We start from the raw sequence: 72,089 nt of genomic DNA on the forward strand, positions 1-72,089 counted from the left end.
GTGTCTAAAGACTGTAAAGCAATGAAAGCTGGCCGACATTGTCTAATCCCAAAACATTTTAGGATAGGAAGAATCAACACCTTTCTCAATTCTTTATAGAATTTACAAAATAAAATCATATGTATGGTGGATTGGACTGAAAGATTACCACATGAGCACAGTTCCAGTTCACGGATCCAGTCATTCATTATTTGAAGACTAACAATTCTGTGGAAGATTCCCAGTCTGAACCTTGTCATTAAAAATCGATTGTAGTCCCCAGGGACAACTATCAAGTATGGCTGGATATTAAAAGTAGTTATAATCAGCGGATTCTGTTGAACGCTAGGCTATAAAATCCCAGCTGCTAATCTTATCATATCCAAGAGTTGGAGACCTGCTATTTTTAGATTCTTTCTCGAGACCAAATGCAGGGTACTTTAGGGCATATTATCAAGGCCGGAGTTAAAAATTATCGCCGGTTTAGCGGCAGAAAACTGCCACTAAAGCGCCGATAATGGGCTTGATAATATGCCCTTGAGAATTCCAATAGAAGTCCATGTTCTGGTGTGAACATGGGCTTCTATTGGAATTCTCCAGGTCAAATTATCAAGCCCATTATCACCGCTTTAGTGGCACTTTTGTGCCGCTAAACCGGGGATAATTTTAACGCCGTCCTTGATAATATGCCCCCTTGGATTGGTAAAGTATTCAGGATATCCAAGACCCTCCATAAAGTTGCAAACATACCTTACCCAAGAGATCTTTAAGGCCATTTCCAGTTTCAAGTTGTCCAACAATATGTCTCTATTTAGCTGGGCCTCTGTTTTTGTCCACACTCTATGCCACAAGAGAATCGGTTCAAGTTTAATAAGGTCTGATATGTATGACAGGCCCAAATCCGTATAACAGACAAACAAGGATGTGCTAGTTGGGACAGACAAGATGTATCTCAGGAACATATTTTCTACTGTTTGTAGCGGATATGTATTAGCAAAGTCAATCAATCAATCAATCATGCCATTTGTATAGCGCACTACTCACCCGGGAGGGTCTCAAGGCGCTTGGGGGGAGGGGTATGCTACTGCTCGAACAGCCAGGTCTTGAGTTGTTTCCTGAAGGCGAGATGGTCCTGGGTCAGCCGAAGGTGGATGGGGAGGGAGTTGCAAGTCTTGGCAGCCAGGTAAGAGAAGGATCTTCTTCCGGCGGTGGCTCTTCGGATGCATGGTACGGCTACGAGGGCGAGGCTGGTGGACCGTAGCTGGCGGGTGGGCGTGTAGAAGGTCAGGCGGTCGTTGAGGTACTTGGGGCCCAGGTCGTGGAGAGACTTGTGTGCGTGGGTGAGGAGCCGGAACGTGATCCTCTTGTCGACGGGGAGCCAGTGCAGGTTCCTCAGGTGGCTGGAGATGTGGCTGCGTCGGGGGACATCCAGGATGAGTCGGGCGGAGGCGTTCTGGATGCGCTGGAGTCTTTTCTGTAGCTTGGCTGTGGTTCCGGTGTAGAGGGCGTTTCCGTAGTCCAGTCGGCTGGTGACGAGTGCCTGGGTGACAGTCTTCCTGGTCTCGGTCGGAATCCAGCGGAAGATCTTGCGAAGCATACGCAGGGTGTTGAAGCTCGATGAGGAGACGGCGTTGACTTGTCTGGTCATCGAGAGGGAGGGGTCCAGGATGAAGCCCAGGTTGCGTGCGTGGTCGGTTGGCTTGGGTGCGGTGCCCAGGGCTGGGGGCCACCAGGAGTCGTCCCAGGCGGAGGGCGAAGATCCCAGGATGAGGACTTCCGTCTTGTCCGAGTTCAGTTTCAGGCGGCTGTCCTTCATCCACTCGGCGACGTCTTTCATCCCTTCATGTAGGCAGGTTCTGGCGGTGTCGGGGTCTCTGGTGAGGGAGAGGATCAGCTGGGTGTCGTCGGCGTAAGAGATGATGTTGAGGTTGTGCTGGCGTGCGATGGCTGCGAGAGGTTTTATGTAGATGTTGAAGAGGGTGGGGCTGAGTGAAGATCCTTGCGGGACGCCGCAGATGACTTCGGTGGCCTCGGAGCGAAACGGGGGGAGGCGGACTCTTTGTGTTCTTCCGGCGAGGAACGAGATGATCCACTCCAGTGCCTTCTCTTGGATACCAATGTTGCTGAGGCGCTGGACTAGGGTGCGGTGGCAGACCGTGTCGAACGCAGCGGAGAGGTCCAGGAGGATGAGGGCCACTGTTTCCCCCTTGTCGAGCAGGGTCCGGATGTCGTCGGTGGCTGCGATGAGGGCGGTCTCGGTGCTGTGGTTGGCTCTGAAGCCGGACTGCAAGGGGTCGAGGGATCCGTTCGTCTCGAGGAAGGCGGTCAGCTGTCTGTTGACGATCTTCTCGATGACTTCAGCAGGAAAAGGGAGGAGCGAGATGGGGCGGAAGTTTTTGAGATCGGTGGGGTCCGCTGTAGGTTTCTTCAGGAGGGCGCTGATCTCGGCGTGCTTCCAGCTCTCCGGGAAGGTGGCGGTGTTGAAGGAGGCGTTGATGTTGGGGTGCGATGGTGGAGTCGGCCTTGTTAAAGACGTGGAGTGGGCAGGGGTCGGTCGGTGATCCGGAGTGGATGGTGTACATCATGCGGACTGTGTCTTCGATGGTCACCGTGGTCCAGGTGCGAAGGGTGGCGGTGGGGGGTGGTTGGTTCAATGGTTGGGTGCGTGGGTGGGGCGCCGAAGCTGTTGTGGATGTCGGCGATCTTGCGGTGGAAGAACGAGGCGAGGGAGTCGCAGAGGTCTTGTGACGGAGTGATGTCGTTGGTGCCGGTGCTGGGGTTGGAGAACTCCTTGACGATAGTGAAGAGCTCTTTGCTGTCGTGGGCGTTGTTGTCCAGTAGTTCCTTCAGGGATTTCTTCTTGGTGGTGCGGATGAGCTGGTGTTGCTTGCGGGTAGCGTGTTTGAGGGCGGTCATGTTGTCGGTGGTCCGGTCGAGGAGCCAGGCTTTCTCGAGGGTGCGGCAGGTCTACTTGGAGTCCTTGAGGTCGTCGGTGAACCAGGATGCCTTCTTGCTTCTGGGCCTGCTGGGAGGGTTCTTTAGTGGCGCGAGGTTGTCGGCGCAGGCGGTCAGCCACTGTGTGAAGTTGCGGGCTGCTTCGTTGGGGTCCGTTGTGTTGGCGGGTGGGCTCTGGCTGAGGAAGGTGGTGAGCTGGTCTGCAGTGATCTTGCTCCAATTCCTGTGAGGTACCTGTTGCGGGTGATGGTGGGTCGTGGATCTTTTGAAGCTGAAGTGGACGCAGCTGTGGTCGGTCCAGTGGAGTCCGGTGGCGTGGCTGAAGGTGATGTACTTGCTGGAAGAGAAGACGGGATCAAGCGTGTGGCCGGCGTAGTGGGTGGGGGTGTTGACCAGTTGCTTGAGTCCGAGGTTGGCGAGGTTTTCCAGCAGGGCGGTGGTGTTGCGGTCCTTGTTGTTCTCCAGGTGGAAGTTGAGGTCCCCGAGGAGGATGTAGTCGGTGGAGGGAAGGGCGTGTGGGCTGATGAAGTCTGTGATGTCTTCGCTGAATTGTGTGCGTGGTCCCGGGGGTCTGTAGACGAGGGTGCCTCTGAGGGTCGTCTTAGGGTCGGTGTGAATCTGGAAGTGGAGATGTTCGGCTGCGGCGAAGAAGTCGTTGGCGTCAGTCGTGATGCGGATGGTGTTCCTGTGGACGATGGCGATGCCACCTCCAGTCTGGTTGATGCGGTCCCTCCTGATGATCTTGTACCCGTCCGGGATGGCGATGGCGATGTCGGGTGCAGAGGAGGCGTTCATCCAGGTTTCCGTGAGGAAGGCGACGTCCGGTGATGTAGCGTCGAGGAGGTTCCAGAGTTCCACGGCGTGTCTGTGGACGGAGCGGGTGTTGATCAGGATGCACTTGAGGTGGTTGCTGCTGGTGTTTGTCTTGGCGGGTGTGGGGCAGGTTCGGAGGCAGGTGAACTTGCAGGTGCAGCAGGTGAGGGGTCCGTGGGTGCGTCTCGGGGTGGCTCGGCAGCAGGCGTGGGTCTGGCCGGCATTGAGTGCGTTGAGAGTGGCGGCGTCATAGGTCAGTCGGGTCGTCTTGCCTCGGCGGGGAGGGCCAGGGGTCCTGGCGCTGGGCGCGGGCCAGGCGCGGACGGGTGCAGACGGGCTTACCTTTGGCACTCCTTCGGCGCTCAATCGGCGCTCCCGCTGCGTGCGTCCGCTGCGCGGTCGCTCTGGGGGCGTCATAAGTAAGGAGCCGGGAGGGAGGAGCAGCTGGGTGGTGGGAGCGGGACGGCGAATGGAAACACAGGGGGGCGGGGCCACAGGGAGGCAGCGGCGGGAAATTCTTTAGAAGCAGCGGGCAGCGGGAAATTCCCAGGAGCAGCTGGAAATTCCCAGGAGCAGCGGGCAGCGAGCGAAGGAATCTGCAGGCAGGAGGCGGCAAAGGCAGGCAGGAGCGGCAGCAGTGAGAGGGGCGACCAAGCCCTGTGGAGGGCTGAGCGGTCACCGCGGCTCCATACATAGCTGTGGAGACACTTTTAGCTTTATAAATCTTAATGAGCTCCACAGGTGTCTCCTACACAGTGTCCTTGAGAAATTTAAAAGGGCAGTGGTAGTTCTTGAGATGGCTAATCTTTTTGCTGATAGAGCATGAGCCCATAAATCTTTTTGGTCAAAGAGTATCCCAAGATATGAGAATCTCTTTGTGGGCTCAATCTTTTGTCCGTCCACAAACATGCCCGTACATTTTTTACTTCTGCGACCACACCTCATAATGAATGTTTTTGATATATTAATCCTGAGACTGAGACCATTCATAAAATTGGAAAAATTATCCAACACCCTCTGTAAACCTACTTGCTTTCAGGACATTAAAACCACATCATCTGCATAGAGGAGAGCGGGAATAGGACATCCAGCTATTTGGGGGAAGTCGTAGCTATCCTTGATCAGCACCTGTTCCAGACCATTAATGTAGAGGTTAAAAAGTAAGGGGGCCAAGACACAGCCTTGTCTGACCCTCTCTTTATAGGAAATGGAACAGTGCAATCGCCACTGAGGTTAAATCTAATTCGGCCCTTGGCATTATTATAAAGGCGCCTGAGAAATTAATCAAATGCAGCGATGAGATCCACAAAGTCTAAAAAACAGCCTACACCCTTTCACCCGTGTATATTTCCCTATAAGGATGGCTAAGTTTAAACTCTGGTCAGTTGTTCATAAACCCTCCCTGAAACCATATTGGATATTGGAGAGGACTTTATTATCCTCTGTCCAGGCATGTAAACGTTCTAAGATTATTCGGCCCACGACTTTAACCAAAGAGTCCAATAATTATATGGGCCTATAACAGCCTGGGTCCTGACGATTACCTTTTTTAAAAATAGGCACAATTAGCGATTCAGTCCAGGTATCCAAGAAGGGAGCAGAACAACAAGTATTAATTACCCGGGTAACAATTGAGCCCCATAAAACATGATTTGCCTTAAACAAATCAACCAGCACCCTGGGTGATTTTCCGCCCAGGCTTGCAGAGATAGCCTGATTAACTTCCTCCAGTGTAAACTCAAGATTACAGAATTGGATATTAAAATCCAGAGAAGTATTCTCAGGCCGGACTTCAGAATTATCACCCGGGTCATATACCTTTGTAAAGTGATCCACACAGTGGTCTTCGCTTATGGCGACTTCCATAGACGGGCCACCTCTAGGGTTCAAGAAGGGTACTTTAATAGCTTTCCAAAAGGCTGAGCTGTCTCCCAATATGAGGCTTTATACAGAGATTCCCAGGCATCATTACATAATTCAAGTTTTATTTTCTTGAGAGCTAATCTATAATCAGCTCTTGCCTGCCTCACACCATTTGGGTTGCTAGGGGTCTCGTGTAATACCCTTTTCAGGTTTGTATAGGCTTGAGTGCAGTTTATATGAAACCATCCCTGGGTTTTCATTTTATTAGAGGTCTGAACGTATAAGGCTTCCCTCACTGCTGCTGAAATAAGTAGAAAGGAAGTCAAAATATTAACCGGTGTAGCTGAATCACATAAACAGGTCTCAACACTTTGTTGCAGAAGGTACTCGCGCTTTGCATCACGCTATGCGCCTAAATACCGCGCTATCATTTTTAAAGATACCCTTATAACTATTTGTGTTCTTCTTAGTTGTACTCTGCCCTGATTTTAATAGGATTTATTGTAACCCCCTCACTTGCACTCTAATCGGCTCCTTCACCGCTGTTTTGGCGGGTCCGGTTTCTGGGGTGGGATTGGCTTTGGGCGCCATCTTGGAGTGGTGTTCACTTTGGGCGCCATCTTGGAGTGGTGTTCACTTTGGGCGCCATCTTGGAGTGGTGTTTACTTTGGGCGCCATTTTGGAGTGGTGTTCACTCTGGGTGGGTGTTGCTGACGAGCGGTCTAGCGCTCCGGCTGAGTGGAGGGACGCCTATTTAAGGCGACCTGCACTGTGGACTGCCCTGAGAAGGTACTCGCGCTTTGCATCGCGCTATGCGCCTAAATACCGCGCTATCATTTTTAAAGCTACCCTTATAACTATTTGTGTTCTTCTTAGTTGTACTCTGCCCTGATTTTAATAGGATTTATTGTAACCCCCTCACTTGCACTCTAATCGGCTCCTTCACTGCTGTTTTGGCGGGTCCGGTTTCTGGGGTGGGATTGGCTTTGGGCGCCATCTTGGAGTGGTGTTCACTTTGGGCGCCATTTTGGAGTGGTGTTCACTCTGGGTGGGTGTTGCTGACGAGCGGTCTAGCGCTCCGGCTGAGTGGAGGGACGCCTATTTAAAGCTCCCTCCAACGCGCAGCGGTTACGCGCAGTGGGCGTGCCTGAGTCGTGCCAGAGTCCTGCCCGTCTGCGCCCATCCGCGCTAAGGAGGCGCGGCCCGCGGCAGGACTCTGGACCTGGCCATCATGACTTTACCTTTGAGGACTTATAGTAGGGCCGATCTACTGGCCCTTCGGGACCGATGTACACATTGCGAGTTTTCGCCTGTAGTCCTGCTTTGTGGCCCATATCATTGTAGGTGTGGTGCTTGGTCATTGAAACCCCCCTCTCTTATACGCTCCTTGGGGCCTGTTATAAAGAGGGTAGGACAACGGGATCTGAGTATCTGGAGCTTAAACGTCAGATCTGTGGTAAAGCACCATCAGGAGGTTTACGACCTTCTCATTGATGGCTCACCGGATGTGCTTTTTCTAACGGAAACGTGGCTCCAGGACTCTGACCCTCGATAATTAACCTAGCCTTTCCCCCAGAGTATGCTATTTTTACTTTAAATCGGACGACTAGAGGTGGAGGCATTGCGATGGCCACGAAACGGTGTTATCCCTGCGAGTGGAAAGCCGCTGAACTTTTGGGGTGTGAGGGTGCCCTATTTAAAATAGCGTTTAGTCACCAGTTTACCTTCTCTGGTTTATTAATTTACCGGCCTCCGGGCTGTGACTCTGTTTTTAGGGCTGCTCTTCCTGAGTACATTAGTACAGAGGCACTAGGATGCGCAAATTTTAATGTTGTGGGAGATCTTACTCTCCATTTGGACTGCCCTTCTTTACCCTCTATTAGGAGCTTTCTGGCGGATCTTGGGGCTCTACAGCTCTCGCAGATGATTACTTTCCCCACACATAGAGGTGGTCATACTCTTGACCCATTCTTCACAAATCTAGAAGGATTCAGAGTTCTTGGTTCCTCCCAGTTGGTCTGGACAGACCACATGCTGGTGAAAACGGCATGCTCTTTGTCTGACTCTCCTTTTCTATCTCAGGACAGACTTGTTCTTAAACGACACTGGAACAAATTAAGACTGGAGGATTTTTACCATCTGCTCGAGGAGGTTCCTTTAGGTCCGCTCACCGAGGTTGATTGTGGATACGACTCCTTCTGTGAGTGGATATCTGGTGCCCTCGATTCTCTGATTCCTATGTGTTGGTCCAAGTGTCATCGGAAGGAGCCGAGTCCTTGGTATGACACTTCCTTGGCATCTCTTAAGAGGGCCTGTAGACAGGCCGAAAGATTATGGAGGAAGTCGTACGACCCAGATCTGAAGATATGTTATCTGGCCAAGGTCAAGATCTACCACAGGGCAGTGTGTCAAACTCGCGCTTCCTTTTATGCTCAACAGTTTCAGAATTCTGCCAATCCATCGAAACCTATTTTCAAAGTATTAAAGGACCTGATGGCGAAGAGAGCAACTGCAGTGGAAATATGCTCGGACTCACATTGTGAGGGTTTGGCCTCTTTCTTCCATGAAAAAGTGCAAGCCATCTATCGCACTTTTCCAACGGGTTCCCTGATGTTAGAGCAGGTTGGTCGCACCTTAGGTAAGGGGGAATGTCTTTCTATCTTACCCCCCTTATCTCTGGAGGTGTTTGACTCTCTCAGCGCCAAAATCAAGTCTGGATCTCCGGCAGACCCACTGAAACCGGCCCAACTCAAGACCCTGGCGCCGGTTTGCCGTACCCCGGTGCTGTCCTTGATCAACCTGTCCCTCTCTACTGGAGTGGTTCCCGTCAGATGGAAGCAGGCAGTAGTCACGCCAATTCTGAAGAAGGCGACCCTTGACCCCCTTAAACCTGAAAGCTACCGCCCTATCTCCCTTCTCCCTTGGGCCACGAAAATAACGGAGGCCCATGTGAATGCCACTCTTACAGACCATCTTGGTAGGCTTAACATTCTCGACCCTACCCAGAACGGCCCTTCTCTCGATGGTCGAGCATCTGCGTTCCGTGCTGGATTCCGGTCGGACGGCGGCACTATTGTTATTAGATCTCAGTGCCGCCTTCGACACGGTCTCGCACGGGATTCTGATTCGGCGTCTTGAGGAGGTGGGCGTTTCTGGCTCCGCCTTGCACTGGTTTCGATCCTTCCTTACGGATAGGTCATTCCAGGTGGCGATCCCGCCCGGTAAGTCGTCATCCTACCAGTTAGACCAGGGAGTCCCACAGGGGTCATCACTGAGTCCCACCCTTTTCAATCTGTATGTGAGACCGTTGGCTGCGGTCGTCAAGCGATGGGGCCTGACCATGGTCTCTTACGCAGATGACACGCAGCTGGCGGTCACACTGAGTGGGGACTCAGACCTGGAGGCTCCCAGGTTCTGTGATGGTCTGCGGGAAGTGGCTAACTGGATGAATTCCAACTGTCTCCAGTTAAACACCAAGAAGATGGAGCTTCTGGTGGTTGGTAAACAGGTGGCTTTGTGGGGTGACAAATGGTGGCCTTCGGAGTTGGGTGTGACTCCCCTCCCAGCGGCAGAGATAAAAAACCTGGGGGTGTGGCTTGATCCTTCTCTGAGTTTCATCTGTCATACCAAGAAGGTGGCGGCTTCTTGCTATGGCATCATCAGAGGACTTCGACCCATCCTCAAATTCTTTGATGCACCCACAAGACAGCTGGTGGTCCAAGCATCAGTGCTGTCCAGGCTGGACTATGCCAGCTCCCTATTGGCGGGGGTTAACCAGTCAGAATTTCTGTGGCTCCAGCGGGTTCAAAACGCGCGGCCCGACTGGTGACAGGTCTGCCTAGGCGGTGCTCGGTGTCCAATGCCCTGCGCTCTCTCCACTGGCTCCCTGTGCAGCAGAGGATTAGATTCAAGGTTCTCTGCCTTGCATTTAAAATCCTCAAGGGTACTTCCCCACAAATCTTGGAGAAACTGCTGATCCCCTATGTCCCCTCTCGCACTCTTAGATCGCTAGGCCAGACCTTAGCAGTGGTCCCGCGTTTTAAGTTGAGCAGAATTGGTGGCCGCTCCTTTCGAGTCCTGGCAGCGAGCTGGTGGAATTCTCTCCCTCCACAAATCCGGGCCATCGATGAGCTCCTTCAGTTTAGACGGGCTATCAAGACCTTTTTATTTGTTTAGCTCATCTGTTGTGTCTCTTCTCCTTTCTGCCCGCTTTTAATGCTGTGTTGTGTTTACCTTCTCAAAGCGCCAGGACGCCCCTTTGCTGGGGCAGCTGTGCGCGGTACAAATAAAAATAACATAACATGACATAACATAACAGCTATCTTCAAGTTCTGTAGCCCTCTTTTTGTGACCGCGAGAGGGCCCACTATTGACCAGCATAAGGTATAACCATTTGTCTTGTCCAGTGTGATATTAGGATTGGCCTGGTTGATGTTATCAGACCTCGCAGACTTATTTAACGGCAGTGATATAGAAAAACATAATGGAAAATGGTCACTTAGGGCCCGATGCAGGAAGCCTAATTCCGGTCGGTAACGGCCGAAATTATCGAATTTCGTCAGTTACCGACCGTAATTAGGCTTTTCATATGTAGATGGTAGATTTCAGATTCAGTAATTTACCGAATCGGTATTCAAGGATTCGGTAAATTACCGATTCTAAAAAATACCCAATCGGTAAATTACAGAATCTGAAATGTAGGGAGCACTCAAATGAGTGTTTTTTCCGTTTTAGGATTTGTTATTTACCACCAACTAGAAGTTGGTGGTAAATAATGAAGACCTTTGAAAAAGCATTTTTTTTGCTTTTCCAACAGTGCCATGCTGCAGACATACATGCCCTTAGGGCATGTATGTCTGCAACATGTGCACCCATACACAATTGAGGGGTGCAACAGGGTGTCAAAGTGACAGTGGAGTAGTGTGGCTCACTGGCTAGAGGCGGCAGGCCTGAGAGCAGAAGTCAGCCTGGGACCAGGGTTCAATTCCCGACGCGGCAGGGTCGTGGACCTTGGTCAGCGGACTCGATAATTCTCGCTTCGGTGCTTACTCTAATCAGGGCTTCCACTCGGCAACTCTGGGCATTAGCTTGCCTAATCTCCACAACGGCCTCACCAATTCCGGGGATGCCTGGCTCCACCTTGGGGACTCCCAGCAAGGGACCATCCCACAGGGAAAGCCAGGACGGGTTCCCCAGAGTTATACAGCGCCGGGACGCCCCGTTGCTGGGGCAGCTGTGCGCTTTACAAGTATACTACATTTACATTTACACCCTGCCTCCCTTCAATGTTTCCCCCAATTACCGAATCAGTATTTAACGATTCGGTAATTGACATTCATTCCTATCGGCCTCCAGGCCCATAGGAATGAATGTCAATTACCGAATCGGTAAATACCGATTCGGTAATTACCGAAACTTACCGATTCGGTAATTTTTTAAGAAAAATTACCCACATCCCATTTGCCAGTTATCTTTGACAACAAAAGAGCGAAGTTTATAAGAGTGACTAATTGTCAAAAATACATTCTCAATATTACTATATAGACCTCTTCCATTGAAGGTATAGCCCATAGGAGCTGGTCGATCACAAGTCTCATTTGCAAAACCTAAATTAAGACTGAATTTCATTATACAAGTCCCCCAACACAGAGTGACAAAAATGGGTATTACTAGTCCCCACTTCATATATAAAACCACACTGCTTTCCATCCACATTCGGGCATAAAAAACAATTAAGATCCCCTCACGCAATAACCATCATATCTTTTGTGCTTTTGCTACATATGGTCTTCATGTCCTTAATCAATTTTATTACTACCAAACCCAATTTTCCAGTGAGAATATTGTTGTATAAATTAACCATTAACATACATTGCTTTCTCTCAAGCTCCATTACGATTATCTGATAGTAGGTCTCCTCCAAATAATTCTCTATCTTTTTTACATTTAGCATGTTTGAAATGTAGGTACAAAGTCCTCACTTCGCTCTTCCACTTAGGCCCGCCACTGCTGGAGTATGAAAGGTTTTGAAGCCATTAATGTGGACTGTGTCTTTCAACCAGGCTTCCTGAAGGCATACCACATCATAGGCTTCTATAAAATCACCCCAAATCGAGTTGCTTATCTTAAAGCGTAAACTTGCAATGTTCCACTAGGCGAAGGTATAGGTTACTTCATCACTCCTGTCCCTTGAAATAATTGCCACTTCTGCGGTTGGGATTTGAACAGCTACATTCGGCGTTACTTAATCGGCAATTGAGGGCTTAAAAACTTCCTGAGATTCACCTACTGGCGTGTTACTACGACCTCCAGAAATTACTCTTTGCACTAACGAGTCTTGTGTGACTAATTGGGTACCTATGGCTAAATGAGGCTTGTCAGGGGTAGAATAATCTTTATAGGGTCTATGCAGACCTAGTGTCTTTGAATTAATCTCAAGCTTCAGAGAGGAGTCTACTCAGTGAGCCATACAACTATCTAGTCAGTCTTACTCCTTCAAGTTAGTTAAAAATTTCGTATAGTTTGCTAAGTGGAATTATATTGCTCCATTACCTGACCCATGGGAGTATTTTCCCCCCCTCGATTGCCATGGAGCTTCAAGTGGGATCACATCTCTGCCCTGCCTCATCTCTGGGAATGTTTGCCCCCCGCACCCTCAATTGCCAGTAATCTTTGGAAATATCCAAGCGGGAGAATATTTATCTCCTGCGCCACAATATTACCTTTTCCAGCCCTATCCAGGACTTGTTTCAACAAGCCTGGAGACTTACAGCCTGATTCATCAACGGGCCGTTTTGCGAGCCCCTAATAGCGATTCATAGCGAATCGCTATTAAGGACTCGCAAAACGGTATTCATGTAGGAATTGCTAAATAAATAGCGATTCCTACACATTCCTTATTTGCGAGTAGCAAATTGCTAATCGCAAATAAGGAATACTCCCCATTCATTCCTATGGGCCAAAGAGGCCCATAGGAATGAATGGGGAGTATTCCTTATTTGCGATTAGCAATTTGCTACTCGCAAATGAGATAGCGATTTAAAGGGTGCCAGGGGTGTCCAAAGGACACCCTGTAGAACCCCTTAAATGCAAATTAAAACAGGTGTTGCGCACACACATGTCCAAAGGACATGTGTGTGTGCAACATACAACTTAGAAAAATGCTTTTAAAAGCATTTTTCTAAGTTTTTGCTATTTACCGAGAGGTCTGACCTCTCGGTAAATAGCGGCCCGAAATTGCGAATTAGCAATTTAGAAATGGTTGATGAATTGCATTTAAGGAATCTCAAATAGAGATTCCTTAAATGTAATTCCTCGCAATTTAGCGAATTAGCAATTACCGATTTTTGCATGTGGGATGATGAATCCCAAATGCAAAAATTGCGCTCGCAAAGGGCCAGATTCTCAGATTCTGGCCCTTTGCCGGCGCAATTCGGCTTGATGAATCAGGCTGTTAAACCTTAAAACCACGCAATCACCAGGTAGGGTCTTAGGTGATTTGCCTACCCACCCCACTCTCTATACCATTTTAAACTCTGAGAAGAGCATGTCTTTAATCCCCGTCCTGAAGCTCACTAGGTGCAGACATTTGTTCTGCAAGGTTGACCAATGTTCAAGGGTGTTAGGTGGTAATAGTGGAACATTTGCCAGGACAACTATATAGGGAGTTACCTCTGGGGGGAGATGCAAGTTCAGATTTGATCTGGTACCAGTTCTCTCATTGTGTCTCTGCAGGATCCGTGCAGTTGACTGTTTTTGACCGTCCCCCAATTTAGGCACCCCATTGGTAACTGCTGGTCTATTTGCAGATATAACACCAGTTAAGCTAGACTGAAGTCCCAGGCGTGAAGATGTGGGGGATAATAATCTTTGGTGTGTGGGGGTCAATCAAGGGTTGACCTTTAAATCTATTGCCAGATCTGCTAGGAAGGTAGTCATTGTGAGAAACTACGTTTCCAGTAGGTATACCACTCTTTTTTCCCATTTCATTCATAGATACTAGGTCAGTGCCCATACCTGGACGTGTGTCCAAATGGGGTGCGTGAATACTGATGATGGGATCTTCTTGCTTTGCAAGTCTAGCCTCAATATCAGATAATTCATGGGACAGAGGGTCCAACAAGGCGACAAGCATGACCTCTAACCTTTTCCATGACTCCTCCTCATTGTGCCCCAGAAGAAGCCCATTAACAGGAGTTGCAGTCCGTCCGCTATGTCCCTGCCTGCTAACACTATCAGTAATGTTAAGTTTTCTCCTGGTTACCCTTGGAGACTGTTGTTTATTTTTCATTGTGCCTCGACCCTTATTTTTCTTTGGGGGAGGTTCAATGCTGTTTCCTTGGCATATTTTTACCTTCTGACCCCTAGTGATAACATTTGGCCTCCTAATCTTCTTTCTGACTCAAAAGATCTGTTTAACTCTGGATCCATCTCTATAGTCTGTAAGTAATTACTATGCTTGCTAGAAGGGCTTGTTTCTTCAACCACTACGTCCACTTCCACTTCCTGCTGCTCATAGGGGCCCTATCTGTACACTGCAAGTCTGGGCGCACTGTGGTTCCTGTGAAAGCCTACGCTCTGTGAGCTCTATCTTGTGTATCAGTCCGATTCTGCCCACAACAAAAAGGCATCAAGAGTCCCCACAACCACTACACCAGATTTACGTTTACTCATTCTTAACTAGATCACGTAATTAGAAAAGTCCACATGATACTTGCGACGCGCTACAGACTTCCACTCCAATCAGTTACAAAGTGTTATTAATATGGCCCAGCCCGGCCTCTTTCGGTCTCTGATGGGCTTGGATGCTGCGTGAGCTGCTGGGGGATGAAGTCCGGTGGTGTGCGCAAACACTGTAGAAAGTCATGAGATTCATGGACTCAGGGTCGTATGGAACACTCTCCCACTCTTGGAAATTTGCGGCAACAATATATCAGGTATCAAAGAGTTCTCAAAGGCTCCCCCGCTGCTGGAGCCCTAGCCGGCATATGAACGCCTCTGGGCACTCTCCCCTTGAGTGGGTGGTGTGCGTGCCGCATGGGCTGCTGGGCGATGAAGTCCAGTGGTGTGCGGCAACACTGTAGCAGGTGGTGAGATTCAAGAGCTCGCAGTCGTATGGAACACTCTCCCGCTCTTGGCAAAATGCGGCAACAATGTATCAGGTATCAAAGAGTTCTCAAAGGCTCCCGCAATGTGGGAGCCATAGCTGGCTTATGAACACCTCCGGGCGCTCTCCCCTTGCGTGGGAGGCGTGCGCGCCGTGTCGGCTGCTGGGCAAATAAATCCGTTGGTGTGCGGCAACACTGTAGCAAGTGGTGAGATTCAAGGGCTCGTGGTTGTATGGAACACTCTCCCGCTCTTGGCAATATACAGCAACAATGTATCAGGTATCAAAGAGTTCTCAAAGGCAGGTTAGTGATGATCTGACCATAGTTCTATTGTGGTAAGTTGATGCTGTACCTAAATGGTACCTGATATGTGAATGGGGGACTCTTTAATAAAGTACCTACTTTACTACTTCTGGAGTCTTTTGCCATTCTACACTGGTGACGATTGGGCAAGTGCATCTTAACACACTTGGCCTTTATCCAGATTTTATTAGGAGCACCACTGCATCACTATCCTATTTGTATCAGATTTATCCACACCCTCTGAGGGTTTCTGCTGGAGGAGTGTGTGGTGATTACACAGAGACAGGTAAGTGTAAGAGTACTACATTTATTGACAGTTCATCTCCACAGCTTCCAGGGAATCCCCCAACCGACCCTGGAATTTAAACATCATTCTGTCACCATGGAGATGACATCATAGATAGGGAGAGAGGGATAACTAATTACTACAACACCTCCTTTCTTTACAGAGGAGAATAAAAAGAAGTAAATCACTACAAAAGAAGGAGGAAAGAAAGAAACAAGAAACATAGCAAAGAGGACACCAGCAGAGGAAGATAGTAATAGCAAAGTAGGAAAAGATAAAGTGCAAATGCAAACATTTAGGGGGAACACTTTTGCTGCCACTCCTACATGCATAGGAAAGTTTGGGAGACCTCCGATGCACGTAGATACTGGATTCCTTCCAAAAAGTTCTGCTTCAAAAGACCCAGCACAACTCTCGAGACTCAGCTGCAGAACTATTTGTTTGGGAATCTTGTCAATTCAGGAAAGATTCCACCAGTTCCTTCCATTGACTCTCACAGCAATGTGTGATGTAGCATCCACCTTAACAGGAGGACTGAACTTCGACAAACCCTTGACCACTTGTGGGGAAGCTTAATTCCCACCCAATCACCCACAAGGACCTTGGAGTTCAGACCTGCAACATCCTGGGCACATTTTCAATACAATTGATCAGTGGTATTGGGTGATGTATTATCCGCATCCACACCAGAATGCGGAGATGTACTTGCAGCATTATTGCCAGATCCAGCTTTCATACGCAAACTCCATTTCTTCGTCCAAGCTGGACACATGTCAAAATTAGCAACTCTCACGCGCAACAATTTAAACAGACTCTTACCCACTGATTGACTAGGGGTAGTGCTATGCGCCCGCAACATGCTATGAACCTCTTCCAGAGTCAATGATGGGTGATCTCAAACATTCAGGAGGAACACATTTGTGCACCACTTTGGAACTGTACTGCAACAACTTCGAACTCAACCTTGTGATCCTTGGGGTATGCTCCTTAACAATATGTCTATTAAGGATGGGAATGAGGGGCTTGTGGTCGATCAACAACTTGAATGTGTTCCCCCACAGAAAGCACTTGAACCTTTCAAAGGCCACGCAGCAGGCCAGTAACTGTCTTTCGATGACAGCATAGTTTTTCTCACTCTGTTGTGATGCACGTGAAGCAAATACAATAGTATGCTTCTTGCAGTGTTTGACCTGTGTGATCATACCACCCAAACCATCCAAACGTGCATCAACTGAGACAATACACTGGTGGAAAGGATTTGTGGTGGTGAGCCTCAGCAAGGCCTACCAGTGCTAGGGGTTCTCCCTTCTCTGCACAGAGTCCTGAGACCAATAGAAAGAAGTTGGCATAGAAGCAGAAATAGAAAAGACAGAGCTTATTAAACCTCATGAAGGGGAACTACATTCACCCAACATCCTTTGGTAGTGTATGAGGTAGCTCACTGACTGGAAGGAGCTTGGTCCTTTTATACCCACACAGGGGCTCAAATGAAGGCGGTACAAGTACAGAATGCTGATTTCAAATACATACAAGGTCACAAAGTGAGTGTGCTGGCAACAAGTGAGAGGGGCTGACAGTTAGCTAATTCTGGTGGACACATCCTGACAGTTACAAGTTGGGGACAGCTGTAAGCTCAACTGAGCATGTGTAAAGCAGAAGAGGCTAAATATATCTCGTCTCCAGGCAGATTTCAAGAGCAGTTGACAGGAAGGTAGGACAGAGCACATGGTGAGCACATGGCAAACAAAATGGCTGCCTGAAATACAAAATGGATTCAACACAACGGACAAGATAGTCTCTAAATACAAGATGTCTTCTGCTAATGCTTAATGCTTAACCTAATTGCTGCTAAATTACAACAAACGACCCTTTCAGCATTAGCTGAAGACATTTGTTTATCTGGGGTAATCTAGATATGCATCCTGTACATTGATGCTTATCATCTCAGCTATTTCTTCATTTAACATTTGCTGTGCTTTTATATCTGCAATATTTCTTTTGGTAGGTGTACAAGCAGTGATGCACATGGAGCAAAGCATAGGACCACATTGTATACAAGTACAGCATGCAAATAGTATCGCCAGTAGTATACATAGAATAGTCAGTAGCTTCCAGCCCCAAGTAGCAAAGAGTGTCCATATCCAGTTTGAAAATGTCCACGTACCAGTCTCCGTGTGAATTTCTGCAGCAATCTTATGCAGTTTTGAGATTGCATCATATACTGAAGGTGAGTGATACGGTATAAATACGCAGCAACTGCTACCGATGATGCGACATGCACCACCTCGATCAGCTAAAATCACATCAAGCACCATCCTATTTTGGAGTGCTACAATCCTTGCAATTTGTAGTTCCTCTGTAATGTTCCCATGTGCCATAGCTGTTTGATTGGTGACAGCTTCCACAACACAAGTTAATCGCCTTATCTTTCTGCTATTCAATGCAGCACCCACAAAGAAGAACAAACCCAAATTGAAATCGACATATTGTTGCACAGTGGTATCTGTCTGCTCAACTTCATCTGCACTTATTGTTCGTTTATATCTCTTCTTGGAAATGTCATTATACAACTTTAAATTCAGGTGATATGATGGAGGGGCCAAGAACACAGGTGGTAACAAAAATGATATGTAACATACCCCGAACCACCCAACAGGTAATTGATAGTATCCCTTATTACCACATACAAAATATGAATTGTGTGAAGACGTAAAACTACTGTTGTTAGCTCCTTCAATAATCAATGTCAAAATACATTCACTCCGTCCTACGGGAATTCTCCCATCACTACTTATACATAGTTCTGCTTTAGCTCTGGTCACAGAAATTACAAAATTGTCTTTAAAGTTCCTCATATTCTTGAAAACATATGGGGACAGATGTAGGAGCCCTAATACCGGTCGGTAACGGCCGAATTCGGCCATTACCGACCGGTATTTGGGTTTTGCAATGTAGGGGGCTTAAAATTACAGAATCGGTATATTTACCGATTCGGTAAAATTACCGAATCGGTAAATTACCGAATCGGTAAATATACCGATTCTGTAATTCTAGAAGTACTTAGCACTTCAAAGAGTGCCACAGGCCCTTAAGAGTCGGTATTTTACCGCCCAACCCTATTGGGTGGTATAATACCGAATTCAGATGTGCATGCACATCTGTGCATGCACACCTGTGCCATGTGACACACAGACATGCCCTCAGGGCATGCATGTGTGCCACATGTCACACAAGCCTGTACTTGGGGTGCTAGAGGGTGTCAAAGTGACACCCCCTGCACCCTTGCAGGATTCGCTATTTACCGATTCGGTAAATACCGAATCGGTATTGCCCATTGATTCCTATGGGCTTCAAGGCCCATAGGAATTAATGAGCAATACCGAATCGGTATTTACCGATTCGGTAATACCGAATGTTACCGATTCGGTAATTTAAAATTAAAACTTACCTACATCTCCCTCCTTCTAATTTACTGATTCATAAATACCGAATGGGTAAAATTCGGTATTTGTGAATCGGTAAATTAGAATTACCTACATCTAGCCCTTGGTGTTGAAATATTGTCTGGTTGGTATTCTTCCCATTTAGTCCCTTTGGCTTGAGGATAAACATCTTTATCTTGATAGCATACTTTATTCAGACGAAAGATAATTCCTCCTACTGAAGGCTTTCCGAAAGCAAACAAAAGGGCATACCAAACTTGACAAGAACCATTATGGGAAAACAGTAGAGGAATAAAAGGTGTTCCTCCTTTCTTTTGGTGTGCATGTATCATTCCACACACCCAACAGTTGGTGGTATTCGTGGCATTGTGTGTATGATGCAACATCTGGATGAATATGTTATTCAGGTAGGATTGTCGAAGTTTCTGCTCCTGGTAGGGAAGTGTAAAATAGTTATGTTCCACTAAAGCTGGAGTAGTGGCAACAAGAAGCTGTCGAGCAGGAGCCACTTTCTCAACAAACCAGGTGATTATCGCCATAACCACCAGAGCAACAACAAACCCTACAGCACAAATAATTCTTTTGTTATTCATTTTCGCAACAGTGATGATTGATCTTTTTTTTTTAAAAATGTGTTGAAAACAATCGTTAGAGCTCTTCTCCCTGGGCAGCCGTTGAGTTCTTCACCACGGGCCAAGATGGGTGTCACTACACTAATGCAGGGCTGCCCCACCCCCTGGCCACAGTGGCTCTCCGTTTCACAAACCCACGTTTCACAACACTGCAGATTCTTTCCTTGGTCTCAAGTGGTATCGCGATGCTCCAGGAATCGTGTGGTCCAGGAAGACTTCCGCAGATTCGTCAGGTGAGATAGCTTGACCTTTCTCCGTCTCCAGAATCTCTCAATGGTCAGTCAGCGCAGCAGGTTCCACCAAGGCAGGCGACACAAGCTTGCAATGCCTGCTGTGGACCCAGTTCTTTTTGTTCATCACTCGAACTGCTGTCCTTGTAGTGAAAGCACCTGCTCCGGACCTCGCCACCTCGCTTCCAAGCTGTTTGATCTGTCGAAGACCTTGACCATCACATAGTCGCCGGCACGGAGTTCATGGGCCTCACCTGTAGATCTGTCAGGAAGAGCTTCTCGAACCTGTTGATGAATAGAGATCAAACTGTCGGTTAACTGTGCCATATAATCATTCAACAGAACACAAGGTACATCATGTATGGGGCGTGGCTTAGGAACTCCCCAAATGTTCATCGGTCTCCCAAATACCACCCCATATGGGGTAAGACCTGATCGTGAGTGTGGCACCGATCTTATGGAAAATAATGCCAAAAGTAGTGCATCTGGCCACTTTAGGGACGTGGAAGCCAGTATTTTTGCCAGCTTCAATTTTAAAGTAGCGTTATACCTTTCCACCAATCCTGCTGATTGCGGGTAGAAGACTGTATGGAATTTCTGTTTGATCCCTAACCCTTTCAGGACATACTCAACAACTTGCCCAATAAAATGAGGTCTGTTGTCACTCCACAAAAGCTTACTAACACCATACCTAGGAAAAAACTCCTTTAGAAGCCCCTTTGCTGTGGTGAGAGCAGAATTATCCTTTGTAGGGTATGCCTCTATCCATTTACTGAAGGCACATACCACCACTAGGACATATTTTAGATTATTGCAGCGTTCAAGTTGGATGTAATCCATCTGCAAAACTTCAAAAGGTGCGGTTGGTGTAGCAAACCCTCCTGTAGGAGTTTGTGTCCCTTTTCCTGGACTATACTGCCAACAGATCAAACAGGACTGCACCACTCTTTTAGCTGTGCTGGCAATTTCAGGATGCTCCCAAACTTGTGTAAGCAATTTACTTATTGCTAGAGCTCCGACATGTGCCAGCCCATGTGCCATTTGAACCGTAGGTTGTAAATAGGCTGCAGACAATTTCCATTTATTCATTTCTTTGTTACGCCAACAGCCCTCATCGTCTAACATTTCTTCTTTAGACCATTGCTCAAGTTCTTCCACAGAGGCAGATCTCTGTATATCCAATACTTCCTCTCTTGCATCATGCCAACACTAAGCTTGAGACTTCACTACATGCATGGAAGTAGTGTTTCGCTGCATCGCAGTGTCACGAGCTACGCGATCTGCAAAGGCATTGCCTTGTCCTATTTTGTTAATGATTTTCTTGTATGCGCTACACTTCATAATGGCAAGTTTCTTCGGGTATGTAAATGCAGTCAAGAGATTATGCACTAAGTCTCCGTGCATTATCTGCATCCCATGGGATGTAAGAAAACCTCTTTCCTTCCAGAGTAGGCCAACATCGTGAACCACTCCAAAAGCATAGCGGCTATCCGGGTGAATGTTCCCACACAAGTCAGTGCTAAGTTCACACGCTCGTGTCAAAGCTATTAGTTCAGCTGCTTGAGCCGACTTCTGTGGTATGCGAGCTGTTTCCACTACTGTCTCAAGTGTTGTGATTGCATATGCGGCTGAGGTTGGGCCATCTGGTAACTTCACACAAGACCCATCAACCCACTGCTCCCCATCTACATCTGGAAGGGGCGTATCTTAAAAATCGACACAACCCTTTGTCTGTTCCTCAGTAAGGAATGTACAATCATGAGGTTCCTTTGACAGGGACTGAGTCACAGGATATGGCAACAACGTGGCTGGGTTCAGTGTTGCGCACCTCTTCAAGGTAATATGAGGTGCTAACAGTGCCAATTTGTATCCTGTCAAACGAGCACTAGTTAAGTGCTGTGTCTTAGTCTGATTCAAAAGGGCATCTACTGCATGGGGTACTAGCACCAACAGTTTGTGTGACAAAACTATCCCTTCACTCTGACGTATAGACACAGCTGTTACTGGAACTGAACGGAAGCATCCAGGCAACGCACGAGCAACAGGATCAAGAACTGCAGAAAAATATTCACAGGGACGCTGCTTATCACGTGTCTGTACTAAAACTGACAATGCACACCCATCTTTCTCGTGTACATAGAGTGTAAAGGACTTCATGTAATCTGGCGTGCCTAACACTGGTGAAGAACAAAGAGCTTGTATTAACTGACGAAAAGCATTTTGGCATTCATCTGTCCATGGAAGGGGGATCGGAGTGTTTTTAGTCAAAAGCGCTCCCAGGGGTTTAACAATGTGTGAAAATCCCAATATCCATTGCCTACAAAACGAAGTCAAACCAATAAATGCACAGACATCTTTCTGTGTGGAAGGTACTGGGTGTCTAAATTTGCTTGAATGCAATCTGGTGTCAATGCACGGCCCTCCTTAGACAGAAGGTGACCTAGGTAGGTTACTTTCGGTCTACAATATTGCAATTTCTTTTGTGATACTTTATGATGGTGTGTAGCAAGAAAAGAAAGCAAAGACAAAGTACACTCTTCACATAGTTCAGGCGTATCAGCTTCCAACAAGATGTCATTGACATATTGTATGAGAGCCACCCCTTCAGGCAAAGTAAAGGAATCAAGCTGTCTCTTCAATGCTTGACTGTAAATACTAGGACTCTCAGTATAGCCTTGAGGTACTCTACAAAATCTATATGATTGATTATTCAAAGTGAAACCGAACAAATATCGACTTTCAGAATGAATAGGGATCAAAAAGAAAGCGTTCTTCAAGTCTATAAAAGAGAGTGTAGTTGCTGTCGGAGGAACCAAAGTAATTAGTGTCATGTCAGAAACCACAGGGTACTGTGGTACTACAATCTTGTTTACGTCTCTCAAATCGATGATAAATCTGTAAATATTAGTGTCAATATCTTTTTTCAAAATGGGAAGAATCGGACTATTGCAAATATTGTAAGGAACTTCTTCCACAACCCCCACTTTAATCAAATCATGAACAATGCGTATAAGTGCTTCTTCTCCTTCTTTAGAAATGTTATACTGAGGCAGTCTTGGCAAAGAAGCACCCTCCTTGACACTAATATGCACTGGCGAAATAACCATTTGCCCTACATCGGTGTCTGAAGTAGCCCACAAAGTACTAGGGAGTGAGGCTAGTGCAATGTCTTCTTTAACAATACAAGATCTCTCAATTACAGGGTAGTTGTCATTCAAAATAACCCATACTCCTTCCGGATAACATTGTATCGTAGCACTGAAATATTTAAGCATATCAAGACCCACAATATTGTCTGGTGTGTTTGGAGAAAGCAAAAACGGACACTGAGCAGTAAACTTATCAACATGAAATGCGAGTGGTTGTGACAATGGGCTAAGGGAAGGTGTTCCATCGAAACCTATTGATGTAATGGTTAAGCCAGACAGGGGAGCCCTTGGAACTAATTGTTTAGACAAGACGCTACGAGTAGCTCCAGTATCAACCAGAAACTGATCAGTAGAACCCAAAACGTGCTGTAACATAGGGACCCCTCTGATCTACTGGAACTTCAACTGATTCCTTACCCCATCCTAGGCAATCCTATGTATAAGCAGAATCTTGAAAATCAGAGGGCACATAGTCGGACATTTTATATTGGTTCCTTCTATCAAAAGTATTAGACCCCCCCTGTTCACGTGTATTAGCATCAAACCTAGCACGATCATTTGTGCTTCCTCTAGGCCCTGAATATCCTAAACGGTTTCTCATTTGTCCCCGACCACGTGAACCCTGCTGAGCACGCAGTACTGGACAGTCAGAAAGCCAATGTCAAAATTTCTTGCAATACGCACACTGATCAACAGACAAATTAGAACGACTATAAGAAGGAAAAAACAAACCATAAGATCCACGTCTGCCTTTATCATTACCTCTAGAAGGTGTTCCATATGCTTGAGCTAACATAACCTTTGTTTTCAACTCTTTAGATTTTTTATCCTCATTATTTTTAGCTTCTAATTCTTGTCCCTCATAATACTGAGCCATGGTTAGGAGAGAAACCGGAGAAGAGTTAGTCCATGAATTCTCAGTGACCTTTAGGCGACTATCTATTCCTGGCAAAAGGTTTGCAACATAGTTATCGACAAACAGATGCCTACCCGTGTCATCTGTTAATGACTGGCCACTAAAATCGTGGAATGCCTCTTCAAAGCGTGTAAAGAAATCTGAAACCGATTCATCTGCCTTTTGCTTACACAACGCTAATACAGTCCAATCTATCTTTTTAGGGGGAATAATTGTCTTTAACTTAACTAATATAGCTGCCGGAAGGTCTAAAATTAACTGACGCGGTTTCTGTGCAGGTTCTCTATCTTCATCTAACTGCTCTAAATCTTTCCATAATGCTCCAAATGTTGCACGGTCATCAACTTTACACACAGTTCTCCAAATATCAGGTGGTAATATTAGTCCAAAAAACAAATCAATATCAAGCAAAGTAATAGTACAAGAACGAATGGCACCCTCAACTTCCTCATAAAAAGCTGCTGCATTCTTTCGCGGATCAGGCAATGCATTTTTAAGGGCTATAACATCTGCTCTATTCCAAGGAGTGTAAACCCAATTATAAATAAAATACCCTTTAGCATCTGTAGAAGTCTTATCATCATTTTTACCCGTTCCTTTAGGAGGAACATATAAAGGCGGACTTCCCGCATGGGTTTCACATTAATTACAACATTCTTATCTGTTTCAAGAGTAGAAGTTCGTGCCATGCTGATCTGAGATGTTGGTGCAGCTGCGTCTGCTGCCTTTTTCTCCTCTCGCAAACGGGCTGATTCAACACGCAGTTTAACCAAGTGTCTGATCGTGTCAGCCACCTGGGAGAAGACAAAAAGACCGTCACGTAATTGTTTACAATCAGCTGCTACATCATCGAGCTCCATTTCTACCGAATGTTTCCTAAATCGTTCATTAACCTCTGCAGCAAATACCTCAGTAAAATATATCTGCTCCTTTTCCTGCCAACTTTTTATACTATCTAGAAGTTCAGAAGCAGTAGTAGTACTACGAACGGCTTTACGCGCAGCAGATCTAATCTGAGACGCACATTCAGCAGATAACATTGAACAGGTTTCTCTAGCTTTGTCCTGGTCTGTAGAAGAGTCCTCATCTGACTCATAAGGAGCAGAAGGAAGAGTATACAGAGGTGGACAATGATCTAATAAGAGAGAGTCATCTTGGGGTTTATTAAGAATAGGATAAAGAGGTATACGAACAGCGTATTGGCCATTTACCTGTAACTGACGCTCCCTATCTTCCCTCTTTAATTTCTTTAATTTCCCTATTTTTCATTTCCAATGCTTTCGCATGGATGTTCTTTCGCAGTTCTTTTTCAATCAAGGCTTGCTCACGCTTCATTTGTTCACGCACTTCTTTCTCCCAAATTCGTACACAGTCAAACATATCTTGCCTAGCCTTTCGCTTAAACATCCGTTGCTCCACATACTGAATCTTTTGTAAATCAAATGACCCGTGCATAGGTCACGCAACTCAGGATCTTTACAAGTGTATTTATTCCATAACGTGCTGTACATTATGGAAGAAATACCATACTTAATATACATGTCCCTATTAGGTGTCCCCTCCGGGGGGGCTGGCTATGCTTCGTCGAGTTTCAAACTGGTAACACTACAAAAGCAACACATCCTACGAAGTGTGCTGGAAACAGGCATGCCAAAAATAGTTCAAAATATGCAGTATTATAATCAAAGTAGCGCTTAAAGTACTCTTTGTACGTTGCGTCGTTCAAACAAATTAAAATAGAGAGAAAAATCTACTTATTACCTGCTTATATGTATTGCAACACATATATATATATTTGTCAAACGAGATTCAATATTAGCCAATCATACAAACAAAGCCGCAGTAAGTGTTACTAAATTACCTTACCAATCAAAGGCATCAAACCAACAGCAAGTGCCGCAGAACGGCTCTTACCAATCAAATGGTGTCCAGGTTCCAACTGCCAAGTTCTCAAAACGACCAAATGGTCACTGCACGGCGAATCAACAGAAGAGATCTCAGTCGAGGACCGGCGCTACCTGGATGGTCAGATCAGAAAGAAAGGAAAAACGCCGTGGGTGCCAAGACTCGGGTCTACTCAGGCAGCGATCGCATCCAAAAGTGAGATTCCAATCCTTCGTCTCGACCAGTCCTTCGGGCATCCGAGTCGCCGATGAGCCCCATGTTGGGCGCCAATTTGTGGTGGTGAGCCTCAGCAAGGCCTACCAGTGCTAGGGGTTCTCCCTTCTCTGCACAGAGTCCTCAGACCAATAGAAAAAAGTTGGCACAGAAGCTGGAATAGAAAAGGTGGTGGAACTACATTCACACAACACCCTTCAGTACTGTATGAGGTAGCACACTGACTGGAAGGAGCTTGGTCCTTTTATACCCACACAGGGGCTCAAATGAAGGCGGTACAAGTACAGAATGCTGGTTTCAAATACATACAAGGTCATACAGAGAGTGTGCTGGCAACAAGTGGGAGGGGCTGACAGTTAGCTAATTCTGGTGGACACATCCTGACAGTTACAAGTTGGGGACAGCTGTAAGCTCAACTGAGCATGTGTAAAGCAGAAGAGGCTAAATATATCTCATCTCTAGGCAGATTTCAAGAGCAGTTGAAAGGAAGGTAGGACAGAGCACATGGCGAGCACATGGCAAACAAAATTGCTGCCAGAAATACAAAATGGATTCCACACAACGGACAAGATAGTCTCTAAATACAAGATGTCTTCTGCTAATGCTTAACCTAATCGCTGCTAAATTACACACAGAATTACAACAGATCAAAAGGAGTGAGAATCTTGCAAGTCCCAAGTTCTTGCTTAATGCGATCAAATTCATCCTGGCACACCTGATCCCACACAAAAGTGACCTTCCTCTTAAGTAGATCTAGCAAATTGCCAGTTTTGGCAACAAAATTGGATATAAACTCTATTTAAAATTAACGCGCACCTAAAAATGAAGCAACCTGATCGTTGGTTTTGGGGCATAGGGCATTTATGATAGCATCAATCAAACCTTCTCTCGGCTGATTCTTTTCACCCGAAATGCGATGCCTTAAGTACTCAATCGATTCCATCCCAAATGCACATTTGAGCTTGTTGACCGTAATACCTCTCTCCTGAAGTCTGCCTACTACTTCTGGGAGGTGCTGGTTGTGTGATGCTTTGCACTTCTTGGCAACCAGATATCGTCTTGGAAAACCAGAGTCCTCAACCCCCTCCAACACATTTTCCATGATGCGCTGGAAAACTGAGGCTGCCGAGGCAAGCCCAAATGGTATCCTTTGAAATTTAAAGGTTCCTACCAGGGACAAAAAAGCGGTCAAGTGCTTACGACTAGCATCCCACTCCACCTGATGGTAGGCGGAGGATAAATCTATCTTGGAAAAATACTTACAGCCTGCAAACTTAGAAAGAATGTCATCAGTAAGGGGGAGAGGATGCATGTCAACACAAATTTCTTTATTCAGACAGAGCAAGTCAAGGCACACTCTGAGACTCCCATTCTTTTTGTGGGCTACAACCAATGGAGACAGCCATAAGGAAGACTCAACCAGTTTGATAACCCCAGACTCACACATCCTCTTGAGTTCATCAGAGAGCTCGTCTCTGATGCTATAGGGCACATTATTCAGTTTATGCTTCACTGGAGCTGCCTGGTCCTTCACTCTGATAAGATGTTGGAACCCTTAATGCACCCCAAATAGTCAGCAAACACAGTCTTGAACCTGTTGGCCCACACATTTAGACCCTCACCCTGACTATGCTCATCCACTACAGATACTTGTTCCTTAGTGCCTGGTCTGAGCGTCATGCCAAAAAGTCCCTGGTGGCACCAACCCAATATGTAAAGACCTTTCTTTGCCACAGAGACCTTCCCCCAAATGGGTCTCTCCTTAAGAAGTAATCTGATTTAATATAAACCCTTTAACTACCCTCATAGGATACAGGATTTCTATCTGGAGCTTCAAGAGGTTTGTCCACCCAATTGCACTCAAACAACTCTTCCATGATCATGGTCATGAGTGCACCAGTGTCCACCAACAGTTGAACAGACTTACCATCAACCACTGAATCAATCACAGCACCCACACAATGATCAGACTCATATTTGACCACTCCAATAAAATCACTCATGGAACTCACCACATAATCACCCAACAAGTTACCCATATCTTCTTCAGCATAGACAGTACTGACACTGCCTCGGGAAGCATAAACTTTAGAGAAGTGCCCCTGTTTGTCACAATTGTGACAGGAAGCAATCTTTGCTGGACACAATTTTGTGCATAGATTTCTGTGCTGTCCCCACTTTTTCTCAGGCCTGGCCACTGTGTACCTGCTGCCCCTCAAATCACCCTGTTGTTTTTCTCGATCACCCTGTTGTTTTTCACCTTGATCTCTCCGTTCTTTTACCGTCCCCATAACAGCTTTGTCAGGTTTCAACTCTTTGGAAGCTTTTTGAGCTAACTCAATGCTTTTAACAATAGTGATGGTTTCTTGCAAAGAGGGATTTTTCAGGGTTAACAACTTTTGAACTTTCTTGTCTTTACAATGCAGTACAATATGATCCCTAATCAGCTGAGAGGTGAAGTTTTAAAACTCGCATTTTGATTCCAGAATATGCAGTGCAGACCACATATGACACAATGCTTTCATCAGTCTCTTGCTCTCTTTTCAAGAACTTGTGCCTGGCTACAACATTGCTACAGCTTGCTCAAACTCATTAATCGCCTCTTCTCCTTCAATGCCCTCAAGGGGAAGTAAGTGTTCCAGAACAGCTTGTCCCTCCAATCTAGATTGTGCTCTAAAATTAATCTCTTGTGTTCTGCACTGAATCATATCCACCTATGCCTCCTAAACATTTGGTAAACGCTCTATAGAAAACTTTCCACCTCACTGGTGGGTCTCCTGGAAGCTGTAAAAAGTGGGGAGGGGCCTGTACATTTTGCATGTTGAAAATAATTCTCTAGATAATAGTCTGAAATACCTATAAATCTAGAACCAATATTAACTTAAATAGCTGATAATAGACACAGTCAACTAAAGGCCTGCTGCCAAATGAAATTGGTTAGAAACACGGAAAAAACAGAAACAGCACAGTTGTACTTGAGAACTGTTCAAATAGTAGAGACTTGCTGACTGAAGCGATGCCACCTCTAGACTGGCTGAATGAAGAGATGACTCCCCCTGCAGGCGGGTGTAGATCAGCTGCTCCTGGACCGGTGAATGAAAACACAGTGCGAGATGTGCCAAGCAGCAAAACATCAACCAACCCAGAGTGCATGCACTGTAACTAGACACAATCAAGCCGCCGTCGAAGCCTAAGTGAACAGCCGAGCGACATAGCGTACGATGATGTCTAGCAACTGGTCTCTAGGGGTCAGATGTCTAACAGAGGAGATGCGGCAGACGCATTAATTCTTAGACCATCAGCAGAAAGGCAGAACGTTAGACACTGCCTAGCAATAGAGTATTAAAACAAGACATGAAACAATACACAGTGCCTGACATTGTACGAAAGCACCCGATCCGCTTGCGCCTACATCTCAACATTCTTTTGCATCATCATTAAGGAGAGCGACCTTGCCCCAAACAGATCTCTGCGCTATTACTGAAATCCCAATGGGCAGAGGACCAACAGAATGCACCAGGCAACAAAGATAAGGCACACTTACAGTTATTGTTGCGAGGAACGTTCAGGCACAACCACAGATTAAGGCACACTCACAGTTATTGCTGCAGGGGATGGGTGGCTGCTGTTAAGCGTTCAGGCAAGATCACAGATTGACATGAAGGATGGTCAAATAGACAGCGCTGTCCTCCTTTTTACTGAGAAGCAAACCTCACTTCCCACTGGTGAAAGTGTAGGAATCTCTGTAAAGCGTAGAATGAAAACTGAACTTGAGTGTAGATGCAGAGCAAGATGACATGGCAGTGATGACATCATCCAGTGACTGTGATTGTTTAAAAAGGTTTATGAGTGTTAAATATATATACCAAGGTGTATCAGGGACTGTATGGATGACTTAGTGGGTGCGTGTCTGACTATATATGAGTGATTAGGTGTTTTAGTGAATGTAGGGGTGAGTGACTGGTTGTGTGAATGTTTGTATCTGTTAGTTGATGTGGGTGTATGAGTGTGTTAGTGGGTACATACATGGCTACATGGGTGATTGACTGGTTGCCTGACTACCTCCATGGTGGTTGTCTGTGTCTCTGTGAGTATGGGTGAGGAGGTGTGTGACTGTCTGTATGGATGAATGAGTGGGTGAGTCAGTAGCTGTATAGGGTAGTGAGTATGTGTGCGAGAAGCTGTATGGGTTAGTGAGTGTCTGTGTAGCTGTGTCAGTGATTGAGTGCTTGTGTCAGTATAGGTGAGTGACTGGGTAATTTCAGTGACTGTATGGTTGAGTGAGTGAATATGCGAGCGGCTCTATGGATGAGTGCATGCTTCTGTCAGTGACTGTATCGTTGAGTGACTATGTGCTACTATTTGTATGAATAAGTGTGTGTGTGTATGTAACTGTTCTGGTGAGTAAGTGGCTGTGTGATTGACAGTATGGGTGAGTGTCTAGGTGTGTAAGTAGTTTTATGGGTGACGCACTCTGTGTGTGAGTATTTGTATGAGTGTATGAGTTGATATGTCAATGGCTGTAATAGTGAGCGAGTGGGTATATCAGTGGCTTTATGGGTGAGTGAGTGGATGTGTTTGTAGATCAATGAATCAGTGAATGGGTGTGCATGTACTGGTATGACTCTCTGAATGGGTTTGTGAATAGTTGTGTGAGAGTGGCAGTGGGTGTATAAAATATTCTATGAGGGTGTGAGCAGATGTGTCAGAGATGCTGAGGATGATGTCATCACTGATGCCTTAAGTGATGTAATTTGAGATGTCATCAGTGATGTCATAAGTGATGTCACTGACCATGTCATGGTGATGTAATGTGTGAGCTTATAAGCAGTGCATTGCGGGGGTGAGAGTTATAATTAACTCAGCTAACTATAACGGCTGAATTTCTCTGGTTTAGTATGAGTAAAGTCTGACCTTAACTGTAACGTCCCTGGAACCTCTGTGTTGTTTTGATTGAATTTCTAAAGTTTTTTAAAATCTATTTGCTAGCTATAACGTCCTTGTAATTTTTAGTTTTTTTAGTGAATTTTTAAGGTTTGCTCAAGTTTACAGAGTGGTGGAGAAAGGGGTCTGGGCCTACGACCAGCTCTCAGGAATTCTGCTGTGTAGGACTTATAGGAGGTTCCTGGAGGGCTGCGTGGACCCCAAGCTCCCTCTGGAGCTAAGGGGACTTTTTCCCCCAACTAGTAGAGGCACGTTTTCAGAGTGGTAGAGAAAGGGGGTGTGGCCTCTGACAATTCCTCAGCAATCCTGCTGTGTGGGACTTACTGAAGATAACAGGAGCGGTAGTTGGCCTCCAAGTACTTCCTTGGGGGCCAACTACCCCTCCTATTACCTCAGTAAGTCCCATAGAGCAGGATTTCTGAGATCTGTAAGCAGGCCAGGGTCCCTTTCTCAACCATTCTGGAAACCCACCTCCTGATGCACTACTAGTAGAGGGGTGAAGTCCCCTTGTGCTGTTGAAGGTCATTGGGGGCCAACTACTCCTCCTATTACAGCCAGCAAGTCCCACCCTCGAAAGGGCTTGTTCACACAATGGTGCTTTGCAAAGGCACTAAGCATGGGCGGAATTTGCGGATTCGCAATCCGCGAATTTGCAGATTTGCGTATTTGCGGATTGCGAAAATCCGCGAAATCAGCGAATTCTCGCGGATTTGCGTATTTTTTGGGGGTGTGTGTGTTCGCACGGGTTTCTGCAAGTTCGCGAGGGTTTTGTACAATTTCGCAAATTGCGAACTTACTTGTCGGGTCGCCAGTTTTGCGAAATTGTTGTTTCTACGTGCCCAGCCTGTTTGCAAGGCTTTCTTCATCACTGCCACCCTCTGTCACCACTGGCACTCTCTTTGGTCACCCATGCCACCCTCTGGCTCACCCATGTCACCCTCTGTGTCATCACAGCACCCTCTGGTTCACCAGTGTACATTATTGAGGCAAAGCAAAGCACTGCCATCCTCTGTCAACACTGGCACTCTGGTTCACCCATGCCACCCTCTGGCTGGCACACCCATGCCACCCTCGGTGTCATCACAACACCCTCTGATTGACCAGTGAGTGCACACCTGCTAAGTGCTTTAAGTTTTGCAAACAACAACACCTGCCCTGCCCCAACTGACATTAATGAAGGCTGGCACCTGCTTGTCTGCTCCCTTTCCTTTTTGTTGCAAATGCAATGTAAATTTTTTTTAACAGGATGCAATGGCATACTTGTAACTATTCTGTGACTGTCAGAGCAGGGTCACACAATAGTTGCAAGTAGGCAACCGGATTCTGGAGGGCCCCTTCAGGAAGCACTACAGGTAAATGGTTACAAATGATGAGCTCGAACTTTTGCACCTGCTCGTTGGTTTTGCTTTTGCAAAACTCGTTTTTCGGTAATTTCGCCCTATTCGCGAGGCCCGGCGTAGTGCGAACTCGCCCGTGGAAGCCGCAAACTCGTGCGAGTTACCCCAAGGTTGAGTATGGGTGCCGCAATTTTGTTTGCGTGACGTATTTCCGTTTCCGCCCGCTATGTGTAATCTCGCGCAATGCGCGCCTTGCGAATGCAAGTTCGCACGAGTTCGCAAGAGAAATCGCGTGCGAACTTACTTACGCGCACGTGATCGGGCCACCATCTTGTTTTTCATTCATTCCTATGTGTCTGGGTATGGTGTTTCTATCCTCTGTATATCTCTGCCATCCTTTGCTTGTTTTAATATTTTTTTGATCTATTTAACTTATTTTCTATCCCTCTATTTTTCTAGATCTATATTTTTGTGTTTTAGGCTACTTTTGTTTACTTTTCAACTACTTTTTTAAACTTTTATTTCCTTCTTCCCTACTCTTATTCTTTTTCATTTTGTCTCTTCTTTACTGCTAACACCTGCCCAGAACATGGTCAAGACAGCTGTCAAGCTGCCCAAGACGGGCACCGCAGCCCGTGCCCGGCTCCCGTGTGGTCGCTTGAGGGCGGAAATGGTGGTGCCCCGGGAGATCTTCAGCCCTGAGGAGGTGGGCGCACTTGTTTTTTATGTGCAGCGCCGTCTCCCCAGGACCATCGCGGCCGGCGGCAGGATCGCTGCTGGTTACACCAACAGCCAGGAGCGACGGCAGCGGTGGGGGCAGGTGTGCCGGGCCCTTTTTAAGATCACGGGGGTCCAGCGCACCTACAATCAAGTCACCCACCGCTGGACCGATATCCTGGACCGAGAGCGTGACCTGCTAGACGTGCTGGGAGTGGAGGTCCCCGGGCTTGGTGAGTAGTAGTAGCAATTTTTTCATCACTCACTACTCTGTTTTTTCTCCTGCTCTGTGTGACTGTGTTATATTGCAAATGTTTGCTTTAATTTTTTTACAAAGAGCAATAATGCTGCTGGTGATTACATTGATAAGAGAGGTAAATTAATATTTCAAAATCTTCTGTGCATTTCAGGTGCACTGTTCTCCTTCTCTGTGCCGGTGCCACTGCTTATTTGTTTTCTATTTTGTGTTCATTTAATTGGGCTGAGTAATGTATGAGTGTATTTTACAGAACTGCGTAATGCTAGACACAAAGGGGCAGATTTACAAGCCCCTTGTTCCACGTTTACACTGCCTTACCTGACGCACAGCGACGTAAACGTGGCGCATCCCTGCGAGTCATGTACAACGTGATCCATCGAAGGAGATGCGCCACGTGAAGGCCTGGCCCTGCGCCACAATGGGTGCGTTCCCACGCAAGGGGGGGGGCGGGGGGGGGGGGTGGCGGTCAGGCAGATGTGTGCCTCGCAAAAGTGCCTGCGTGAAATCTACAAGATTTAACGCAGGCACTTCCGCGACGCTGCTATGTCAATTCTTTATGCCTGCTTGCTTGAAGCAGGCGTAAGGACTGATGCGGTATGTTGAGTATTGGGCAGCCCTGAGCACTGCTATAGTTGCATCGCGCCCGCGACGCGACTCTAGAGATGCGCCCCTCTTTCGTCACGAGATGCGTCACGCATCTGCCTACCCTTGCGCCAGGGTTTGCCGCATTGTAATAGCGGCGCATCTGCCGTGACGCAAGGTTAGTTTTGCGTTACGCATTTGTTCTGGTGCACATCTGGAGGTGTCCAGCTCAGAACTCGTAAGTATGCCCCTAAGTGTCAGATTAGCAATTACCTGCGCATCCCTGCAAAGTGTGCGGCACGCCAGCACCACCCATGGTGCGCCGTATTTACAATGCGGCACACCATGGTCCCAAAACGTTACCGAAGCGTTACGCATCGGTGCCGTAAAGGCGGCTCATTGATGGAGTTGCGTTGCAACGATGGCGCAGCTCCAGCAATGCTGCGTCAAGCCGTAAGTCTGCTTCATGCAGGCGCAGGGTTTCAGTGACGCATCATTGTCCTAAATGACTGATTGAAATTTTATATATTCCCCATAGCCACTTTTAGCATGCGCTCCTGCGCAGGAACGCCCTCCCTTGCGCTGGAATGCTCCCTAATGGCGCAGGGCTTTAGAATGGGATGCATCTCCCATATGCGTCACGTTGTTAATATACGCCACACCATGGCGCCTCTCTTGTTGTGGCGCTGCGTCACAAAATTGACGCAAGAATGGAGCAAAAGAGCTGCAAGGGGCTTGTAAATCTGCCCCTAGAGTAGAGGCTCAGGTGCAGTCCTTCCTTTGTAGCCCTCTTTTTGGATGAAATAGTAGGTTCTTGTTCTTTCTAAATGTTTGATTTGGTTGACAAGGACATCGGCAAGCAGCAATCATCAATGTTTTCTGTTAATTCTTTCATGCTGTACGTCAGGTCCGCCCAGGGGCAAGCGGACCGAAAAATCGGATGCAGTGGCTCCAAAGGAGGAGGATGCAGGCCAGGGCGGCAAGTGCTCCTTTGCTGGCCCCAGTAAGTTTTCATTTAAATATAGAGGACCTATTGTTGTCCAAGCATTCCTAATTTAATTGTTTCGAAATAGTGTTTAGATAGGAGCAAAATCAATAATCCTACTGTTGCAGGGACAATTCTCCACAAACCGAACTATGGACACCAAAGACCAGAGTAATAATATTTCAGAGTGGCGTGTTTGGCACACTGTATAAATAAACCTGGTAGTGTCAGCGGCACGGACTCCTCCTTGCAAAAATTGCAAAACTTTTCGCTCAGTCACTCTAGTCTGGAGGACTAAAAACCACAGAGTCTATTCAATTTTAAAAGCTTCATTAAAAGTTTAAGTAAACACATATATTAAAATAAAGTTAGTTGGAAATGGAAAAGTGCTTGGTGCTGAGTTGATGAGTAATGGATTGGAACACATTTCTTGTGGTCGAGCCGAGCTTTCACCTGGTTAGAAGTTGATGTTGCTCTTGTCCTTAGAAGTCCAGTTTCTGTCTGTTCAGAGAAAAATAGTGTGTGTTAAAATTAAGCAAGCATTCAACAATTGTGACAAAAAAATGAAGCAAGACAACAGCTTTCCCTGGAAGGAGGGACATTTTTACTTTAGACTAGAGTAGACAGTCAATTAATTTTTCTGTTGTTTTCACATTTTTTCATTCATAGACCAAATACTAGTGGAGTGGTGTAATCTAACATTCTTAAATCTACTTTGTAGGTGGAACATCTGGTGGCGGGGCCAGCTCGGATGTGGTGGTCATCATTGACTCGGAGTCCGAGGATCAATCTGGGGAGGAGGCGGCGCTAGAGGAGTCGGACCAAGAGCAAGAAGTACAGACTGTGAGGAAGGAGACAGTGGCGGTGGCGAGTACAGGTAAGCTGGATCATGGTACTATCTGACTCTTAGATAGGATATGATGTGTATCCAGTGGTGGCCCAGTGACAAATTACAATATGGTAATTACAGCAGGCTGGGACCGACAGACAGATAGAGGCAGAGAGGAAGACAGAAGGAGAGAGAGAGAGGGAGGGAGCCAGAGGGAGGGTGAGGGAGGGAGACAGAGAGAGAGAGACAGCGAGGTAGAGGGAGACACAGGGAGACATAAAGAGGGAGACAGAGAGAGAGAGAGAGAGGGAAACAGACATATCGCCTGGGCTTCTGCCAGATCTCTTTCATATGAAAGAGCATCAAACCAAGGATACAAGTGAGTTGTGGGAAGGGAAATGGTGATTCAAGCGCCCCCCCTTGCCCCTCCCTGCGGACGCCCATGATACTGGCCTGAATAGTTTTGTACTGCGCTGGCTAGTTGCTAGTTGTACTGTGACACAACTTCCTGCTGAATTATTTTGTGTTAATCATATTCTTAAAGAGCATTGGTTACATATTATGTCTTTCTTTCTTCATATAGTTGGCAATACTAAAACCTCAAAACCGACGAGGAGTATGCTGGCTGTACTGGCCCGGCAACGGAGGCTGGAAGCAACTGTTGCCGAATATCGGCGGCTGGTGGAACAGGAGGGGGACGACACGCACTCCAGTGCATCAAATCTAACATCTACATCCTTCTCCGTGACCCCACGTTCTGCCGGTAAGCGCAGTGCTCCAGCGAACCGGAGCCGTGCTGGAAGACGCCACCGCCGAGCAGCAAAAGCTGCACCTCGCAGTACTGTTAAGGGTCGCTTGCGCCGTGCACTCCGCAGAGTGTCCGACCTAGAGGCGGAGGTCCAGAAATGGAACAAATATCAGAATGTGGTGGAGGGCCTCCGCCTAGATCAAGCCATCCTCCAGGAGAAGTATGATGCCCTGGCCCTAAAGCATGATGCCCTGGAGGCCAAACTTAACAGCTTGCATCCCTAGAGTGTCCCTTGCCCCTTTTTTAGAGACTTTTGGGGGGTGGGAATTGGGAGTTGGGTTTTTTGGGGACTTTTGAAGGACTATTTATTTGTTGGGGTTAGGGAGGGTCTTGCGGGAGATTATTTTGTTAGGGATATAAATATACTTTTTCAAACTTTATCTGAGCATACCTGTTTTTTTACTACTTTTGAGCTTGGTGGGTGGTGGTTTTGCAGTAAGTTCATTTAACTGAACACTGTCATCGTGTTGGTTCACGTGCAATAGGCCAAATGTTTTCCTAAGTAAATGCCTGTCACAGAGTTTGTTAATTCAAGAGCCCTAGGACTTTACTGCTAGTACCACTGTCACTCTCTCGCTTCTCCGAATACTCCATTATACTACCTCCCATCCAAACGCTTATCTTACCTGTAATTTGTGTTTGAGGGCTGGCTCCACCTGGAATTCACAGTGTCCTAAGGCGTTCTGCAGCAGGGCCCCAACTGGAGTTTCCCGGCGTGGATTTTCTGCAAAACAAAAGCAATCAACATTAGAAATGTGGCAGCGGTGCTCACACAACCCAAAAACCTAGAAGCCCCAGAGACAGCACCCCTGAGACAGGCAAGCGAGCAATAATAACGCCTACACGTTCACGTGCAATAGGCCAAACGTTTTCCTAAGTAAATGCCTGTCACAGAGTTTGTTAATTCAAGAGCCCTAGGACTTTACTGCTAGTACCACTGTCACTCTCTCGCCTCTCCGAATACTCCATTATACTACCTCCCATCCAAACGCTTATCATACCTGTAATTTGTGTTTGAGGGCTGGCTCCACCTGGAATTCACAGTGGGGGACTCGTCAACGTAAGTTTCTTCATTGTGCAGAATCCAGGCATCAGCATTATGGGTAATGGATAGGGTGAGTCTGGAGGAGGAGGACTCAGGATAGACGACCAGGACTGAGTTCTTGTCAACTAACTGTTGTGAACCTGAGGAATGCTGCGGCATCAAAATCAAGACAGTTCTGTTGATGGGCTTGTTGTTTTATTGGTTGATTACAGTTTTGTTGGGAATGTGATGAAGCACTTGCTAAAGAAAGACAGACACACAGGAATAAAAGTGAATAAGGAGGACTAATTACAATTAATGAATGATTGGCTCATTTTCAGAACTCGCTGTCAGGGAAGCAGAACTCGTCCTCATACTCTGCTAAATCATCAGTCGGGGTTACTTCTGGTAACTGAGGAGAACTTTCCTCAGGTAGGTCGGTGTCCTCTTCTTCCTGCGTGGATTCTCGTACTCTGTAATCTGGTGGTATGAAGTGCTGGTTCATCTTTATCAAGGTGAGCCGCTCCACATTTGCGGGCAAGAGGCGGGACCTTTTGGAAGTCACAATGCCACCAGCAGAACTAAAAACACGTTCTGAGGACACGCTTGCGAGTGGGCAAGACAAATAATTGATAGCCAGGTTGGTGAGCTCTCGCCATATTTTTCTTTTCCCATGCCAATACGCCAATGGGTCCTCAGTAATATTGACCTCTGTTGAGTCATCCAGATAGGCTTGCACCATTGAAAGAATGTCCTCCCGGATTCCTGTACTTTGCACTTCTGTGTCCTTTCTAGGACAAGGAAACCCTAGCTGAGTTAGCCAACCCGCTTCAGACATATCGCCTGGGCCTGGTGCAGATGATACGGTTGCTGGTGTGGTTAACGGCTCAGAGGGAAAGTCACTCACTTCTGCCAGAGGCACAGATGCAGAAGTGCTTTTTTGGGATGCCTGATGGCCTGCTGATTCACTAGTAGTACTGTCTTCTCCTACAGTTTCCTTCCGCTCTCTTTCAAAACGAATGGCTGACTGAGCTAGCCAACCTTTGTACTCTGTAACATCCGATGTTTCAAAAGGAATTATTACTTTGCCAAACAATGGCTTTTTGTAACGTGGATCCAGAATAGTAGCACAAATGTAGTGCTGTTGTTTCTTGATATTTACAAGCCGTTCATTGCTAACTAGGCGTTGTAATAATCTCTGCGCCAACTCATGTGCTTCGTTCTTTCCAACGTCCTCTAATTGTGAAGACACCACCTTGACTTGGTGCTCGAGCTTCAGCAACAATGGGATAGCTTTGCTCAAAGAACAGTCCTCCCTGCTGACGTCACGCGTGAAGACCTCAAAAGGACGAAGCATGTCTGTCAGGCTTTTAACTAGCTGCCATTGCTCCACCGCTAGCATCATTTCTGTCGTATCACCACCCAGGTTGTAGAAATACTCATTGACTACTGGAAACAGCTCATGCAGACGCTCAAGCATGTAGAAGGTTGAGTTCCAACGTGTTGCCACCTCCTGGATAAGTGCTTTCACTGGCATTCTACGTTCATTTTGCTTGCGCCTCAGCTCCTTCCGGGCCTTAAAAGAATGGTTGAAATGTGTGCATATTCTTCTGCAGATGGTCAGTGTTTTGTCGACTGCAAGTTCTTTTTTCAAAAAATTTTGCACAACAAGGTTGATACAGTGCGCCAAACACGGCACTCTGAAATAGAAACCGTCCTCCATGGCCTTAACTACATTCCTGCCATTATCTGTAGAAACATAACCAACCTTGCAATTTCTTGGGCGCAGCCATTGCAAGACCTTTTTGTTAAAGTCAGCCAAAATGTTGACTGCAGTATGACTTTTCTCCATGCCAAACATGGCTAATGTTGCATGTTTACGAGCACCCTTAAAAATCTCGACCAAGTCACCACCTGCATTTATCTGTTTTATAACCCCTGAAAAAGAGACCCAGTGTGCAGTGATGCACATGTAATCAAGGGCTTGGCAACTGGTCCACATGTCTGTTGTCAGGTGTATAGTGTGAACAGCACTCTTCTGCAAAGCTGCCCCCACCAACTCAAGCACCTCTTTGTGTAGTGCTGGAACAGCAACCCTGGCAAAATAGTACCGGCTAGGAACCTTCCATTTAGGGGCCAATGTTGCCACGAGTTCAAGGAAACCCACACCTTCGACAAACGAAAAAGGGAGAAGGTCCACCGCTAGCATTTTTGCCAGCTTAGTGTTATACAGGTGTACAGTTGGGTGGTTGCGTTGAAATTGCGCATCTGAGGAGAACATGGCTGAAATGGTGCGCTGGACAAATTTACGGGATGATGCTGATGCCTTCTTCGACCCACTTCTGATCAGTGTTGACATTTTCCGCATTGGTGTGTCTCCCAGACTCTCAGTGTGCCTGCTATGTGTTACGGAGGGTGTGGTGCTGCCAGGGGTACTGGGTGCAACCGGACACATGTCTGACGCTTCTTCTACCTCCCCATCATCTTCAGATGAAACACCTACTATGGGTATATTTTGGCCACTTGCCCTTTGGGATCGCTTTCCCTTGACGTTTGCTAGGTGCGGAAACCATTCGACAGTGTGCTTTCTTTCAAGATGACCTATCTGGCCTCCGGTTCCATAGTTGGTACCAGTCTTACCACGGCTAACGCTAGTCTTACAAATGCAACAAACGGCTATGTTATCATACTTTTCATGGACACTAAAAAAGTTCCAAACTGGGGACTGGAAACTTCTGGTTTTGCCGCACGAGGTGATACTGCTGCCAATGCCAGATGAAGCAGTGGTGGATGAGCCTTGCAGACATCTACTGGGTTGTGCAATTATTGCAGCAACCTTACTTGAGGGAGTCGAGCTGGATGGAGTCCCCCTCTGGGGAGAAAATATGGGAGCTGTAGGTTTTGTTGAACTTGTGGTACTACTTGACTGCGTTGGTGGTGCTACCAGTGGCACGTCGCCAGGGTCACGCTCAGCATGACGTCGGGATAGGGTATAAATGTCTGTCTGCTGCATGGCCGGTGTGGCTGGACTGACATATGTGATGACTAGGTCATTGCTGTCATCCTGTTCAACAACATCAGAATGCACCACTTCATCAAGTCCGACGTTCGGATCCATAAGTATGAGCTTTCCGGGGCCCTTCCTTTTAACATGTGATACCTTTCGCAGCTCATGGTGTGCCTCCCTCTCAGACGTCAGAGATGGTTGCCAATCTAGATCCAGATCATCATCTGATGGAGCGGGGCTTGAAGAGGAACTTCTACACACCCTCCTTGATCTTTTCCTTGCTGGGGAGCTGGGAGAAAATGAATCATCAGGAGGAGTGGCTTCGTCTTCCTGACATGATACCCCGGCTCCAAAGTCAATTTCCTCCTGTGCCCCTACTTCTGGAAGAACAACCATTGTGGGCACTTGCACCGCTCCATGCGCCGCTATATGGGCATCTTCACTGACCTCTACTTGCAAGTCTCCATGGACCTCTCCTTCTCGGCCTTCTCCTTCTCGGCCTTCTCCTTCTCGGCCTTCTCCTTCTCGGCCTTCTCCTTCTCGGACAGCTCCTTCTCGGACAGCTCCTTCTCGGACAGTTCCTTCTCGGACAGCTCCTTCTCGGACAGCTCCTTCTCGGACAGCTCCTTCTCGGACAGCTCCTTGCGCATGTACTTCTGCTTGTACTAGTAGCCCATGCAGTTGTTGTTGCGGCTTTGGTTGTTGAATAGTACTTGTGAGATGAGTTAAAACCTGTGTTGATGGCGTGCTGCTACTTTCTTGCGATGATCCCACATCACTGGTCGTTGGTAATTCAACAACTAAACAGGCTACCTGTGCAGCACTAATGGTGGGCCTTTGTTTTTTTTTTTGTTTTTCCCCAAAAAATGTATTGGTTGAGCCACCAGTCTCCTTGGTAAGTGGTGCCACTTGCTTCTTCTTCTCCTTAGTAGAGACATCTTTCTTGCAAGAGGACCTACGGGCACCTCTTTTTGGAGCCATCTTCTTCAGATGTCGGAACAACAGGCCGCAGCAGCACTTCTTCCTGGCACTGATGCTCAACGATGATGCGGAGTTTTGTGCGCCTAAAAGCAAACGAAGACAGAGGAACATCACTAAATATATGTTGCATATGTAGCGCTTGAATAAACAGTTTGCAAGTAGGCATTTATGAATACACACGCGCACACCACACAATATGGAAATTTCAAAATTAGGATTTGCTAAATTTTTGGGAAACAGGAATGTAACATTGATCCAAGAGAGCACACACAGAGAGGGTTGTACTTTCATGTACCCCTGACTCCGCCTGGGCACAATGGGTGAAAGCAAGGCACAATGGGTGCAGGCCTATGTCTCAAAGCTCACTGCCTGCCTTCAAAATGGCCGCTTGACCCCCCCATCCACATGGCCAGGACCATGCCTCAAAATGGCCACCACCAACATAGCCAGCACCCAACCCCTACTCCAAAAAGTGAAAACACACAACACAAATCAAATCACCACAATCCAATGCCATCCATCAAGTTTCAGAAGGCTTATGCTGCCTGCTGGTGGTTTTCCGGTGCAAAATTGCAATTTTTAGAATTTCGCAAGTGCGAGATTGTTGCTTCACGGCGCAAACGTGGCGAAAAACACGCAAAATACGCGAACAGACCGATTCTGGGCCCCCCTGGGCATAATGGATGACATCAGAGCACAGTGGGTGCAGGCCTATGGCACAAAGCACACAAACTGGCTTACAAATGGCCCCTAGACCCCCACCCACACGGGAACAGACAATAAAATGGCCCCCACGTACATAGCAAGCCCCCAACACCACCACAAAAAGTCCTAAAACACACAAAAATCACCACAATCCAATGCCATCCATGCCCTGGCCAGAATCATGTTAAAAAAAAAATTCAACAAAACAGTTGTATCATGCATGCACCCATAAATAAGCCTGGTGGTTTTCAATTCATGTGCAGAATTGTAATTTTTACAATTTCGCGAGTGCGAGATTGTTGCTGCGCGGGACACGAGCAGTGCGAACACAAGCAAAAACATCCTCAGCTCGCGAACTTGCAGATTTTCCCCCCAAAAAAGTCTAAAAAAAAGCAACACACACAAAAATCACCACAAACAAACAACATCAACTTACTTCTTTGTGAAATCAAATTTCGAATCCAAAAGTATTCCAAAAGGCCTCAAATCCAAATATCCAGCAGCAACCACAAAAAGTAATCCTTCCCAGTCAAGATCGAAATCAAAGTGGCCAGGAAATGGAGGAGCTTGCTGGACAGGAACAGGAAGTTGGAGACTGGGGCACTTCCTTCACCCCACCCCTATGGGAGGAGCTTGCTGGACAGGAACAGGAAGTTGGAGACTGGGCCACTTCCTTTACTAATTTTTGTACTTTCGCTAGTGCGAGATTGTTCCTGCCCGCGCCGCGGACCACGAGCAGTGCGAACACAAACAAAAAATCCGCTTCGCGCGGATTTGCGTATTCTCGCCACATCCGCGAGAGTTCGCGGATTGCGGATTCTCCGAAAATACGAAAAATCCGCGAGCGTAACGGATTTTACGCCCATGCTTAAAAGGCACCGCCATGGGGATGGCAAAGGAATGAGAATACTCGCAATCTGGCCCACACACGGTGGTTGACTTTGGCGTGCCACCCCGCTTTCGCACCGCCAAACCTGTAATCAGGCCCAACATCAGTTAAAGTACCTACTACAGCGATATGTATGTTGTGCGTATAATCTGCAGGGTAAGGTGTCAGTGCCAGGTGTCTATCTAAGTAGGGCAATGCTCCCTCTGCAGAGACTTGCGTGAATAGCCAGCAGCACACACAGTTTAAAGATAGAGAGATAGCTAAGTGAGTTCATATTTCTAGTACACATATCTGCTCTTTACTTGCAGGGAAGAGTATACAATTGCAGTAAGATAGCTAAAATGGTTAACAGCCCACTGCAGCAGGTGGAGTGTAGCCTACAGTTCACACATCCATCTTAGTAGCGCATTGATGTTCAACCCACTGTAGCACCTCTGTGTAGACTGAAGGGCCTAAGCCCCCAAAGGAGAAAAGCAGCTCCAGTGGTCATGCCATTTTTGCACAGAACCATGTGAAATGTAGATGTGAAAAAATAAAATTTGGCCAGAACGACACAGTCTTTTATTTTTCTTAAGGCTGCATCCCTGATTTTGTCAACAATGCTTAATTTTTTTCAATGCTTAAAAGCACTAAAGGCGAGTGTCGGCTCCTCTGCTAAGGCTGAGGAGCATCGCCCCAATGAACAAAAGGAAAACTAAAATCATAATAACTATTGTTATCATCATTTTAGTTTCCCTATTTCATCAGTGGCTCTCAGGCGAGTTTGGCCAGAGCAGGGGGAGGAGTGGTTTACACTCCCTAAGTGCGCATGACTGCTTGGCCGGCTACTTGGCCTGCCTGGCCGGCCCTCTTGGGCTGGCCAAACAGTCCTGCGCACTTTGCATTTTCCCCACCACGCTGCATTACACAGCCTGGTGAGGAACATGCAAAGCGTCCTATTCCCCATCTGTGCGGCACTCAGACCAATCGCAATGCTGCATTGCAGCATTGTGATTGGCTCCAGGGACCTTGGGAGCCTGGTTGCTTCCTGCTGCCAGCCGGGACTCTTTGTGTAGTGCTGGAACAGCAACCCTGGCAAAATAGTACCGGCTAGGAACCTTCCATTTAGGGGCCAATGTTGCCACGAGTTCAAGGAAACCCACACCTTCGACAAACAAAAAAGGGAGAAGGTCCACCGCTAGCATTTTTGCCAGCTTAGTGTTATACAGGCGTACAGTTGGGTGGTTGCGTTGAAATTGCGCATCTGAGGAAAACATGGCTGAAATGGTGCGCTGGACAAATTTACGGGATGATGCTGATGCCTTCTTCGACCCACTTCTGATCAGCGTTGACATTTTCCGCATTGGTGTGTCTCCCAGACTCTCAGTGTGCCTGCTATGTGTTACGGAGGGTGTGGTGCTGCCAGGGGTACTGGGTGCAACCGGACACATGTCTGACGCTTCTTCTACCTCCCCATCATCTTCAGATGAAAAACCTACTATGGGTATATTTTGGCCACTTGCCCTTTGGGATCGCTTTCCCTTGACGTTTGCTAGGTGCGGAAACCATTCGACAGCGTGCTTTCTTTCAAGATGACCTATCTGGCCTCCGGTTCCATGGTTGGTACCAGTCTTACCACGGCTAACGCTAGTCTTACAAATGCAACAAACGGCTATGTTATCATACTTTTCATGGACACTAAAAAAGTTCCAAACTGGGGACTGGAAACTTCTGGTTTTGCCGCACGAGGTGATACTGCTGCCAATGCCAGATGAAGCAGTGGTGGATGAGCCTTGCAGACATCTACTGGGTTGTGCAATTATTGCAGCAACCTTACTTGAGGGAGTCGAGCTGGATGGAGTCCCCCTCTGGGGAGAAAATATGGGAGCTGTAGGTTTTGTTGAACTTGTGGTACTACTTGACTGCGTTGGAAGTGCTACCAGTGGCACGTCGCCAGGGTCACGCTCAGCATGACGTCGGGATAGGGTATAAATGTCTGTCTGCTGCATGGCCGGTGTGGCTGGACTGACATGTGTGATGACTAGGTCATTGCTGTCATCCTGTTCAACAACATCAGAATGCACCACTTCATCAAGTCCGACGTTCGGATCCATAAGTATGAGCTTTCCGGGGCCCTTCCTTTTAACATGTGATACCTTTCGCAGCTCATGGTGTGCCTCCCTCTCAGACGTCAGAGATGGTTGCCAATCTAGATCCAGATCATCATCTGATGGAGCGGGGCTTGAAGAGGAACTTCTACACACCCTCCTTGATCTTTTCCTTGCTGGGGAGCTGGGAGAAAATGAATCATCAGGAGGAGTGGCTTCGTCTTCCTGACATGATAGCCCGGCTCCAAAGTCAATTTCCTCCTGTGCCCCTACTTCTGGAAGAACAACCATTGTGGGCACTTGCACCGCTCCATGCGCCGCTACATGGGCATCTTCACTGACCTCTACTTGCAAGTCTCCATGGACCTCTCCTTCTCGGCCTTCTCCTTCTCGGCCTTCTCCTTCTCGGCCTTCTCCTTCTCGGACTGCTCCTTCTCGGACAGCTCCTTCTCGGACAGCTCCTTCTCGGACAGTTCCTTCTCGGACAGCTCCTTCTCGGACAGCTCCTTCTCGGACAGCTCCTTCTCTGACAGCTCCTTGCGCATGTACTTCTGCTTGTACTAGTAGCCCATGCAGTTGTTGTTGCGGCTTTGGTTGTTGAATAGTACTTGTGAGATGAGTTAAAACCTGTGTTGATGGGGTAGCGCATTGATGTTCAACCCACTGTAGCACCTCTGTGTAGACTGAAGGGCCTAAGCCCCCAAAGGAGAAAAGCAGCTCCAGTGGTCATGCCATTTTTGCACAGAACCATGTGAAATGTAGATGTGAAAAAATAAAATTTGCCCAGAACGACACAGTCTTTTTTTTTTCTTAAGGCTGCATCCCTGATTTTGTCAACAATGCTTGATTTTTTTCAATGCTTAAAAGCACTAAAGGCGAGTGTCGGCTCCTCTGCTAAGGCTGAGGAGCGTCGCCCCAATGAACAAAAGGAAAACTAAAATCATAATAACTATTGTTATAATCATTTTAGTTTCCCTATTTCATCAGTGGCTCTCAGGCGAGTTTGGCCAGAGCAGGGGGAGGAGTGGTTTACACTCCCTAAGTGCGCATGACTGCTTGGCCGGCTACTTGGCCTGCCTGGCCGGCCCTCTTGGGCTGGCCAAACAGTCCTGCGCACTTTGCATTTTCCCCACCACGCTGCATTACACAGCCTGGTGAGGAACATGCAAAGCGTCCTATTCCCCATCTGTGCGGCACTCAGACCAATCACAATGCTGCATTGCAGCATTGTGATTGGCTCCAGGGACCTTGGGAGCCTGGTTGCTTCCTGCTGCCAGCCGGGACTCAGGAAGAGAAGGAAGATTATGGAGAACAGAGGACAGAGGAGAGGAGGCTGCCAGCCGGCACAGGTAAGTGGTTTTCTTTTTTTCTTTTTTAATCGTCTCTCCCTCCTATCCCTCCACCTACCCAACTGAACGGGTCCAGCTGCAGCAGCTACTACTAAAGTTAGGTGACAAACAAGCTGGGATAATAATATTATTATTTGTATTAACATATCAGATGTCGATTCTTCCCTCTGTCTCCCTTGCCTTGTATCAAGAGTTGCACGAGTGTTTTAAGATTTTGCTTCGATGTTGTCACCTGCACCTAGACAAAGGCAGAACTCCAGCAAGCTTCTTGTGGTCCTGCACAACAGCTTGGAAACACATGCTCGAAAATGGCAGCGTCTTGAGATGATTCAGTTAACGGAGTTGGCCCCTTAAGTCTATTCATCAAGATAGCTATCCATCCATTCACATGACAACTATGAGGTGCCTTAAGATTATTGCATTAAAAGAGGTATTCACAGGAAACAGCCATTACAATGCAGGCATTACAATGGAATGCCTTTACATAACTCCATTATAACACAGCTACCTTACCATGCATGCCATTTATAAGTTTAAATGCATAATTATTAGTTTATGCATTAAAAGGTAAATTAAAGGGATAGTTATTTAAAACTTTAATGTAAGGGTGTATCTCACACAGATATGTGGGACACAGAGGTATTAATACTCAGGTTATATTTTTAATGCCTGTGTACTGATTTAATAGTAAGTTAAAAAAATGATTTAATTTGGAAGAAATTTAAAATATATCTAAGTGTGTAACACACCCTGTTAGGCACAGTATGTCAGAGATTTAGGGATATTGGGTGGAATAGTGTATTAGTACTCAGCTTATATTTAAATACCAGAGTATTAATTTATAACTATATTTTTAGCAATGTAACCTTTAAATTAAAAAAGAAATATAAGGATGTAAAACCCATTTTTAGTCACAGGATGTGACAGATATAGGGTATTGGGTCAGGAAGTGTATTCATTTTAAAACCTGAGCATTCATTTATAAAGTATTTTTAATATACCTACTGAAATTTGTTTGAAGGATAAAAAACATTTCTAAGAGTGTAACATCCAACATTATGCACATGTTGTTAGGAATATATGGGTATTGGGAGGGAAAGTGTATTAATAGTCAGGCTTTAATTATAATACCAGAGTAGTAATTCATAAGCTACTTTTAATATACGTACTGTAATTTTAAATGAAAAATATGTCTTCAGGTGTAACACCAACCTTTAGGCATATGATGTATTAATATATAAACTATTTTTTAAATACTTACTGTTATTTTTGCAAACAAATATGTCTAAGTGTACAACACAACACAAGGAGGGAGGTACCCTTGGGACCGATTAAGGGACCGGGTAGAGAGTATACAGAAAACAAGCAAAAGTCCCTACTTGATGGGGATATACCCTGGGGCGTAGAATAACCTGGCCAAAAGGCTTTAGGGGTTATCTATGCTCACACAACTGGAAATATATCAACATAACATCATTTTATCATACTAATGGCGGCCAATAGTCAGTGTAGGGACCCTATCTATATGTACACACAACAGTTAAAAGACTGTAATCATTACCAGTGGAAAATCAGCAATTTATTAAAAAGTCATACATAAACATTTGCATCACAAAAACATTGCACAATAAAATACACAATTAAAAAAAAACAAAGGTCGACGCGGCGTTTCGATGTCTTTAGTTGATGGAGTCCATGAGGAAGCTGTATCCGGAACAAGGCGACAGGGAGGTGGAGAAAAAATAAAGTGCAACTTAAAGACACCTCCAAATGAAGGACAAAACAAGCGGGTAGACGAAAACGGAAAGTAATAAACGTACACCCTACCTACAAATGTAAAATTGGAGCGCTGCATAGATACCACTACAAAAGTTACGTGTGGTTAAAGCCTAAAAGATAGACGGTGGTCGCCCCAGATACAGCAAAGACCATATATATGAAATTTTAAATTAAGGTGGATTAACTATTTGACATAATTCCGCCAATGAAGAAAACTTTCCAGATGGCAGACTAAAGATAAAATAAATCTGCACCTTTAGGAGAGACCATATGCTTCATATCTCCCTTAAGTATAGAGATACTTTTAACAAAAAAACCCAGTCCTGAAGAAGGTGTCACCATCAACTAAAGACACCGAAACGCCGCGTCGACCTTTGTTTTTTTTTAATTGTGTATTTTATTGTGCAATGTTTTTGTGATGCAAATGTTTATGTATGACTTTTTAATAAATTGCTGATTTTCCACTGGTAATGATTACAGTCTTTTAACTGTTGTGTGTACATATAGATAGGGTCCCTACACTGACTATTGGCCGCCATTAGTATGATAAAATGATTTTATGTTGATATATTTCCAGTTGTGTGAGCATAGATAACCCCTAAAGCCTTTTGGCCAGGTTATTCTACGCCCCAGGGTATATCCCCATCAAGTAGGGACTTTTGCTTGTTTTCTGTAAGTGTACAACACCCACCTTTAGGCATTGAATGTGAAGGATATAGGGGTATTGGGTTGGGAAGTGTATTAATACTCGGGTATTAATTTTCATATATGGGTATTCATGTATTAGCTATTTTGAGAATACCTACTGTAATTTATGGGGAAAAAAATATTTCTAAGGGTGTAACACCCACCTCTATGCATGGGATGTGAGGGATATAAGGGTATTGGATAGGAAAGTGTAATAATACTGAGATATTCCTTTTACTACCTGAGTATTAAAATATAAATGAAAATTAATTTGTTGTAAAAATTGAAAAACATGTTAAATATGTATATATTAGTAACATAAGACCACTTTAAAATTAGAACAGAAAACAAAAATCAAATTTGACAAACACCCGCCACAGGCACATTAATTAGGGGTGGGCGGACAACTTCCGTTCCATCCACGGAATGTGCATAATTTTGCCTGTTCCGCGAAGTAGACGGAGCAGGCATATTTCCGCATACTCGTGGCGGAGCGGGGTTGGCCTCCTACCCGCCTCCTGCTCGCACTATATAAATGTTAAAAAAGAACAATTTAAAACACCTTACCTTATTGGCAGCGGCCCGGGGCTTTCCTCTTCCTCCATCGTGAATTCTTCTTGAAAATTTTGCATGTGTGGATGCCCGCGCATGTGCATTTCTCACGAGGAATGTGCATGCAGGGGAGCCCGCGGAGCGCAGTTTTCAAGAAGAAGGCACGATGGAAGAAGAGGGAAGCCCGGGGACGCCACCAATAAGGTAAGGTGTTTTAAATTTTTCTTTATTAACATTTTAATAGTGCGGTCGGGAGGCGGGCGGCGCATAGCGGAGCTCAACGCAGTGCGCGGAGATTGGTTCCATTTCTGTAGCACTCTGTGTAGCCCCGCTACGCCCACTACGGCCACCCCTAACATTAATACTGTTTTTAAAAAAACTTTTATTAACAGTACAATGACACTAAACAATTTATTTTAATTTAAAAAGACATTAAATAATTTGCAAACATTCTCATAAAAATACCATATATATTTTATATTGTCAAGGCATGTTTTAAGTTACATATAATACAACAATGAGAACACTTTTTAAAACATTTATTACTGGCGTTTCCCATGCTTCCTCATTGAAGACAATGGGGGAATTGTCCTTTAACACTTTTTACTTTTAGACTTCACATACACGGTTATGCATCTGTTTCTACAGTCGGTGGAGCATCATGGTCAAGATTAGATGAAAGGAAGAGCTGCAGTCAGGTAAGAACATTTTAATTTAATATTGTAAGTTTATAGGTGGGTACATTTATTGTAAGGGGAGAGGTATGAGGTAGTTAGATGTAGCATATTAGTGCAATGTGTTTTAAACATTTGAATCCCATTTTCATTCCTATGCAGGTAGCGGTTGTAGGCCCACACCGGGATGATTGCATTTTTTTCAAGCTCTGTTTAAAAAAGTAAAACGTAATTTAAAAAAAAGTATAGTACTTTTTTAAACCAATTTGAAATAAATGCCGTCTTTTTTAGCATTGTGTTTTTTTAGATGATGTTTGGAATATTGGAAAACAACAACAAGGAAATGGATGACGGTATTTTTCTGTGGAACAAGGATGTCACAAAATTTTATCCAACTATTTAGTTGTTGGTAATCGTGTCTTTGCCAATCTGTGCCTTTTCATTTCACTGGGTGTTGATCACTTTCAAGCAGTATGTGTTACACAGTTTCGATTAGTGGAGTACAAAAGACTCCTAGTGACTACTGTTTTTGAAAAATCACCAGGAGTTGAAGAAAGAAGGCATCATTAGGTAGGCATCCCGATATTCACTCAATTTTCTAAAATACATTTGGAATAATTGATTAAAAAAAAGGTTGTCAAAACAGATAAGTAAATTAGAGTAGGTGTTAGCAAGTTCTAGAAATGCAGCATGGGTGAAAGATTTTCCAGATAGTCAGAAGCCATTATCATCTACAACTGTTGAATGTGGCCCATTAGTCCCTCAGACATTTCTTTAGTTTAGAAAAAAAAACTGTGTATTCAGTCTACCTGTCAATGATTGCCCTATTCTCATTTCTTGAAAACTTTGCTACTTCTCAAAATTTCCAAGAAATAATAGAAATTAGGGTGAGGTCTACCAATAGATTTGTTGAAGGAGTTGTAACATCCCTCAGTGACATTGTTAGTCTGCGCACCTCCCTCTAAGCAGGTTGTGGAACAGTTCCACCAGTAAGTAGGGAACCTTTAATTCCTCCTGTGACTCAACCTGCTTAAATGGCCAATCCATGTGCCCTCAAAATAATTTAGTAATGGTGCCAATTTGTCCTCGTTTTGGGAAATAAACTCTGATTCTATAATGGAAATGTAGACTTCACCCACAGTGTCAGGAGATATGAAGCAGAAAACAGGTAGTGTCTTTAATTCAAACTGTAGTTTACAGTGTAATATGTAGTTTTCAACTAAGGATGTTTTTGGTATTTTGCACCAAAAAGTCTGAGAAAAGTATAAAAAACATCTTGAGACGCCGATACTTTTCATTGGAGTACTCTCTGTTTTTTGCTAGATTCTCAAATATATTATTTAATGGTTGAGGACTGGATTGGCGATATAGGTTCTGAATGGACAAATATAGAACATACAGCATATGGAATTACAGATAATTTCCCAATTCATATTTTTATTGCCCTGAGGAAGTCAGTGGGCGATGACCCAATGACGAAACATGTGTTGGCTACCCTTATCATCTGGCTGTGACTATATCAACTAAATGTAATGATGTACTATTGGATGGAACTCTACTGAAATGAGGAAGTGCAAAACTGGAATTAAAGGAAGAGGTTTTCAACAAGTATACGTTTACAAACTCATGAAAGGTTCTTGTTTTTGTTTGGGATAAAGACTTTTTGTTTGTAACGGTTTTAAGCATGTATGACTCAAAATCAATAACCACTTTTCTAGGATTTTATTCATTGTTTTAGATTTAGATTTTAGATAGAATTGTCAAAAATTCAATGTAGGTTGAGGTTTGCTTGTCAGGTAGTAAACTGTAAACTAAAGTATTGATGTTGGTGTGAATAGTGTATATTTGGGTGAATGGTTGGGGTGTTTACCTAAAAGTGCTATCCATCATCTCTATTCTCTATTGCTACAAGGTTATGGGATATACTAAAGATTAGAATTCTTTTCAGAGGGTTTTAGTTGTCATGTAAAAGGAAAGTTTCATTAGTTAAGGTGCAGTTAGTTCAGGTGTGATGTTTATATCAGAGTAGGGCTGAGGAGTTAAACTTTGGGTGTACTTGTATTTGTCGCCGTATAATTCCACAGAGGTTAGGAATAGTGGTCATTCAACCTGCTAGGTGCATATGAATGTTTTGGGATCCATCCCTCAAAACTGAGCCACAGGGTTCATTGGTTGTGGATTCAAGTGTTTTTAATTGTTGGATATTTTGCCTAACTTCAATCTCCATGCATAGGCAGAGTGTTTATGATTGGTGGTTCTTTTAACAGTCTCACCAAGAGCAACCACTCTGCCTGTGCAATGGGATGAAAAATATTGCACGCACATCCCATGACTCCGGGACTCAGTTAATCTCTCTTTACAATAAAGGTAGCCACAGTACTTAAGGAGTCAACTTACTCTTCGGGATTGCACATAGCTTGTCTGTTTTCTCAATGCCATAGTGTATATCTGTAGAAACAGGGAATTTATTTATAATTTTTGTAAATGTGTTGTACCAAATATGAATTTCATTACAACAAGTAAAATGTGTAATGATATTATTTTGTGACTGCCTAATGCCTTTCTTTTTGAGAAAATTGTGTTAGTGATTGACACCTGTGGAAAAAAGGTCAATTGTTAATTTATAGATCTGTTGTTTGGTAAAACTTTCCCTCAGTTGGTTTATTTCTCTGTGAGGTGCAGTGAAGGATAATTTATTTGGAACTTTTTCTTATGATGTATTACTCCTTTCAAGAATCAGATCTTTGTTCAACTAAAGTGCAGTTTTGTGCTTAGCACTGTACCTGGTAAAGGATAAAAAGGTCATGGCATTGTTATTTTGATATATTTCACTGGTGATGAAAGTGTGTTTATTTCTTTTGTATAGTTCTATAAGAACTGATTGATCTTTGAATTCTTTTTTGGGTATGCAAGAACAAGATTTTGATAATTTTTGATTTAAAAATATTGTTTAAAAACATCTCAAAGTGCTGGTGCTGATGGATTTCAGTCTTGAAGATGTTTTTTTAAACTTCCTCTGCAATTGGGAAATTGTAAGACCTGTAAAGTAAACTATAATTTCTGTATGTTTTAGTGTACAAGTATTCAATTTAATGACCAATCATTAACCAGCACCTTCCCTAATGCACGCATCCAGTAGAATAGGAATAGTAATTTTGAGCCCAGCCATTTCCCAGAGGCAAGCACCAGGTCGAGTAGGAATAGTAATTTTGACCTCAGCCACTGTCCGGCACCTTCCCTGAGGCAAGCACACAATTCAGTAGAAATAATAATTTTGCCCCAGGCACCATCCAACAGCTTCCCTGAGGCAAGCACCCGGTGGAGTAGGACTAGTAATTTTGCCCTCAACCACTAACCAGCACCTTCCCTGAGGCAAGCACCGGGTGGATAACAATAGTAATTTGGACCCCCAGCCACAGTCCAGCACCTTCCCTAAGGCAAGCACCCTGTAGAATAGCAAAAGTAGTTTTGCCCCCAACCACTATCCAGCACCTTCCCTGAGGCAAGCAACCGGCAGATTAGAAATAGTAATGTGGACCCTCAGCGACTCTCCAGCACGTTCCCTGATGCAAGCACCCATTGAAGTAGGAGTAGTAATTTTGACCCCAGCCACTGACCAGCACCTACCCTGAGGCAAGCACTCGGGAGTAGGAATAGTAATTTGTAACCCCCAGCCACTGCCCCATGCATTCCCTGAGGCAAGCACCAGGAGGAGTATGAATAGTAACTTCCACCCACAACAGGGTCCAGCACCTTCGCTGTGGCACGCATCTGGCAGAGTAGAAATAATATTTTTGACCCCAGTCACTGTGCTATTTTAGAGAAGGGTATATATGAGTAGCAATCTAAAGTACATTTTTATCATTAGAAATGTACCCAGAAAATAGAAAAATGTATGGCTATGGTTATTAGAATAGACATTTTTGACATTTTTATATTTTGCATCTTTGCATGTATCATGTTGAAAATTCTTTATTAGCTCTGTTTGTAAAATGGGATTATAGAAAAAATACCTTTAAAGATGTTTCCTTTTTCAACAAGTGCTGTGGCAAATGTTTGGAGTTCAGATGATCTTGAATTGCTAAGTTCCTAAAATGTTGAGATATTGCAATGTCTGTAAACAAAACCATGATATTAGAATGTTTTACTGTAAAATGTCTTGTATTACAGAACAAACCACTGTCCAGGACCTTCCCAGAGGTCAGCCCTTGGCGGAGTTGTAACAGTAAATTTGACCCTCAGCACTGTTCATCACCTTCCCTGAGTTCAGTCACCGGTGTAGTAGCATTAGTAAATTTGACAGCCACAGCAATGGACAACACCTTCCCAGAGGTCATCTCTCTGTAAAGTACCAATAGTAAATTTGAACCCCCACAATTTTCCAGTACCTTCCCAGAGGTCAGCCCCCAGTGGACTAGTAATAGTAAATTTGATCCCCTGCATTGTCCAGCACCTTCACCTCCTCCGTTGTCAAGCACCATCTCTGTGGTCAGCCCTGGTGGAGCTGTAATAGTATTTATGATCCCACCAGTGATTGTGTTATCTTTAGTTAAAAAAATCTGAACTTACCTTGCAGATATATTTTTGTTTAGGGGTGAAGACATGGTGCAAAGATTAACACCGGATGCTCACTTGTAAGTGCGAGTGTGTGTCTCGGCTTGCAAGCGATTCACTCATAAAGGCTAGATCAGGATCATCTGTGCATTCTTTCTATGAGTGGATGCCGTTGCGCCGGCAAATGCCACACTTGCGGTGGCCAGGGGAGTTTTGTTAAATTGACATAGCCGAGGAGGAGTTTCAAAATGGAGCGGAGTGGAGTTAGTCTCCAAGCCCTATTTTTTAAGTAGTAGAAGAATTTGCAGAGTGGAGGAGAAAGGGGTCTGGGCCTCTGACCAGATATCAGGAATCTGGCTGCATAGGACTTACAGGAGGTACCAGGAGAGCTTCTTGGCCCCCAAGGTCCCTCAGGAGTAAAGTGGTCTTCATCCCTCAACCAGCAGTGCACCAAAAGGGGTTTTTGTAGAGTGGTGTAGAAAGGGGGCATGGCCTCCGAAGACCTCTTAGCAATCTCACTGTGTGGAACTTACTGGAGTTAATGGGTGGAGTAGTGCTCCTGCCAAACCATAGTAAACAGAAATTTACCGGGAGTGGGCACCTCAGGACATTGCAGGAGCTGTCCCAGGGCCATTATTGGCTCCTAGAGAGGGACTGTACACTTTTATTCTTTGCTGGACACAGCCCCAGGGAGGCGGTGGTCCCCAGACCTGTGCTGTGGGGGCACAAACCCCTGGTCCTTAATTATCTACATTTGCCTTGGGGGAGTGGCAGTCCCGAGGGTTGCTGGGGTGCCCCGTGGGCCCCCTTCATTTTTCACTGTTGCCCTGGGGAGGTGGTGGTCGGGCGAATGCCCCCACATTAATTTCTTATTTATCTCCAGGGAGGTGGCAGTGCCCAGGGCTGCAGGAGGACCAGAGTCCCCCATTAATTTTATACTTAGCACCGTGGAGGTGGTGGTCCCTGGGGCAGCCAAGATTGCCCAGTGCAACCCCACATATATTGTCATAAATGCCCCCCACATCAAAGTCCTATTTAACAAGGGGCGTGGCTAGGCAACGGATGTGAGAGGGAGCGGACTCCGGAGCTCCGTCCGCTGTATTTCACCAACGACAATCATCCTGAGTATTATGCGCAACCCCGTACCTTTTTCTGGGCTGAGGAACGTCCAGGGTCCATGCTGGGCAGGCGAAAGGATCATTTGCAAACTTAACAGCGCTGAAATCGGTGTTTCATCTCCTGACTCTGAGCGGTATGTGGGGATGCAAGATGGCGACTGCGATCTAAGGGGGCGGCTCCTAGCATCGACTGAGCCAATCGGTGAGCTGTAGCTGAGCAGCGGGCGAGTCCTGGGCTTTGAATGGCCCTGTCCACATCTGCATGACATAGGACAGCCGGAGCGGAGATCCAGGCAACAGGTTAGACAGCAAGGCTTGTACAGTGGAGAGGCCAGGGTGTGACAGAGAGAAGAAGCCCCTGGGACTGAGATCCTCGTACAGATAATCGCTCTGGTGAGGTTGTAGAGTGCGCTCCACTAGCAGGGGGGTGCCTGCCTGATACGTGTGGCAGAAGGAGGCCTCAGAATTGAAGTGCCACATTAGGAGGGCCTGGGACAGGTGGGGGCCCTATGGCATGAACCACATGACGCATGGGAGGAAATCTCCCACCTAAACAGATAGCTGCAGCCTCGGGCCTCCAAGGACGCATGAGACAGGCCTTCATTTGAGTACTTTCAGGGCCCCACCCTGACTTAAGGTGCTAGAGGAGAGGCCTTCACACAATAACATCGAGGGCAGGGTGGTGCGCCTTGATGACAGCAGGGGTAAATGAAGCAATAACCACCCAAACCTGAGCAAGAGATCAGAGAAGGGGTTTACTAATTAATAGTTTTTTATTCAAAATATTTTACAACATACATCACAATTTGTTTTATAAATGTTGATGCACAATAAATTTTACACAAAAACACGTGTGACAAAAGAATATTAAATAAACATTCAACCATTCATTCTATTCAGTCATATCACAAGCAGCAATAACATGTATACTGATTAGAGAAGAAGAGGAAAGAGAGATTAAATAAGAAATCAATGAGAACGAATACCACAAGTCTACAAATCCTTTCATAAACCATAAAAAACTATCAGCCACTCAAATGAAATGAGTTTGATATGAATAACGTTGGGGCTCCTAGCGGGTGGTTCCCATCCTTAAATGCGCCCTTCGAACGCTCCTTTTTCGGTACAAAATCCCTGGGAGTCCTCTCTGGTCAATAACGAAAACGTTTGAAATTGGAATAACTGCTCATACCGGTGGCGTCTCAGTCAGCACTACTCACTCGCGCATGGGTGGCTGATAGTTTTTTAGGCTATCCAAATAGACGGCTTCGCTTGTTCTCTCGTTTTCTATTCGGAGTTTTCATCGGTCTGGCAAAATAAGCTCCTTACCCATTAATCACTAAACGGTTTATCTTCGCATCTCACCCTCCTTCGATCTACATTCGGCTGTTACAGAAGGTCATAAGCTAAAACAAAAACAAAAACAAATTAGGGACTCCAACGCACTGGCATGACACGTGGACCTATACCATAAGTACAACTGTCCTTTTATTAGATAGAGGAACTTTCAAGGCCCTGAAGAGAATCCCCCCTGACCACTGGGATTCGAAACGCGTAGGCCCCACCACACCAGTCTACAAAAGTGCCCGGGCATCTAATTCTGTTGAACCCGGTCCACTGGATTGTACATTACTTTATAAACACCAATCTTAAGTTCAAACAAACTCTGTAGATGCAAGAATGTACTCACATAATAGTTAGTCCAATGGTTTATGAAAGGAATTGTAGACTTGTGGTATTCGTTCTCATTGATTTCTTATTTAATCTCTCTTTCCTCTTCTTCTCTAATCAGTATACATGTTATTGCTGCTTGTGATATGACTGAATAGAATGAATGGTTGAATGTTTATTTAATATTCTTTTGTCACACGTGTTTTTGTGTAAAATTTATTGTGCATCAACATTTATAAAACAAATTGTGATATATATTGTAAAATATTTTGAATAAAAAACTATTAATTAGTAAACCCCTTCTCTGATCTCTTGCTCAGGTATGGGTGGTTATTGGTTCATAAATGATGTATATCAGTACTGGCATCTTCTTTTTGTTGGTTAATTATTTGGCTCAGCCTTACTGATCAGAGCCAGCCCTTCTTTGTTTACTGCTGAGCAGGGGTAAATGAGCACTGAACTGAAGGGTGCCTGGGCAGGAAGTTCATCGTTCTGGTGAGGAGCGTGGATGTGGAGCTTCCTGGTTGTAAGCAGAGGGTGTTGAGAGGCCATAGTGGAGGAGTGCGACAATGCCCTGTAAAGAGTCAGCCTGTAGTTCACCTGTGTGCGCGGGCCCAAGGAGGGCTGCTTTCACATGTTGGCACTCCAAGTTTCTCTCTAGAGATTGAGGTCGAGGCAGGATCCCCAAGGTCGTCCAGAACAGTCTGCGCAACAGGTGGATCACAGACACTAACAGCACCAGACAGAAGTAACCCGTTAGGTGAGTGCAGGACTCTGACAATGGGGAAAGTGATCATGAAGAAGGGGTATGTTGCCCTCAACATGGAGACTAGGGGTCATCAAACTGATGAGGAAGAGGAAACAGCTGAGACGAGGAGAGATACTGCATCTGAGGGGCCCACCCTAGCGGACATCATGCAAGCCATCACTGCCTCAAGGGAGATGCTGGAGACAAAGATAGACTTGATTGAGACATAACTTAACTTGCTGTAAGATGACCACTGCAAGCTTAAGGAGAGGGTGGGCTCACCGTAAAAACACTCATCGATATCCCGGAAGCCGTGTCCATGTTACAGAAATCCTTGAAAAGTATGGCGGCCAAGGTTAAAATACTGGAAGAGCGAGTGGAGGACAGCAAGGGTAGGTCCCAAAAAAATCAACCTGTGCATTGTAGGGGTTCTGGAATGGGTGGAGGGGTGTCAATACTGTGTGATTTTTGGAGGACATGGCTTAGGACAGAAGTGGCCCCGGAGGCTCTTTCCCCTTTCTATGTGCAGGAAAGAGCTCACAAAGTCCCAGCCAGACCGCCCAAGCCCAGAGCCCCCCTTTGTCCAATTGTGGCATGACTTGTTCACTTTCGGGAACATGACCATATTCTGCAACAAGCCCGACAAAAACAAGATTTGCAGATTAGAAAAAACAAAGTGATGATATTTCCAGACTTTAATAGGGAAGTGCAAGCAAAGCTACTGGGCTTCTTTTTTGGCCCTCAAGCGCAAGATGCGACAGCTACAGATCCCATTTGCAATGCTGTTTCCAGCACGCCTCTGGGTGGTTGATGCACTTCTTCACTTCCGTGCTGGAGGCATGGGAGTGGCTAGATGCCGTGTGGAATTAAGGGGCTTGCAATGCCTCCCCGGACTTAACTCAGCAGAATCTGACCAAGAGCCAACATTCCTCTGGAGCTCCATCTCCTAAAGAACATTGAACGTAGCGACATAAAGCGCTGCAGGCAACTGCGGTACTTAGTCATGGAGGTACTATCCCTCGATCGAGCAAAAGATGTTCTGACATAGACAGATCTGAAAGTTCGTTACCAGGTAGTGCAAATGAGGACTCAGAGAATGATCTCCCAGAAGTCACTCCTCATTGTGAAGGTCCCTGAAGTCTTTCAGACGCTGCCAATGCGGCTGCGTGTACCTCATACAGGGGTTCAGGCACAGCAGCAGTTGATCGGTGAGGATTTGACCACTGGGTCTGACAGCAGTATCATGATGTTGGGGGATGTGGCCTGGAGGAGTTTCGGGTCCTGTAGAGTTAGCTTCACACCCCACCACTATCAGAGACTTTTTGCTCATAAGTTCAAGTTTGGATGGGAACTTGTTTGTCTGTACCTGTCTTGGGGAGGGGCAGTTGGTGAATTCTTATTGTTCGGGTTTCTAGTTCTGGGCCAGGCATGTCACTTTCCGGGAAGCTACTAGAGATGTGACACGTCCATCACAATGGGATCTTCCGTAGGCATTAAATGCATATCTTGGAACATCAGGGGGATGGACCACTGTGCTACGTCGGCATACAATTCATGCGTAATTGGTCAGGAAGGTGGTGCAAATTGACTTTTTGCAGGAGACCCACCTAACTGAAAAGGAATGTACTGCCCTTCAATGCAGGTGGAGGGGACAGGTGTTTTATACTACTTATTCAGCCTTCGCCAGGAAGCCCTGGTCTGGGTGAAGGTGGTGTCTCTTTTCAATGCACTAGACAAATAATTGATCCAGAGGGAAGATTTGTAGTGATTTTGGGGCGTTTAGAAGGCAGGGACCTAACAAATGGGAGTGTATATGCCCCTAGCATAGAACAACCTGCTATTTTGGAGCAGCTCTTATTGACATTGGCCAAAGTACTAAAAGGGTTGGTACTGCTGGGGGGCGACTTTAACAGTGTAACTGATGTCAGACTGTATCGCTCCCAACCACCTATCCCTGATGCTGCCATACATAGAGTTGCAGAGGCCAGATGTATTTGGCAGCAGAGATGGGGGATGATTGATACCTGGAGGTCCCAACATCCCGGAGAAAGGGATTATTTCTTCTTTTCAGCCCTGCACGAACTTCATGTTTGACTGGATGCTATTTTGTGTTTTCTGAATGTGCATGCCGAGTGTTAAGACGACTGAATACCTAAGCAGAACTGTCTCTGATCATAACCCGCTGTTGGTGACCCTAGACGGTAAACATCACTTACAACGAAACTTTTACAACGCACTACCATTACAACGCGGTCATTACATCGCAAACTATTACAACGCATTGCGCTGGGGGGCGCTCTAGGATAGGCAATAGGTTAATTTACTATCCAATAACCTTCCCTAGTGTCCACGGGGACTGGAGTTGGAATAGTAAATTAAACTATTCACTATCCAACACCCAAAAGCGCTATGCATTGTAATGGTATGCGATGTAAAAACCGCGTTGTAAAGGCAGGCGTTGTAATAGCCTGCGTTGTAACGTCATACATCCACCCTAGACTGGTTCAGTTTTTTACCTAAAATACCCATTTGGCACCTAAGGCAAGAGGCACTGAAAGACCAGTTCTTTTGGGCTACTGTGGATTCCACTATTGATGTTTATTTTTGAGACAACACTAATACGACGACATATCGGCTCATAGAATGGGACTCTTTTAAGACTGTTATCAGGGGCCGCTGCATTGGGGAAGTGGTGGGGGCACAAAAGGTCCTCTTGCAGGATGTACAAAGAGCAGAACAGCAACTCCGTGAAATGGAGAGAGACAGAACAGAGAGGGTGGACAAGCAAACAGACAACCTTGAGGGTAGAGAAGCAATGGCAACACAAGCAAAATGACTATGTTGCTTCGACTATTAAAAATATATACAACCCGGGCCTATGTTGAGAGAGATAAATCCGGGGCACTCTTGGCTTGGTTGGCTAATCCAGCGAGAAGGGGGACAGCAATACTGGAGCTCGGAGGGCGGGCTGACGAGATCTTTTATAGACAACAAGACAATAATGCCCAATTTCTGGAATACTATACTGACTTATTTCAGAGTAGACTGTCTCTCGGCGACGACGAGATAGCTAGGTTAATGGGAGCAATGGAGCTTCCAAGCTTAGATGCAGAGGTGGCGGAAGATCAGGGTAGAGACACAGTGATCGGGGAGGTACGAGGGGCCATTAACCATATGGCCAGAAAAAAGACACCGTGGACAAACGGGGTGCAAATAGAATTTTATTCAATGTATGTGGATGTTTTGACTCCCAAACTAGTGGCTCTCTGTAATCGGGCAAAACAAGAAGGCTGCTTACCTGCTTCAACGAGAGAGGCAGTGATTATTCCTCTCTTAAAACCCGGAAAGCCGGCTTGGGATAGGACTGCATACTGCCCACTCTCCATGCTCAATTTAGATGAAAAAATCTTAAGTCGTATACTGGCCTTTCGCCTCCTCCCACATGTCAAGATACAAATCCACGCTGACCAGGCAGGCTTTATCCCCACCAGGAATACGGCGATAAATATCCATTGGCTCCTACGAGTTTTAGAGGCAACACGTACCAGAAAGAGGAGGCGTTAATTTTCGCAGTCGATATCGAAAAAGCCTTCCATAGTCTTTTCGTGGCCGTACCTCTTCAGAGTTATGAGGAAATGGACGCTGGACAGACGGCGGCGCTGATACTGTTAGATCTCAGCGCCGCCTTCGATACAGTCTCTCACAGCATCCTCCTGCATCGGCTCGAGGAGATAGGTGTCGGCGGACAGGCCCTGCAGTGGTTCCGCTCCTACCTTGGCAATCGTTCCTTCTGTGTTTCCATCTCCCCCTTCAAGTCCAACTTCCAACCACTGGCCATGGGGGTTCCGCAGGGATCCTCGCTGAGTCCCACGTTGTTTAATCTCTACGTGAGACTGCTAGCTGATGTCGCTAGGCAGTGGGGCCTAACATTGGTCTCATATGCTGACGACACACAGCTGGCGGTTACTCTCAGCGGGGATGCGGAAGTGGATGCCCCCAGGTTTCAGGATGGATTAAAGGCGGTGGCTAGCTGGTTGACAGGGAACTGTCTCCAGCTGAATGCCACTAAAACAGAAGTCATGGTTGTCGGTAGGGGAGCAGAGCTCTGGGGTGACCAATGGTGGCCATCTGAGCTGGGACCTTCCCCGGCGCCGGTTTTGGAGCTGAAAACTCTGGAAGTGTGGATAGACTCGGGTCTGACTTTCGTAGGACATACTAAAAGAACAGCGGCCTGTTGCTTTGGTCTGTTGAGAGGCTTACGACCTGTTCTTAAGTACTTTGATGCCCCAACTAGACAGTTAATAATCCAGGCCACTGTCATTTCTCGCCTGGATTACGCAAGTTCTCTTCTCGCCGGGGCCAATCAGGCTGAGCTTACTCGATTACAACGGGTACAAAACGCCGCAGCCAGGGCGATTGTCGGCCTCCCTAAATTCTGCTCGGTGGCGAATGTTCTTCGCTCCCTACACTGGCTCCCAATAAGGAAGCGTATTCTCTTCAAGGTACTCTGCCTTGCTTTTAAGATCTTGAGAGGCATAGGCCCTGAAATCTTGTCTGGCTCTCTTTCCCTTTATGTCCCTACTCGCACTCTTCGCTCCCAGGGCCAGGCCCTGGTTGTAGTCCCCAGATACAGGCTTTGCCGCATGGGCGGCCGTTCCTTTGGTGTAAAGGCGGCATCAGCCTGGAACTCTCTCCCGGTGGAATTGCGCCTGTTAGAGGATCTTATGGCTTTTAGGAAAGCCTTGAAAACTTTCCTGTTTTAGTCTTTAACCCCTAGCCTGTGTTATGTATTTTTAGAGGGGTCTTCCCTGGTTCTCTTTTTAGTTGTGTTATGTTTTTTATGCACTTCCTTGTCAAATGCGCCAGGACGCTCCTTAGCTGGAGTAGCTGTGCGCACAATAAAAACCAATAACATAACATAACATAACATAACAAATATGGACTGGGGGAGCAGTTTGTTTCATGGATGGTGCTTTTGTACAGGGATTCCACTGCTAGGGTCAGGACAGGGGGGTGATCTTGGATGCCTGTATGGTGGGCCGAGGGACAAGGCAAGGCTGCCCACTGTTGCCCTTGCTGTTTGCTCTGACGATGGAGCCTCTGGCTACGCATGCTAGATCGGGGCGCTACTACCAGGGGTTGGAGGTGTCGAATCAAACTCAATAGCACTTTATGCAGACGATTTATTGATGTTCCTGGCCAACTTGGTAGAAGCACTTTGGGGGAGCTAAAGAACTCCTGAATGCATTGGGGAGAGTGGCTGGGCTTAGAGTGAACTGGGCAAAGTCATGTCTCTTCCCAACAAGGCTGGACAGAGTGGGTAAGCCAGAGACGGAGGGTATGAAGTGGGAGGATAGATGCCTGACTTACCTGGGTACACAAATTTAACACACACAAGGCGACCTACTAGAGGGCAATATAGGGCGAGCCTTATGAGCCACCAAAAGCAACTTTGACTACTGGGGGACTCTCCTGATATCAGTGGCGGGCCGAGTTGCCCTTTTAAAGATGGTAACACTGCCTCGACTCTTTGATTACTTTGGCTCACTGCCAATTTGGATACCACCTAGACTATTTGCTCAGCTTGAAACAGTGGTTACAGGTTTCCTGTGGGGATCTGGGAGATGAAGGGTGGCACTTACTACCATGATGCGGTCTGGAGCAAAGGGGGGCTTTGCAGTACCAGACTTTAAGGCATATTATCTTGCTGCGCAGCTGCTGTGGTTCACGAAATAGATTGCAAAGACGACCATGGGGACAATGTTCCGAGTTTGCGGCTATCATCACAAGGGCTGTTGAGGCTCCCCATATGAAGTCACTCGGTCCCTTCTTACTTCAGTACAGTGTGCAAATGTTGGAATAGGTCTCTCCTGTGAGCGCGGATATGGTGCCCATATGCACCTGACATCCCACTGACTTTAGCCCATGGAGGGAATCGGCATAGACTACAGGCCTGGAGGGAAGCAGGAATCTCCACAAGGGGAGACCTGTACGGCGAGAACACTCTGCTCCCCTTCAATGACCTTCAAGAGCGATATGATCTACCAAGGGACGATTTTCTTCTGCATGCAGCCCTTACAGCAGCCATGCGGAAACACTGGGGATCGTTGAACCTCAGAGATCAACAATCTGCCAATATACAGTGGTAGCAGCTGGAACTTTTGAGGAGGTTACTTGCCTTTATAGGCGCCTAATGCAGGAAATACTGCAACCTTTGACTGCATTACGCTTCAGGTGGGAGCGTAATGCTTTGGGATTTGGGTGAGGCTATAGATGAGAAACCGTAGGGGGAGCTGGTGGAGAGAACCTGGAAGAACTCCAGCAATACCACATTCCAACTGGTCCACTTCTATGTTCTGCACAGAGCATATCTCACCCCAGGTAAGATTTATGAATACTATGGTGTCCATTCAGCTGTTTGTCCATGATGTTCAATGGAGGGTGCAGGGTTTTCACATATGTTCTGGTATTGTCCAACCTTGAAGTGCTACTGGGAGGGGATCACCACAGTTTTGGCAAATACAACGGATAGAGAGGTTGTGACGGCCCTAGGGTATTGTTTGCTGCACTGGTTCCCTCACACGACCAGGAACAAGGTCACGAGCAGGTTTTTGGACTTAGGACTGATCTTGGCTAAAAGGGAAATTACTAGTCATTGGAAGGTGAGGAGTGGCCCTAACATATCCAGATGGATGAGGGAGTTTGTAAGATGAGCAGAATGCGAGGGGACAGTCAGAATGAAAATGGCTAAAAGGAAAGGGAGCGAGAAAACGCTAGAGGTGGCTAGGGCATGGGTAGCGATATTGGTGCTCCTGAGACACCCAGCTACGGATAGGGAAGATAGCCTAGATGGAGAGGGCCCTGACAGGGGTGACTGATCACACAGCACTGCCATTGTTCCTGAATGTTGACCACTCAACAGAACTGACCCACCATATTGAGCATGCCATACCAAACTTCCAATGGCGCATGCTAATTAGAGCAGGAAACATTTCACACTCTGGTGTAACCCTAGATTAAATATTTTTGGGGCTGACAGTTAGCGACATGCCTAAGCGATGGGGAGGACAGGAGTTTGGTTAGGGGCGGACTGGAGTTGGAAAGGGAGTACAACTACTGAAAGAAGAGATCCTAGTGGATTGATGAATATTGTATTAAGTTGTCAGTAAGCGAAGGGTTGCGGGTTGGGGGTGGATGGTTGGTATGATGAATGCTATTTTCCTGGCCCACAAACGAGAGTACTAGACAATTGTAATTGAAGGGGTTGTTTTCACTTGGATTACTTGCTTTCCTATGACTGTGTGCTTTTCTCATATAGGTCTAATACTTCCTGAGATCCATTTGGATATATACCTTCAAAACTCAATAAAGTCTGTTTAAAAAAGAAATCTTATTTAGTGGTAGTGGTCTTGGGATTGAGGGGGGCCAGGTCGCCCAATTTTAATTTTACATTTAGCCCTGGGGAGGTGGCGGTCCCCGGGGCAGAGGGTTTTTCTATCCTGCGCCCTTTGTCTTTTTTTATATATTTGTTATGGGACTCGGCTTCAAGCTGAGTCCCAAAGAGGCTGCTAACACTCCTGGTTCAAATTTTAGTAGGATCCACTAGTCCACTGCAAGGACTCATTGTTGTATGGCGTTTGAGATTCTGAATGGATTTTCCAGATTCATGCCCTTATATAGGTACAATTCACGTTGCCCTTATATAGGCATAAAAATCAAGCCCTTATTTAGGCATAGCCCATGCTACCCAAATACAGGAATGGCTACTTCCATCCGTTCACCAAATGTCACAACAATTTCTTGGATAACCAGTTTAAGCCGTTAGGAACTTCCCCTTGCTTGAATATTGATTTCTCCAAGAACTCAGTTACTTTACAATGAACAACTATTCCCCAGAAGTTCATTCATGACTTTCATATGCCTGACTTTACGTCAACCAAGGCATTCCTAAACACCTTCAAGGTATAAATATACCTTCACTTGCTATAGCAAAGCACAGTGGTGCGGAGCAGTTCAACGACCTACTTGCAAGACGCAGCTTGGTACAGCAAGTGCCTAAGGAAGCTGACTCTCCAGCTGAGGCACTGATCAGGAAGCTGCCCTTCTCTGCCGAGAATCCAGCTCCAGTGTTTATGACTCCCCTTGCGGGGTGTTGGGAAATCGAATCCCTAGAAAGAGATACCAGACCTCCTTCATTCTAAATAAGGTATAGAGCTGATTAGAACCTAGAGAAACATTTGGTAGATTCTTGGCAAAACTAAACATTTGCAAAAGGTCATACTTACTTACTCCCTTGTACTAGACTTAGGTTAGGTACATTGGGGTAGGCATATTTTAGAAGCACCAGTTGAGTATTTTAGTCTATGTTATTTATGTATGTAGTTTTACATGGCTTAGAAACCATACAATGCTCTTAGAGTATAATTTTATAATACTATTCTCGCTGTACACATTATACTTTGCATTCTGTCTAAGGATTCTAGCAGTTAACCTCTCTTGCATAAGAAAGAAGACTGTTCAATAAACCTTTTATTGAAAACGCCCATCTCTCTATTTCTCTGCAACTCTGTAGAAACAAAGCATGCATGATTGACTGAGTGAACTAGTTATCTATTGTTTCCATGACTCTGAGAGATATGTTCCTATACTTGGGAAACAAAGTTGTCATGTTTATGCGGTTGTCAGAAACTAATCCATTCTTGTGAATTCGAGACAGTTTCTTGTGACCTCTGAGCTAGATGGCACTCACTATTAAGTTTAGTATATTCGATAGAGACCTATTGACTTAAGTCCTACGTCAAATCTATAGGATATATTATTCCAATGCGCAGAGCCTATTGGGAATATAGGAACTACACTACATCGTGTCCCCAGATATCAATACTTTTTCAACTTAAATATTTTTTAAAATACTTAACGGTTTTACACCAAATTACAAAAAGCAAACTTTCTGGACCAACATCTAGCTTTTTGCCAAATTTGGTGTCTTTCTGTTCAAATCCCCAAAGACATAACATGAGGATAATGTTCTTTGGGACCCCCTTTTTTCTTGGTCCCCTTCTGACAGATCACCCCGAAACTTTTAACACAGCACCTGAACCAAAAACAGAATGCATTTTGAACATTTCATGAAGATTCGTCAAGCAGATCTAAAGCTATATATGCTAAACAAAAAACTATTTTCCCATGGAAACATTTGTCCGTAACTATAACTATGTTTAACAAATAACTTTGGCATCACTTGACAAAAAAAATCTGATTCATATTTTGCCGTATTTTACTTTATATTTTATAACTTTCATAGGAACGTGTGCATGTCTTCCGTGTTATTTAATCCGTTTGGAGACTTACTATTTAGATTTAATATATATTTTGTCTCCAACTGCCTCAAAAGCTTTTCTCTGTCCCCACCTCTTTTAGGTACCGGTACTGCATCAATGACATAATAGGATAAACAATTAATGTTTTTATCATGTATTGCCTTAAAATGCCTTGCTACCGGATAGGTGGGATCACTGTTGATAATCGCTCGTATATGTTGTAATATTCTTACATGCACTGGTTGGATAGTGCTGCCCACATATCTGAGCCCGCATGTACATGTAAGTATATATACAGCGAATTCTGTACGACAGTCATAATTGCCTTTGATGTTATATTCACATTTGCTGAAAGGGGTGTTATAATTAGTGGTGTTTACACCAAAATTACAAGCCCGGCAGGTTGTACATTTATAGAAACCTTGTTTGGTTGGCAACCACATGGATGCAGGAGCCCCTGCTACCAGTGGTTGTGATACAAAGGTGGCCATATTTTTGCATTTTCTAAAGGTTACCTGAGGTTTATCTGATAGGTCTTCTTTTAAAATGCTATCGGTTAGAACAATTGGCCAATTCCTATTCAGTATTGCTCTTATTTTACGTTCCTGTCTACTGAACGTAGTGATTAATCTTGGTGCCTCTTTGCTGTTTACAATCTCATTATCTACCTCGATATCTGGTGGTAATAGTTCTATTCGAGGTTTTTCATCTGCCTTGGTTGTAGCTCTAATAAGCATGTCTTCTGTATACCCCCTAGTTCGCAACCTATCTAAACTTGCATTTTTACACTTTTCATATTCTTCGGGGGTACTGCATATACGCTTTAAACGCAGTACTTCCCCGTAGGGTATACTGGCAATCAGGTGTTTCGGGTGTGCGCTTGACGCATGGAGGGTTGCATTCCCTGCAGTTGGCTTCCTATATGCAGTGGTAATTAATTTGTTGCCTGCTACCTGTATTCGAACATCTAAAAATTCAATTGAGCTCCCGCTACAGTGAGACGTAAAATACAGGTTATAATCATTCACATTCAATTTATCAACAAATTCTTTTGCACTTTGACTGTCACCCCTCCAAACAATAAAAACATCATCATCATCATCTATAAAGCGTACCCATAGACAGATTCTTTGCTCCATTTCTTGTCGGTAGTGTCCCATGAGGACCTGCATCTCCCAGAACCCAACATGCAAACACGCGTAGCTCGGGGAAAAACAGGCCCCCATGGCCACCCCACCATATTTGACTTTTAAAGCACGTTTGTTGTTTGTGCGCTGCAGTTTTCCATTAAAGACGAATGCTATAGTCACCTACCTGGAGGCTCTTCCTTAAGGGTAACGTTTTTGTTGATGGATAGTGAGCGACGAGCCCAGTCGCGGAGGAAGCCACTCTGCTGAAGCGGACCCGCGGCGACTTTGGTTAGAGTTCATCATAGAAGCGGGAGGTAGAGCGTAATTGAACACGCCACTAAGCAGCGCTTGAACCACACGGTTGTCTTTTTCCCACTTGGATTACAATTTGCAGTATAAAGGCCTCTGGGGAACACCTCACTGGAGGAATACTTTATTGTGCAACTACGTGAACCAGAATGCTGTAGTGACGGCTATGCCCACAGGGGCGGGTTTACCATTGATAAATTAGCAGCACATGTGACCTGGATTCTAGCAGCACCATCGGCCACTGATGAAAGGGAGACCTGAAACGCGTCTGGCAGGGGTGCCATTTGACTTTTAAAGCACGTTTGTTGTTTGTGCGCTGCAGTTTTCTATTAAAGACGAATGCTATAATCACCTACCTTGAGGCTCTTCCTTAAGGGTAATCTTTTTGTTGATGGATATATATATATATATATATATATATATATATATATATATATATATATATATATATATATATATTCACTGAAAAAACCATAGGTTATAGACCATATATAGTTAGGAATTAGCATTTAAAAAACCTTATTTTACTCACACAAAACCATTGAAATTCCATATATAGTTAGTTGCACTAACTATATATCGCGCACTCGCAATCCACTGCTGATCATGTCACATATTACATCATTCATGACATGGTCAGTGACATCACTGATGACATCACTGATGACATCTCAAATGACATCACTGATGACATCACTGATGACATCTCAAATGACATCACTGATGACATCACTGATGACATCTCAAATGACATCAATGATGACATCACTGATGACATCTCATTTGACATTACTGATCACATCACTGATGACATCATTCATGTGATAATACGATGAACCTCTTCAGACTCTAATATAACCTTAGATACACTCAGTGTAAACAGACACTCATAGACTGTCACTCATCCATGGAGTTACTCAGACACTTAGTCAGTCATGCAAAGAATCAATCACACCTCCATTTCCTCAACTATACAGTTATACACACCTTACTTATTCAAACATATACTAAAACATATTTACTCACTTATACAATCCTGGATACAAGTTCACAATGATCCATACAGCCACTCACACATTCACTGGCTCTTATGCACAGTTATTTATATATGTCAACTCTCACATGTACTGTGTTTTACATATGTACTTACTTTGACATGTAGCACTGAGATATCCATTCACTCACCAATACACTCATGCACACAGTCAACCGCCCATACAGCTGTTTCCACATGCACTTTTGAACCCATACATCTAGTCAATCAACTGCTCACACATCTATGCAGAGAGTCATACACCTCCCAGCCACCCACACACACACTCAGTCTCCCATACAAATGCTTGGGCAACCAATCAATAACCCATAATCATATAGCTAATGATCAACACATGCAGCAGTTTACAGAACAACAGACATAATGATGCACAAATTAAGACAGTTTAGTCACTAACCCATGCACTCAGTGAGACACATTTAATCAGTCACTCATACAGTCAGCCATGCCCCTACTAAATCCTTCATCAAGACACTTATACATCCACTCATTCTTCAATATGTAAGACATATTTTAACTTTACAGAATTATACAGTCACTGGATGTAGTCATCAGTGATGTCATTTGAGATGTCATCAGTGATGTCATCAGTGATGTCATTTGAGATGTCATCAGTGATGTCATCAGTGATGTCATTTGAGATGTCATCAGTGATGTCATCAGTGATGTCACTGACCATGTCATGAATGATGTAATATGTGACATGATCAGCAGTGGATTGCGGGTGCGCGATATATAGTTAGTGCAACTAACTATATATGGAATTTCAATGGTTTTGTGTGAGTAAAATAAGGTTTTTTAAATGCTAATTCCTAACTATATATGGTCTATAACCTATGGTTTTTCAGTGAATTTTCAAGGTTTTGTAAATGCTAATTCCTAACTATATATGGTCTATAACCTATGGTTTTTTCAGTGATTATATATATATATATAACATTTCTATGGCAAAATGAAACCCCTTATTTTGTTCCTTTTCAAATTAAATGTATTACGTGTTACCACTTTATTCCAATCAAGATGACTTCAGGTGTGCCATACTTTTGTCATAAGTAAGACTGTTAGCGTTCTAGTTGTTCTTTAAAACACTCTGGGACATTCTGTCACTGGGCTATAGTTGGGCTACATCTGGCTGATATTTGGGCTACATTTGTTTTTTTTTGTCTCTGGCGGCCATCTTTGGGCTACATTGGGCTTCATTGGGCTTCATTGGGCTACATTGGGCTACATTTGGGCTCCAACATATATACAGCCCAATGTAGCCCAATATATATTTTTCAAAGTTAATTTTCGTAAAAACCACTGGAGCATATATCTTGAGACATAGCAAAGGCACATCGGGATACCAGTCCCTACAATTTTGCCAAGTTTCGTGGAAATCCATTCAGCCGTTCGAGCTAAAAGTGAGTCCAACCGCCCTATGGAAAACTCAATGTTAAAAACACGTTTTGGGACCCCCCTTTTTTCTCAGCCCCCGCTTGACGAACCCCCCCCAAATTTTCAGGGGCTGCTCAGAAACAAAATGTTCCATTTTCCAGAAAATTTCAGCCAATTCCGTCCTCAAACGCCAAAGTTATTCAACATAGAATTTTCAAAAATCCCATAGGAAAAAAATCCTAACTATATATACCTACTGGCGCCCGCCAGTAGGTAATATATATATATATACATATATTACCTACTGGCGGTCGCCAGTAGGTATATATAGTTAGGATTTTTTCTCTATGGGATTTTTGAAAATTCTATGTCTAATAACTTTGGCGTTTGTGGACGGAATTGGCTGAAATTTTCAGGAAAATGGAACATTTTGTTTCTGAGCAGCCCCTGAAAATTGGGGGGGGGTTCGTCCAGGGGGGGTCGAGAAAAAAGGGGGGTCCCAAAACGTGTTTTTAACATTGAGTTTTCCATAGGGCGGTTGGCCTCACTTTTAGCCCGAACGGCTGAATGGATTTGCACGAAACTTGGCAAAATTGTAGGGACTGTTAGCCCGATGTGCCTTTTGTAGGTCTCAATATATGTGCTCCAGTGGATTTTGAGTAATTTAGGTTCAAAAAAAGATATATATCTGGGCGGAGCCTAACCACACATCTGATCTGATTGGCTGTCAGCACTTCATCCAAGAAGTGTTGGCAGCCATCTTGGGACCAATATACATGATAGCACCTCATTAAAAAGCATTGTAGTTAATAGAGGGTT

The sequence above is a fragment of the Lissotriton helveticus genome, chromosome 6, assembly GCF_964261635.1.
Source record: "Lissotriton helveticus chromosome 6, aLisHel1.1, whole genome shotgun sequence".
NCBI lineage: Eukaryota > Metazoa > Chordata > Amphibia > Caudata > Salamandridae > Lissotriton > Lissotriton helveticus.